The following is a 60,948-nucleotide window of genomic DNA, read 5'->3' as shown; positions in this document are numbered from 1 at the left end:
GGTTGATTTCCTTTAGGATGGAAAGAGATGGAGGGGCTAAAAGAGGCTGCGTTTGGAAGAGGTACAAGGCTGTACTGCAGGCTGCTTTTGCTACCTGCCGACTGCCTGCGGTTTGGCAGTACGATCCTGATTGACTCAAGGTTGACCCAGCCTTCCATCCTTCCAAGGTCAGTAAAATGAGGACCCAGATTGTTGGGGGCAAGAGGCTGACTCAGAGAGAGCTGTAAAGCACTGTGAAGTGGTATTTAAGTCTAAGTTTATTGCTATTAATCAAAATAGGTTGGGATAACAGTCCGTTGTCCAGGTTTTTGTCTCCTGGGACAGACAGACAGACCGGAACATACATACATACATAGAATATCAATAGGTGAAACGGTTGAAGGACCAAAGCCAGAAGGGCAAATTGGGACATGGATTGATGGGACAACTTATGACTCATTTTCCTCCCCTCTCATCAGACATCAACAGCCAGCAGGAAACCACCAGTCACTCTTAAAAGCAGTGTTTCTCAACCTTGGCAACCTGAAGATCTGGGGACTTAAAAGGGCTGCCTTCATCTGAAGCTCAGGGATGCAAATGACCAGCTGTCTTGCAAGGAATATGAATCCTTCCATTCCCCATCATCCTGTTAGAGCTGAAGAAGCTTCTTGGAGGAGAAGCTAAACATCTTCAAAAGAAAAAAACAGGAAGGTCCAGTTGCTTCCTGCAAAAGCATCTTTGGGACATGAAGCTCAGGGTTCAACCAGCGGAAGCATTGGGGAGTTGTGCGTTAATGGCTATCAGGCAGTACAGCCGTGGAAGCCGCTGTTATGTATAATATGTTAAGCCATGATATGCAATGAATATTAGACGACTTGGATGATGCAATCTCCAGGATAGATATAAAAATCAGCATACCAAAGACAAGGGAGTGTGCTGCGAATAATAGTTGGAAGGGACCTTAGAGGTCTTCTAGTCCGATCTCCTGTCAAGGCAGGAAACTCTATACCGTCTCAGGCCACCGGAACGATTGCTAGCTCATTTATAAAAGGCACGCATGACATTATTTGAATTGCTAAGCAATGTGCAGTTCTAAATAAACGAGACAGGTTAAATAAAAACTCTTGCTTGGCAGGCGACTCCTCCACCTGTCCCTCGCCGGCGTCCCTTCCTTTTGTTTCAAAAGGCCGCAACCCGCTTCGCAACCTTCGTCTCGCACGTCTTCGTCGGCAAGCCGTTGACCGGGCCTCCCAAGCCCGTTAACACGGGGAAACCGAGCGCCCCCACCAAACCCTCTTTCCGCGGGAGTCGGGCGACACGCGAGAGCCGCTTTCACACGAGATGCTAATCTCGGGTCGGCCCAAAATGCCAAGGCCCAATCGTGCCGCGGCCGGCTCAGAAAACCGGCATCTGCCCTGCCCGGCCCTGCCCGGCTCGGCTCCGGTTCCGGAGCCACCGAGGGAGAACCACCGACGCCGCCCGGCACGTGGGAACCGGCCGCTCCGGCGCCCGCCTCGTGAGCCCCGGAAGGCCGGCTGAGATGCCCGGCCTCCCACCCCGCCCCGCCACGCCGGGAAAGCTGAAGCGGGGCGTCCGGCCGACGGCGGCGAGAAGCGCGGGGCGGCCGCAGGGAGGGCGGCCCCATTGCCAGCCTCTCGGGGCGGAGGCGCGGGCGGAGGCGGGTTTCCTTTCTTTCGGCCGCCCCTGCCGCCGCCGCCGCCGCCGTTGCTCCTGCCCTCGCGGCCGCCGCCTGGACTCCCGCGCCGCTCGCCTCCCACGCAGCCCGGCGCTCGGCCGCCATGTACCCGGCCGGGGAGCCGCCCCCGGGCCGCCGCGGGGCCCGGTAAGTCCCGGTGGGGTGGAAAAGGCGGGAGGAAGAGGACGGGGGCCAGAAGTGCCGGCGGGCCTGAGGGGAGCCGGCGCCGGGGCGCTGGGCCTCGGCTGCCTTCGGGGCCCGACTATGAGGGTGCTCCGGCGGCGGTGGCGCGCGGGAAGGAGGCCCCGAGGGCCCCCCTCAGATATGCTGGGCCTGAGGGGGGAGCGCAGTTCGGCGGCGGGGGCGACGGGCCCAGCGCTGAGGAGACTTTTGTGGCGGTGGGCTGGGGGGGGGTGGAAAGGTGCCTGAGGGGTGGGGGGAAAACCCGCGTGTAACACTCTGAACGTGAGGAGCCTCCTGTGGATGTGTGTTTGTGTGTGTGTCCAGAGAAAGAGGTTTTTTCCCTGAGGGGAACCGGCTCCATAAGTCTCCCCCCTCCCCGGTCCCTCACGACGAGCCCGAGCCGTCCGTTGAGGGGAGCGTTGGTCTGAGGAATCCCACCAAGAAGAAGAAGAAAAAGGGGCTTCGGTTCGTCTGGGGGCAGCTCCCTCCTTTGTGGTGGGGTAGAGATACCTCAGGTCAACCCGGGCAGACATTTCGGTGATCTTCCCCTTCCCCCCACCCCCCCCTCCGACATCTTGGCGAAAACCGGGGTGCTCAATGTATACTAACCCCTCCCCCACAAACCATTTGATGTCTGGCGTCTCATTGCACTCGATCAGATATAATAATAATAATAATAATAAAGACGATCATTTGAATATTGACTGATCTAAGCAGCCCCGTTTAGAAGTTCCCGCGTGTCTGTCTCCCTTCGGGCGGGTGGGGGGTGGGGGGGGTGTCTTGTTTCTTCCAGCCCGGTTCTCCGCCTTTGCACGGGATGGGTGCAAAAATAAAATAAATAAAAAAGCTTCGTCCCGGGAGAAAAAAAACCCGGACTTCGGGCCTCTTGAAAAGCCGGCTTCTTGCTTAAGACCAGACTGAGTTGTTGTTGTTTTTTTCCGCCACTTTTGCACAGACACACACAAAAAAACCAACCAAAAAAAACCCAGCCCTGGTTAGGAAGCTATGGAGTGGCTTATGGGTTTCCAAGGAAGCGGAGGGGACGCGGCTTATCGAAGGATGGGTGCTGGGAAGTGTAGTTCTTTCTCCCTGAGAGCACCGATGTCTCTTTTCGAGGGCCTTCCCCTTGTTTTTTGTCCATCCTCTTGCAAGGATTGCAAGATCTCCTGGCAGCCCTTCACCATTCAGGGATGAAAAGCGTTTATTTTCCTTTTTTTTTTTCCTTCTTCAGAAAAATGAAAGAAAAAAAAAAAGCTGCTCTGGGAAAGAGGGTGGTGGGGATGATTAGTAAAAGTTGCTTCAACAGGGAGATGGACAGGGTGTAAGTTTAATAAATAAATATTAGCTTTTGTTTTCTTTTATTGTGGGGACTTAATTGGGTAATGAAAGGTGTGCAAGAAAACCACCCAAGAGCAACAAGGGCTCCCCAGTCCAACCCTGAGCTGCAAATATTCTATCAACACATTGTTTATCCACTTTTTTTTAGTATTGTTTATTTTTAGGTATTTTATTTTGTCCACATTGTGCTCTTAGTTTATTCTTTTCGGTTAGTTTCTGTCTCCTAACAAACCCCCCTCCCCAGGCATTCTGCTGCTTTTAAAAAGTGTGATAATGGTGGTCTTCCAATTACCACTGCATAATGATTAACGCGATGACAAATACTCTCTCGTAGGAATTATATTTGGATTGTTATAATTATCTTAAAAGAGGAATATTATTTCCTGTAGGGGTTGCTTATGGCAACCTCTACAAGGAGATGGTGGATCCAACCTTAAAAGTACAATGGGTGTTTTATTTAACAGCCGGTTGATGTTGCCCAAGTCAAGCGTTCTGAAATTAAAACTGAGATGGGAACAGGGAAGAACAATTGAAGAAGATCAAGGGATACTTTCTGATTTCCTAGGGCTGGGTTGTCCCAGCTCTTGTACTCTTGCACACTCTCGTATGGCTGCTAACTTTGGACATGTTAATTTAGATGAACCTGGTAGAGAAGTCAGACAGGTCCAAAAGGATCAAGTACAAGGCCAAGTCAATGGAAGTTTAGATGAAGAAAGTTTGCCAATGGAAGTCGCAGGTCTTTTAAGGCCATGGGTGGGAGAATTAAAGAAGCAATGGAGCTCACCTGGGCAGAATATGGGCCATCCCTGTTCTGATGAAGACAGGGTTGAAATCCAGAATGGTGACTTAATTGCTAGCTGATGTAGGAAGCTAGGGGGATGACCTTGGAGAAGGAACCAGGAGGTCTTCAGGGAATAATTATTTTCAGACTAAACCTATGTTATATCCAGAGAAGTGGGAGAGTATTATAAAGGAATTCTGTCTAGCTCCCTTCTACTTCCCTGACTCTTGGAGGGAAGGAAGACGAGACATGGACAAACTTGCAAGATTGGGTTGCAATAAAGGATACTTCTAGTCCTTCAAAATCTGTTTCCTAACCTGGTTATCTTGAAAGATTGATAGCTGGTTTCCAATGTAAGGCTGCATGGTGGAAAAGTTCCTAATAAAAGTATGAGGAAACCAATTTTCCCAAATGTATCACATTCCAACTCCCGTCTTCCCTCATCATTGCCCATACTAGCTGGGATAAGTGGGAATCATGGTTGAGCAGCATCTTGAGGGCCATGGGTTCCCATATGGTTGATGGGCTTCCATTTGAAGTTGACAAAGTGGTTTTTAAGATAGAATTTCACAGGTCATGGGAGTGGTGCTTCTTCCTTGGATCAGAGACTGTCTAGTGAAATTGATAGGCAGAAGACTTTGAAGAAAGTATTTCTCTCAACATGATCCATGAAATGGATTGTCCTAAAATGTAGTGATACTACTGGGTAGATGCCCAACCATCGGTTGGTTAAATGATGGCTACATGTATGGTATTGGCTTGAATGCCATAGGTATTTGCTAAATTAGGTTGTCCAAAAGAGGTTGCTGGACCAGAGAATCGTATCTGTAGGGAATTCTTACATTAAGCAAGTTGTTAAACTTACCTTTTATTGTTGCAGTCTTCACCCACCCATTAGAATAACTTTTATTCACCCTGTGATCAGGAGCCCTAAATTCTGTTCTGTTGGTGTCGTAATGAACATCACTGTTCGAGTTAGGACAGGGCTGCTTCTTGATTACAAAAACAAGATTTGACTGCTATATATGGTATCTTCTGTTTTACATTGTGTCTGAAATTTCTCCCTTTAGTATGGCCTCCCAAAAATAGTTTTTTAAGTTTTCCATGCAGCAAAAATATAGGTTGTAAGCTGCACTTAATTGTCACAGCTTTGGAATTTGAAAATATTGATTACTGATACTCCTGTATAGTCATATTTTATACTTTGGATTTCACGTGTATTACTATAAGCCTGGATTAATCTGCCACATGATAAAATCCTCTTCCTGAAGGGCTATGGACATAATGTGCCATGCTGCCCCAATAAGTATTGGTAGATCGATATTTTTTGACTTTCCAGCACAGGGTTAACAGGGAGAGACTGACCCAAAGTTCTCCTAGGATATGGCTGAGAAGGTGAAAGAAGATGGAAGATCACTAAGTTACTCTGGAGCAACAGGCCAGCTTTCACCACTGGACCATCCGGTTCTTGGGGTATGAGAGAGTGACTGGCTCAAAGTCATGTCAATCAGCTTCTGTGGGAAACATACATTTCCCTTCTCCTAGTCCAGCACCTTCACAACCAAAGGTAGCCCTTGTTTAATGACCACTTGTTGTGACTGAACTTTGTACTTATGGCCGTTTCAGCATCCCCACATTCACCTGAGCACACTTTGCAACCTTTTCTGCCAGCTTTTCACAGGGAAAGTCAACGGGGAAGCCAGCAGGAACTCTTTAGTTACAGTCACATAAGCAATGAGGGATTGCTAAAACTTCTGTCAGCAGTGTGGTCACATACTTAGGAGCATGTTGCTTAAAGATAGAATTTCTGGTCTTAGTATCATTAAACAAGGACTACCTGCATGCCAGTCTGGCTGTTGGGCTGAGAGGGAAGGACAGATATACCAGAGGTGTCTAATGTGTATGCACACCCAGAAAGGTGTTTGTACTAATGCATGTGATCTTGTAGGACGCAACAAAATAACACTGCTAAAAATCTTCTTGTAGTCTTATTCTGAGCTGGCCCTGGGTGATCATCCAGGCTGCATTTTTCTTCTCATGGACTTTTGCCATGAGTTAAAAAAGCTTTCAGCCCAACCATAAATTTGACACTGGGTTTGCTTTCTTAGCAGCTGCTTTTCAGAGTCCCAGTGTGGTTGTGGCTTGTTTGATTCTCTACTGTGGCATTTTTGTGTGAGGAAATGCTCCAGTAAAGCTTAACAAAACCTCAAATAGGATTTGTAGTTCAGGAATTCCAGAAGTCAGCACTTTTAGTCTGCAACTGGACTTCTCAAAAGTTGGAGCCATCCGGTTTCCCCAAAGCATAAGTGATAAATGTTTTTGAGTGCATTGGCTTGGAGCGTAAGATTTTGAGTTGCACAGCATTGGGATCTGAAGTGCTTAGTGACTCAGGGTTGGCGGTGAAAGTTGACATATTTAGAGGACTTGCTCCATTGAGGGTGGAACTGTCCATCCTTTCCCAGTTAGAGAGGCAAAATCTCTAGAAATTTTGAAAATGGAAAAATCCCCACTTTTTCCTGCTTCTGGGGGGAAAAAAGAGGGAAGAAACGAGAGGGCATATGTGGCACTTATGCCTTGTACCATTTATAAGTATTATATACAGCTGTATTTAAAATATACATTGTAAAATAGAAGTTCATTTTTAATAATGTGTTCGGTACATGGGTGAAAGGTGTACTCATTCAGGCAATAATTATAAACTGATAGATTGAATTCTCTTTAAAGTGTGTGTGCATATATAAAATGGAACTGTAACCTACTGAAAGGATCAAGAAGCCTACCATTATCATTAAAATGCTGCTTCGTAATTTTTCTCTTGTTGACCAAGGTAGCTACTGACTTGGGGAAGAGATTGATGAATTAAGCCTTTGGAAACCAAACTAGTTACCTCTCTGCCATTAGTGTCAATCCAGAAACCTCAAACAGGGATCATGTCACTGGTTCTAAACTATTTTTTTTTTTGTAAATTTTTTTTGAGTTTTCACAAAGAGGAAAAAAAATACAAATAAAACATCTTTTCTGAAAGTAGCATAATCCCGGGTTACATTTCTTCGTACAGACACAAATTCAGGTTCATGCTCATTTTTATATTCTATTCCATATCTTATTACTATTTTACATTTTCTGTATAGCTTCTCCCCTCTTTTAATTTTCTCAATTTTATTTTAATTATCTCCTCTCAATTCAAATCATTGTATTTATATTTTTTGTCTGTCCTGTTTCAATTATCTATTATCTTTTCTCATTAAACAAAATTTCTTCTTTAGTTACTGATTGGAGTATGACGCCTTTATATCTTTTCCCTAAAGTTTTAACATTCAATATAATACATAACTTCCATTTGGATTCTGCTTGTTACATTCTTAAAATACACATTGTATTCTTAAAAAAAAATTCAGTTCAATTCAGTTTTCTCATTTATTTTATTTCACTTATTTTATTCACAAACATTTCACTAAATTACGCTATTTTATCCCTCATTTTCATCATACGTTGTTTCCAATTTTCTAAAGTTATTTCTATTACTAATATAACAATATAATCTTATGTACCTTTACAGAATCCCTTTTTCAGTTAGATTTTCACCCATTATCTCCAAATAGGTCCTGTTTCTCTATATCTTACTCCGGTCCTTTGTAACTTCTTTTCCTTTCCTTCTTCCCTCTCTTCTTCTCTCTCCCCTTTTTATCCCCTTGTCTCTCTACCTCTATTTCTCTCTTCTGTATTCCTCTTTTCTGTTGCTTTCCAGTATTATACTTATTTTTCGAATTATTTTTCTTTGGTTTTTTTTTAAGTCTTAAATTCTCCATTCTCTTTCCCCCCTTTCCTTTTTCTTCCCCACATAGAATTGCTTGTTCATTAAAGATGGCTTCTTCTTTGTCCCAGTCTTCTTGTTTTGCAGTCTTTTCTTGTTGTTTCTCATAGTTCCAAATCTCCTTTTCTAAGAATTGAAAAACGAAGCCAAAAGAACCCTTCCGTTCTTGTGCTTCTTCTTTGTACTTTTTAAGTTCCATTTTCAATTCATCGAGAAGTGGTGCCTTTGTTTAAATTTGTAAACAACCACCCGATTGATTTTAGTCATTCAAATGTAATAACCAAAAATTCAAAGATCACCAACTAATCCAAATACACGCAAGCTGTTTCTTTTTTTACTCTTTTCTTTTCACTTTCTCTTCCTGGGGTTACTATTTAGTTGCAAAGTTTCAGTTAAAGTGTATCTTTTAGAAGTCTTGTTGAAGTTTTACTTTAGATTCTTTTTAATTCCAGGCAGTCTCCTCCCTCTTCCAGATCCTGCCCCTTTTCTCTCCCTTCCTGCTTATGAAAAAGAAAGTTTTTAATGTCCAGAAATCTTTATTATCCCATTGGCATTTTGTTTTATTTTCAGCTTAATTGCCTATTGATGCCAAAGCGGATTTTTCCAATTTCTTATTTAAGTCTCTTAGTTGTCAATATAGGGAAGGAGAGAGAAGGGAAAAAAAAGCCAAACCTTTCCCTTTTCACTTTCCTTCGCTGCTTCCGACTCTTCTTTGGGAGCGATGTTATTTTTTGTAAGTTTAAATTCCAGGGTACCTTGGATGTTGCTTTTACAATTTAACCTGGTCAGCCAAAACTTTCACTTCTTATCTTCCTCCTGCACGTTCTTTTCCGGTCGAGTTCTTCTTTGTGGTGGCCTTTTCTGACCACCGCTTCAACTGCCTTCAGGAAAGGGAGTTTGACCAGCTGAGGAGGAGAGATGCGGCTCTCCTCAACCCTGCTGGCAGTCTCCCCCTTCTTCACCACCTCTACGGGGTGGCTTAGCTCCGAAACCAGCCGGCTTGGGGCGCTCCAGCGGCGAGCCCAGGCAGAAACTGTGCATGATCGCAGATTTCTGTCTGTCGCCAAAGCCCTTCAAACCAGAAGCCCAGTTCTAAACTATTTTTGAGGGTCTGTATTATCACCTACAACAATTAAATGGAGGAGACCATGGCTACAACCTCAGTTTGATGTTTCTGGATTGACATTAATGGCGGAGAGGTAACTTACTAGTTTGGCTTCCAAAGGCTTCATTTGCTCTGAGCAAAATGTTCCATGTGCTTTTGAAATGGAAACCGAAGTCACAGAATCAATTTACAGTAATGGGTAGTTTGCTCTGGAGAAATATAGAATTACATAGAATCATAGGACTGGAAGGGACCTTGGAGGTCCTCTAGTCCAACCCCCTGTCCAAGGCAGAAGACCTTATGCCATCATTCATCTAGGATAGGGCAAAATCCCAGAGGTGCTTTCCAAAAGAGGACTGGACTTTTTTCTTTCCTCCTTGAAAATGTTTTGCTTCTCACCCAAGAAGCTTCTTCAGTTCAAAAAATTTCCCCACATCCAGTCAAAACTGAAGAAACTTACATATAACAGAATGAGTTGTAAAGGGACTTTGGAGGTCTCCTAGTCTAACCCCCTGCTCAAGGAGGAAACCCTATACAATTTGAGACAAGCGGCTGTCCAGGCTTTTCGTAAAAGCCTCCAGTGATAGAGGAGCCACAACTTCTGATGGCAAGTTATTCCCCCCTTGCCCCCCAAAAGACAGAAATTTTGTATCCTGACTGTACACTCAAATTCTAGTTGATAAGGTTGAGAACAGTAGTATATTGGCCTGCAAGATAGTTGTAGAATAGAGTAGGTATTGTGTGAGTATCTTGGATAAAATCAATCTTGTTATGCGTGTGTCATACTATGCCTAAACTGACTACACACTCCTTACTTTTAGCAGGAAATGTATTTGTGGGACAGGGAACAATCAAAACTGGTGTGCTAGTATACTTGTATCTTACTAAAAATGTGATGTTAAAGCCAAAGGCCTGATTCACAACAAAAATCAATACCTAAGATACCAGTTAGTGATCGCCATTCCATGCATTATAAAGTGGCATTAACACTTGACATGATCTTAATTCTAGTTGGCTAGTTTTGTGCCACCAAATTGGGACAGGAAAGCACCCTTAAAAAAAAAAATCTTCCAAATTAGAATGGAAATACACAATTTAATCGCAAATGAGATCAAATAAAAGTTGATGGATTCACTGTTTACCTTTGAAAAATGACTTTTTAAGAATGAGGGCATTTGAGTTGCTGAAGTTGATGTTGTTGGTGGATTAATGAAAATGTTGACTTAATGCAGTCTCTGAAGAAATTCCTGTTCTCTGTTGACACACACATTAGAAGTAACACTTGTGGTTTTGTTCACTGCAGCTCATAATATTTTAGAGTTTAAGCACTGAGAATTAAAGTAAATCTAGGAACATGATTTAATTGTCTAAAGTTGAGCATGGGCTAAAGAAAGTGAATACTGGAAAACTGTCTCTTCTTTCACAATTAATGAAAATACTAGTACGTCGTTTTGGGAAATAGGTTTAAAGAAAAGAGAATGAAATAATATAAAGCAGCAACTTGGATAGTTTTGGAAAAGTATTAGATGAAGGATAAACGTAACAATGTTGGTAGTTATTATGATTTATATCAGTACATATCACATAATAAGCATGTAGGAAAACTCACTGAAGTCACAATTTCTTTCTGTGATACATCAATCAGTATCAAAACTCAACCCCACATCAATAATGATAGAAGCAACAGCAACATTTTATTAGCAGAACAGAATTTGAGTTAAATTATAATTGCCAGCAGTTTATTAAATATTCTGAAGTCATGAATTCACTAATTTTTGTACATGTGTGCGCAGACACACACACACACCCCTAGTACAAAACATAGGAGGTAAACCCCACACAGGTAGGCCATCCCCAGGGTTTCAATCTTAGACCATTTTATGCCAACAGCTATTTGGGTGCTCTTTACCTGGCCTTGGTTATCAGTGATGTCTCTTCCACGTTTACATAAAGCCTTTGGCTTTCCTGAGAACTGGTGGTTGCATGTATTACACCTTGTAAGCTTCTCATTGGCATCTGCTTGGCAATAGGAAAGTGTGATATGGCTAGTAGATAGTTATAGTTTCTAGCTATAGAAACCAAATGACAGACAGACAGACAGACAGACAGACGGTATATGGCATACAATGTCAAAGAAATCTACATATGCTAGACACACATTGCAGTCCTGATAGCTTAGAATGCTAGTTCATTCTGTCCAGCCCTTGCACACCTACCCTTGGGGGAAGAACTAACTTTATACCAGCTAACCAGCAGTGCTTGGGTTGCTCGGTATTCCGGGCTCCTCCACCGGTCTTTCCTCTCCTCGGTCTGTGTCGCAATGCTTCGTGTCCAGCTAGATCCAGGGCTCGCTTCCACTCCCTGCACACACGAGCACAGGTAGCTTTTTTCCCACTGAAGTGGTACCCATTGATCTGACTCAAAATATGCATGCTTTGAAATTGCTGGGTGGGCAGGAGCTAGGGATTGAACAATGGGAGCTTGCTCCATCTCAAGAGCTGGGCTCGAACCGCCAGAGTGCACACCATTTCAGGCTGGCGCTTCCCGCGTCATTAAGCCTTTGCGCCACTGCACCCCCCACCAAAAGCGAACCAATCTTTTTTCAGGGTCCACCATTGCTTTTATGTTGTAATTTAAAAAAATATAAGTACTTGGAAAAGATGGGAAGAAAAAAGCTCTACTTTACTCAGCTGCTTTGAAGCGATTTGCCAAAAGGCAAGCTGTTTCATGAAGATAATTACTCTGAAGACATTCTTTCTTTTAAATGTCGTCATATAATTTTATGACCATTCAGGCACCAAGTTTGTAACAGCCTATTCTAGTCTCTTGTCCTCAAAGTAGGTTGGGTTAGTACTTCCAAGGTACTCGATGGGTATTGTGGTCAAATGTGCATAATGGCCAACTGATTGGCCAAAAAAGAAGAAGAAAGAATTGGCTGCTCTTGCTGACAAGCAGATATTGTTTGGGCTGCAGTGGTTCACTTTATAGAGTGAAAAAAATCTCACCTATTTATTTGTTTTCCTCTTTAATTGTGAGGCTCATTAAAGCATCTTATCAGACAAGATAGTTCAGGTCCACACGTGAAGATCCAATGAAGCTAGTTTATTGCAACTCATGTTTATGTGCAGGAATCTTCTTAACTAACAGTTAGCATCTGCTAGGAGTTAAATGACAGTCAGTATACTCTAACTCAAGAGGGGTTGGACTTAGTTTGCTTGTGGCTATGTAGGGATTCTAGGCTGATGGCCCTTTTTCCTCCACCCTCAGGTTCTGCCACTCCTTTCCCTACGTTTCAGTAATTTCTGATATTTAGTCCTACTTACTACAACCAAGAAATGAAGTGCTAACATTTCTCCATACATAAATATTTTCTCCACACGTAAATATTTTAGGTTACAGCGGAAGTATGTTGTGGAAGGAATATTGTACACTTTCTCCTGGGTTGGGAAATCTGTCATTGAGTTGAAAACTTCCTGTGAGGGGGATATGGCATTGACCTTTCTCCCTCGTATGTTATGAGTTTCTTGGGCAAATGGTTTCTTTAATTTGGTTGCACTGAAGCTCCATCCTTTTGAGTACTGTGTATACTTTTGATATAGTTTATTTTCATTTACTGAACATACTGTTACTCAGTTCAGGAGGGGTGGACAAGAGGGACAAGGAGAGCTTTCCCAACAAGTGACATCAACACTTTCTCTTAATAGGCTCATCTAGTGGACCCCTTTCTTCTCTGATGCCTTCTCTATATATGTATCACCTGGAGAAATTGTCAAAGCGAAAGGAAGGAAGGAAGGAGGGAGGGAGGGAGGGAGGGAGGGAGGGAAGGGAAGGTCTGGTTCAGGATGAGGGAAATTGGAGTTCCCGCTATCTGATGATCACTGGATTGGTGGCTAAACAATAGACGTTGGGCATTTGTTAACCATCTTTTGACCAAGCATTCATTGAATACCCAATTACCCTGTTTCCCCCAAAATATGACCTACCCTGAAAGTAAGTCATTTGATTTTTACTCATGCGCCCAATATAAGCCCTACCCCCAAAATAAGCCCTAATTAAGATCCCACCCACTCCAGAATGCGTGGGTAAAAATTAAGCTAGGGTGGGGATGTGGGTGGTGGAGCTGCCCTACTACTTACCTTTGGACAGTTGTAGCCAGGCCTCGCACACCCCGACACCTGCCTTGCTGGCCCATTTCTTTTGCAGCCGGCAAGGCTTTCCTGAAGGCCTCTGTAGCTGATCGATCCGAAGCTCTGTTATCGGCTGCAGAGGCCTTCAGGAAAGTCTTGCTGGCCACAGAAAAAGTTCCTGAAGGCCTCTGACAGCGAAAAGGAGGCCAGGAATGATGCACGCAAGTGAGGTTAGTCAGTGGATGACATCCCTCGAAAATAAGACCTAGTGCCTTTTTTGTGACAAACATATATGTATGTATATGTATATATGACAGTCTTATTTTTGGGGGAAACACGGTACTAATAGCTGTCAGTAGCCCTAATGTGCCAAGGACAGAGAATATACTAAAACAGGGGTCTCCAACCTTGGCAACTTTAACACTTGTGCACTTCAACTCCGAGGATCTCTGGGAATTGAAGTCCATAAGTCTTAAAGTTGCCAAGGTTGGAGACCCCTGTACTAAAAGACAGTAGCTTTTGATAAGTTCCTTCAATGCCACACTAAAATCCCTGGGATTGGAGATTAACCAGAATAGACCTGGAAGGGACCTTGGAAGGTCTCCTAGTCCAACCCCCTGATCAAGCAAGAGACCCCATACCATTCCAAACAAGTGGCTGTCCAGTCTCTTCTTAAAAACCTCCAGAGATGAAGCACCCACAACTTCTGAAGGCAGAGCTGGTCCACTGGTCAATTGCCCTCAGGGTTAGGAAGTTTCTTAACAGGACCATTCACCAGTGTTAATTAACAACTAACAATTAACTCAGAGATGATGGGTAAAGGCACTGTGCCTTTGTCCATCTGAAAATGGCCTCCTTCTCCTGGGAGCTGAAAAAAGTATATTGACTTCTTGGGGGCGGGGGGAGGACATGGGGTGGGGGGGTTTCACCTCAGACTTTAGCTCTGAATTGCTTTGTTTTCAAAGGTGGTCTGCATTTTTCTGAAGTGGAGTTATTGGCCATGGATTTGGGTTTTGTCTGATCAATACCAGCCAACCTCTCATGTTCTTAAGTGGGGTTTTTTTTTGAGGGTGTGGGGAGAGACCATGGGCATATGTTTGCTGTCCATTTGCTAGCCACTAGCCTTTATTTAAGGGAAACTAAAACCCAGTGATTTTATAAAGAATAAGCTGAAAGTAATTTGTACCTCCCACTCTAGTTAATTCTCTTTGGCTGAAGAGCTCCCCTCAGACTAATTATAATGTTTAGATGCATAAAAACCTTGGGAGGTATCTGTATCCGTAACTACTACTACTACTACTACTACTACTACTACTACTACTACTACTACTATTTCTTCTTCTTCTTCTTCTTCTTCTTCTTCTTCTTCTTCTTCTTCTTCTTCTTCTTCTTATTATTATTATTATTATTATTATTATTATTATTCGTTATTTAGAATTGAGGTCTTAATTTTCTAAGGTGCTCTGCTCAGCGTGTGTGACTTTTGTTGGTTTGTTGTGGGGCATTAAAGGAAGATCTTATAAAAACGGGATGTGTTGAAGGGCAGCTTCCGATACAGGCATTCCCCTACATACTGTCAACGTAATATCCGTAAGATTTCTTAGAGAGAATAAATATTATTGGAAATAGCAGGTAGCCTTTTCGAAAATGCCACAAGTCTGAGAATGCTGCAGAATAGCCCATATACCTTCGTTTAAAACCCGTTCTGCTGGCAGCTGATAGGCAAATTTGGAGAAAGAGCATCTAACGTTCCCTTTGAGATAAGGAATGCTCCTAGCACATTGGGAATTACAAACCCCTCTTAAAGATACACAGTGCGCATTGCAATTGGTTAGTCTGCATGGTCTGGCAAAATACCGGGCAATTGGGAAGTTGTTCAGGAGCAGCATATGCCTTGGATGCGCTGCAAAAATGTTGTGCAGTAAGTTGAAGAAATTGTGATTCTAGCCTTTTTCTCATCACCCGAGAAAATATGCTTGAGAGGAGACTGCAGGGAAAAAAACAAAACATTTGGGTTGAGTTTGCAGAAGAGAGGAGTTGCCCTTCCTTCATTTCAATACCCCAAAAAAGAGAACTAGACCCAACCAACACCAGATCTTAAATAGTGCCCACCTGGGTAATACCTTAAGGATATATTATTTTCCTCTTTAAAAAATCTTCTCCGTCTTGACTCTTGGAGTTTACATTGTCAGTCTCCAACCTTGGCAGCTTTAAGGTCTGGGGGCTTTCAATTCCCAGAATTTTGGTAGTTGAAGCCCCCAGGCCTTAAAAGTTGCCACGGTTGGGGAATTCTGGTCTATATGGACACATACGTTCATGTCGTTTTCTTGGCATGTATTTGGAAGTGGTTCGCCATTGATTTCTTCCATAAAATCCCCAGACTTTCTATTCTATCATCCAGCTTTGGGATCTCTCAAGAGATTGCTAGTTCAAGTCTTAAACAGGTAATCCTTGACTTCTGGCCACAGTTTGGACCAGAATTTCCATTGCTAAGCAAGGGGGTTGTTACGAGAGTCACCCCCAGTTTGATGACCCCCCTTTTTTTTGCCACTGTTAAGTGAATCGCTGCAGTTCTTAACTAAATCACCAAGTTATTCTGAGAATTTGCTGTATTTATTGGTACCCAGCTAGGAAAGTCGCAAATGGCGATCGCATGATGCTGGGATGGATGCAGCCACCGTCATAAATATATGCCGGTTGCTAAGTGCCCAAATTTTGACCCCATGACTATGGGGATGCTGTTACAGTCGTAAGCACAAGGACCGGTCACAAGTCGCTTTTTCCGGTTGTAACTCTGAATGGTTGTGATTGGAAGTCGTGAACTATCTGTAACCCATCTTTTTAAGTAATATCTTGAGGTTTGTTTGTTTTTTTTAGTGCTTGCTCTAAAGCTTGAAAAAAGAGTTCAAGGAGGAAGGAAATGCATTTGCATGAAGTCTGAGCCCCTTCTTGCCGGTCGTCCTCACAACTCCGGCTTGACTGCTGATCTTCGTAGCCAGGCAAAAGTCACGCATGTGCTAAGGATGTTGGATTCGTACTCAGGGGCAGGCAGGATTTTATGACACCTCCCACCCCCACATATGTGTATATGGCACATTAGTGCAGTATGTCAGCCACCTGAAACTTCCAGTTATGTTTCTTTGATTCTTTTAAAGCTCTTCGACTGAGTTGAACCAAAACGTTGTGATTAAGGGCAGAATCGAAAAGGGAGCACATTAGAACTCCCAGGGGTGATCGTGCTAAGACGGAATTCTTCGAGTATACTTCTTTCTAAGTTCCAAATATAACTTGTTGATACAACTATTAGTAATTCTCTCTGGGTGAGTCATTAATAAAGACGTAGTTTGGCTGTCTGAGGATGGGGAATAAGACTCATCATGTAAAGCAGCGTTACTTGAGTTTTCTGGAATTTCTGAATGCAAAAAATTTCCCCAACCCCGATTTAACATGCTTGTTTAACTTACTCCCCTACTAAACAAAAGCAAATACGTTCAACATGGCGGCATCCCCCGTGGTCACGTGATCAAAATTTGGATCCCTGGCAACTGGCTCATGTTTATGACCGGGTCATGTGATCCCCTTTTGTGACCTTCTGACAAGCAAAGTCAATGGGGAAGGCAGATTCACTTGTTCCTTACTTAACGACGGCAGCGATTCACTTAAGAACTGTGGCAAGGAAGGTCGTAAAATGGGGCAAAACTCACTTAACAATTGTCTTGCTTAGCCACAGAAATTTTGGGGCTCAATTGTGGTCGTAAGTCGAGGACTACCTGTAGCTCTATCCTCTTTTGACCCCTAGCTTAGTGTATCGGTATTGTTCGATCGTTAAGTTGTGACAGGAGATGGATGCCTATTTTAAGGACACAGCGGTACTTTCTTTTAAAGATGGAGGAAGATTCCGAGAGGAAGGTACGACTTGCATCACCGGTTGTGAATTTTCCTTTCTTTCAGTTCTTACAACATCTCCAACACTGCCACCTCCGATGCAGGCCTATGCATTTAAACCTCCCCCTCGACCTGATTTCGGTACTTCGGGAAGAACAATCAAACTGCAAGCCAATTTCTTTGAAATGGACATCCCCAAAATGGACATCTACCATTACGAATTGGATATAAAGCCTGAGAAATGTCCTAGAAGAGTGAACAGGTACGTCCCATCCTTTTTATTTCCCCATTCCCCATACATCATCTTTCTGTTTGTATGCTTCTTTAAAATAAGCGCATTTCAGAACATGTAATTTGGTGCTGAGCTATTTCTCCTGGGATTATCGGTGGTGGCTGCATTTTAATTTGAAACCTGAAACAATGATTTGCATGTAAAAGTATCTTCTATAAATAAGATCAGTTTCTCCAAATCTTCTTATACCATCTTAAATATTTTCTTTTTCTTTTCTTCCTCCCCTACCCTATGGTTAGAGGCAGTGGTGGGATTCAGTTTTTTTTTACTACCAGTTCTGTGGGCGTGGCAGGGGAAGGATACTGTAAAATCTCCAGTCAGAGGTGGTATTTGCTGGTTCTCCAAACTACTCAAAATTTCCTCTACTGGTTTTTCAGAACTAACTGGTCAGAACCTGCTGAATACCACCTCTGGTTAGAGGTAATGTATTTTATATACAACGTTCAGACTTAATCAGTTTTGCAGATATTCACATCTTGCAAATTTCATCTCCTTCAGTCACTCCTGGTCTTGCTTTCTGGTTGGTTCCATAGTTTGCTTGTAGCAAACCTCTTAAATGGACTGCTTATTCTCTCCTGTCTTCCCCTGCTGGCAGGAGGAAGCAGGCATATTTGTCTGGTTGTATAAAAGGACTTCGGCGAAACTATATATAAGAACAGGTACGTTTGATTTGCCTTCCGCCGAGTTCCTCTGAATGGAAAATTGACAGACGGAGATGGGGTAGATTGTTGGCTTTCATTCTAAGAGGTCTTTGAGATAAAAATGCCAGTGATGGAATTGATAACGAACTGCTGTGAATTCTGAGATTTAAATGAGCTCAGTGTTGGTATGCATCTGATTCTAATGGGCTGTGAGAATAACCTTGGGAGTAAGATGGGAAGAAGAGCTGCATCTTAGATTACGGTCCGAAAAGAGAAATCCAAGTCCTGGGCAGAAATGTAATTTGAGTAAGCAACTCAGAAGGGACCTTCCCTAGTTTTACAGAAATTAAAAGCACAGAGGAGGGGGTAATGCTTTAGACTTTCAAGCTTCGGTTACAGGTAGTCTTTGACTTATAACAGTTCATTTAGTGACCATTTGAAGTTATAATATTACTGAAAAAAGTGATTTATTACAGCCGTTTTAAATACTTAGGACTGCTGCAGGATCCCCATGGTCATGTGATCAAAATACAGATGTTCAGATGTTCCCAGAGAAAGATTATAATAGTTTATAATATATTGTCATAATATTAAAGTTTATAATATTGATCCCTTTATGCACTGCTTTCTCAGCTGTGACCTTGCTAGCAGTGATCCCGCACCCTAGATGGGGAACGGTTGAAGCATTTAAATGGATGAAGCTGGAAATTTTTCCAGGAGAATAATTTGTGGTTCTCTTTATTGTTCCTTCAGGAGAATATATTTACCTCTGTCTGTTCAACCTCCTTGGATTGAGGTTTCTAGAACTAATATGGGGTAGATTCTGTGGTCTTTGGGCCATTGATTCAAAAAGGAGATGAGACACTCTGGGTCAGGGGTCTCCAACATTGGCAACTTGTAAGCCTGGCGGACTTCAACTCCCTGAATTCCCCAGGGGAACTGAGTAGATTTCAACCAGCCCTTTAAATGCCCCTTTGTTTTATTATACTTTTGATCACCTATTATGATATTCAGTGCTTTATCTGAATAGCGGAAGATCCTTTGTTCATACGGTTCTCTGTTTCCAGAGAAATAGTTGAGCACATGGTGCAGCACTTTAAAGCCCAGATCTTTGGAGATCGCAAGCCAGTATTTGACGGGAGAAAAAACCTCTACACCGCAATGCCGCTTCCAATAGGGAGAGATAAAGTAAGTATTTAATGCTAAGTTTGGCTCTTAATTTCTATTTGTGCAAATATAATTTTACGGTCGGGTGACTTGTATATTTGTTCCGTATTATTGGCTTGTTAAGCTGAATATTAGTGTGTGTATGTGTGTTGAGGAAAGTTGACTGCCACTTCTCGAGGAAGGGGCTATGACAGGGATGTCAGACTCAAGACCTGGGGCCCAGATCCTGCCTACGGGGCACTTAGATCTGGCCTGCCGGGCCACCCTGGAAACAGCGAAGGACGAGCCTGTGGTGCCTCTGCCACTCCCAAGCTCCGTTTTCACTGGCAAAGCACGACATGAGTGACTTTGAGTGGCCACGCTCACCTTGGCCATGGCCACCCGGCCCTCCAAGTTCAAACACAACCCTGATGTGGCCCTCAATGAAATCAAGTCGATTTGAAATGGACCATATTCCAGATCATTTGATCAACAAGTTCAGGAATTCTTCAGCTGAAGTCTCCATTGCTATAAAAGCTACCACCTGTTTTCTAAATCTAAAATTTCATATAACTTTTTCCAACAAAGAAACGTCAGGTCAAAGCTCAGTGTGCTTCTTAAAAGAAGCAACTTAGAACTAAGGAGAAATTTCCTGACAGAACAATTAAGTGGAACAACTTGCCACCAGAAGTTGTGAATGCTCCAACACTAGAAGTTTTTAAGAAGATGTTGGATAACCATTTGTCTGCCGTGGTGTAGGGTTTCCTGCCTAGGCAGGGCGTTGGGCTAGAAGACCTCCAAGGTCCCTTTCAACTCTGTTATTCTGTTCTAAAGGCATGATATATCATATGCTGTTTGCAGTGTTGCTTATTTAACAGCATTCTCTTTAGAAGAGAATATTTGTAGCTCCGGGGTTGAACTGTGGGGTTTCTTGTTGCTCTCTGAGCTTGGTTAGTTTCTTGCAGACATTTCACGACTCAACTAGGTAACATCATCAGTGCTAGCAACCAAGCTCAGAGAGCATCAAGCACCCTACAGAAATGTCTTTATCTATTATTAGGTGAATCTCTTATCACATTATAGTCCGAAGTACTGCTTGTGAAAAAGGATTCGTAAATATTTCCTCATCGCTATAAATGACCCCTTTCGATTCTAGGATTCCGTGAAGGTTGAACACAGATCATTGTAAGATAAGCAAGTAGGAGAATCACTTAATTTTATGTCCCACCATACATGTTAAAATGGATGCAGTCATAATTGTAAAGCAGTCTTCCTTGATAGATTTTTCTCCTATTTGGTTGGCTATCAGAGGTGCACCAGGTTGGGGAAATGTATAAGGGCCTTTCTAAGAAATAATCTATAGGTTTGGAAGCCATTAAAGGACAGATAAGTATGATTCAAAATCATTATCCAACCTTGTGTGATCCTTGGTGGATGAAAGAGATGACTTTTATTTTTCACTTGTGGGTTCCTAATGTCTAATTCCTTTCTCCAGCCGGACTTGCATTTCAGCAATCCGAATACTTTTGTCTGGTGCTTCTTGGTTTCTCATTTCAGCATCTTGCCTGACATCACTTTCCGTTGCTTCTTTTTGGTTTTTCATCAGAAGGGGTGCTGCCCCAGCAAGCTAGCCTTTTTTTATGCCTTCTAAAAAAAGGGTTCCAGTTCTTTGCAGGAGAATCCACTTCTCTTCCCTCGTTCTTCCGGTGTGGATGTTTAAGCGGAAAGAATCATCTTGTACTGCTTTCCAAATGTTGCAGGTGGAATTGGAGGTCACGTTGCCAGGAGAAGGGAAGGATCGAATATTCAAGGTAGCCATCAAGTGGATGTCGGTTGTGAGCCTTCAGGCATTGCACGACGCTCTCTCCGGTCGTCTTCCAAGTGTTCCTTTCGAAACCATTCAAGCTCTTGATGTGGTGATGAGGCACCTGCCCTCTATGAGGTAAGAGTTGGGTTCCCACACGGAGGTTCAGAGGCAATTATGAACTAGAACAGGGATGGCGAACCTTCTTGTTGTGGTGTGCCGAAAGTTCGCGTGTGCTGGCAACCACAGTGCAATGCGCCCCGCTCCCCCGCGCATGCGAGTACAACCCCCTTGCCCCCTTACCTGCACTGCGCATGTGCGTACCTCCCAGCTGATGTTCGGCCCATTGGAGGCCTTTTTCGGCCTCCCTGAGGCTTGAGGGAAGCCTCTGCAGCCTTTGGAGGCCAAAAAAACCGGCCCGTTTCGGCACTTTGGTATTTCTGGAAATACGGAACTAGAAGGTGCTCCTTGTTGGGTGTTGGGCTCCCTGCCTTCCCTCCCTGTTTTTCTTCTTCTTCAGCAGTCTTTGAATTACTGAAATCAGCGAGTACAGGTAGTCCTCGGTTTAAGAGCGTTCATTTAACAACCTTCCAAAAATTATAACGGCACTGAAAAAAAGTGAACATTTTTCACACGACCATTGCATTATCCCCATAGCCACGTGATTTACATTCGGATGCTTGGCAACTGGTTCATATTTATGACGGCTGCAGAGTCCCGCAGTCCTGGGATTTCCTTTTGTGACCTTCTGACAAAGCAAAGTCCAGGGGCACGTCAGATTCACTCTAACAACCGTGTTACTAACTTAACAACTGAAGCGATTCACTTAGCCACTGTGGCGCAAAAGGTCGTAAAGGGGGGCAACATTCACTTAACAAACGTTTCACATAGGAACAGAATTGTGGTCCTAAGTTGAGGGCTACCTGTATTTGTAGCTCAGGTTGAAATCAGGATTCCTTGATGCTCTCTGCAGTTGTTTTCCTTGCAGATGTTTCATATTACCAGACTAGGAAATATCTGTTGTGGCCTGCCAGCGGCTGACAGAGCTGTCAACGGAGTCAGACAGTAGTCAGGAGGTTGGGGTGGAGGGAACCTGGGCCAGTTCTGGAGGCTGAGGAAGGCCCGGAGGAGGGCTCTGCATTGGAGGCAGGGATGGGACCAGGGCGGGCTGGCAGTCATCAGCTGCCTTCAGACTGCCTTCAGCAGTGAGGCGGGGGAGTGTCTGGAACCAGTTCCCAGCCTGCGCATGCACAGGGCTACCAGAAGACAAGAACCATTGAGAAAGCAGGGTTGACTCAGGAATAAGGCGGCACCTCAGAGATGATTGGCCCCTCCTATGGGACATAAAAGAGGAGCAAACGGGACGTGAGCTTTTGCAGGAAGCAATTAGTTCGTCTAGTCGATTCAAGCTTTGAAAAGTTCTGTTTGACTCGGTGTCAAGTTTGGCTTGCCCTGCGTTTGGCAATTAGTTATCTGGCAGCATCCCAAGTGCGATAAGGTGGGTATTTACAAACATTCCCCTGAAAGACCGTGAAGCCTTGCGGGCTGTGAATGAGCGTAATTCACAGCCGTGGAAGTAAAAGAGGTTTTGCCCGAACTAAGATTGTGTTTTAAGCTTTCGAAGGAAGCCTAGGTCAGAACAATATCCTCAGTGCTAGAAGGATGCAGGGTTTGGTCTCTCTTTTATATAAAGTATAAGGAAAAAGAGACGTTCATGATTTGACTTTGGGAGATACTAATTGGGTCTGGTAATATTCAAAATGTGAACTCAAAGAAAGCAGCCTATCGAGGAATCCTAGAAAATGTTAGCCTCATAACACCATTGATAGATTACGGAAGCATTCCAGTGTTTGGTCCCAATGATTCTTGGATCATCCACCAGCATCAGAAAAGATAGCATTAAAAAAAGAGAAACAAACCCCTTCTGAATTAAGTCAAATGCTGGATTTCATTGCCTGGATGATTTGGAAAGCTGCTTTTGAACTTTCCAGGTGCAGATATGCTGTGATTTCTGCTTCGTGGCAACAAGTAAATTACGGCTATGTTAATCAGCCTCTAGTCAGTCGCAGTACCTTTGGTTTATTTTCCAATCTGTCAGTGTTGGTGGGTTAGTTCCTTTGATAGCCTATTGACTATTTAATTGCTTTGGCAGTTCCTTGGCTGGGGTGCTGTTTGCTGCTTGAAGTAAACCTGAATACCCCAAACAATACCACTTCAAACTGATTCTTATTAAAAGGATTATGAGATCTGAAGGAGAACGGACTGTTTTTTTCTGGATACAAGTAGTCAACCACAGTCGAGCCCCCAATTTCTGTTCTTCGGCAAGGCCATTGTTAAATGAATCATGCCCTGAGTCAGGGCCTTTTTTTTTTTTTTTTGCAATGCTCGCTAAGCAAATCACGGCGTTGTTAATGAATCATGCAGTTAAGCAAATTTGATTTCCCTCATTGACTTTGCTTGTTGGAAATGGCAGTCGCGTGATCCTGGGAGGCCATTACCAGTGGTGGGATTCAAATTTTTTTTTTTTTACTACCGGTTCTGTGGGTGTGGTTAGGTGGGCGTGGCCATGTGACTGGGTTGGCAGTTTTTTGTAGCAGTAGCATCCCCCCCCTCCCCATTTTTGGGGCCTTCTGGACATCAGGGAAGCCTCCTGGGGGGTGTTTTTTGCTCCCAGAAGGCTTCCCTGGAGCTCAGGAAGGAACAAAACAGAGCCCGCCCCCCCTCCATGCTCCGTTTTGGGGTCTTCTGGGCCTCAAGGAAGCCTCCTGGGGGGCATTTTTGCTCCCAGAAGGCTTCCCTGGAGTTCAGAAAGGAAACAAAATGGAGCGCGGGGAGTGAGGGGGCTGTGCCCCCCCTCTCTCCATTTTTGTTTTCCTGGGCCTCAGGGAAGTCTCCTGGGTGAAGCAGTAAGACAGCGAGGGGAATCCCGGCACAGCTGATCGTAGGAACAGCTGATTGTCGGGAGGGAAAAAAAAAGAAATACCTTAAGGAGTGATTGAGCACAGAAGAACGCAGTCAGCGATGTTGCGCCTGCATGATAAGGACTGATTAGGCAGGGAGGGGCAAACGGGTCAGTTGCGTGGCCTGCCAGAAGTTACTACCAGTTTGGCGACCCCTGCCAAATCCTTGCTTCCGGTTCGCTTGAACCGGTGTGAACCGGCTGAATACCACCACCACCACCACTGGCGATCACCATCATACAAAAATGCTGGTTGTGAAGAAGCCAAAGTTGAATCATGTGACCATGAGGATGCTGCATTGGTCATAAGCATGAGGACTGATCCTAAGTCATTTGTTCTGGGCTGTTGTACCTTTGAACAGTCTTTAAAACCAATGGTTGTAAGCCAAGGACTCTATGCACTGGCCAATATGGCTCTGAATTGTGTTACAATACATTTGAGAATCAAGAGGAAAAACGGTTTTTGTAACAATGTATGTATGTATGTGTATATGTGTATATGTATATACTGTATAGATATATATGTATATGTATATACCCTGTTTCTCCAACAATACGGCCTTCCCCAATAGGAAGTCCCGGCATGTTTTATAGGCATGAAATGAAATTAAGCCCCTTCCCCCAAATTAAGGCCTATATTAAAACATGTGAAATGGGGGGAATGGGGGGGGGGGGGTTGCCATTAGGAAGTACTTTTGTTGCACACCCGGATATGGTGCTACCTGCGTTGACCCCGATACGAAGTGCCCCACCAATGCCGAGGTCAACATCCAAGCCGTCGCCGCCTGCCCGAAGATGCAAGGGGGGGGGAATTAAGTCACCCCCAAAAAGACAGCCTAGCCATTTTCTCGGGGCTCAAAAAATGAAAAAAGACCCGGCCTTATTATGTGAGAAACACGGTATGTATATGTATATATATGTATTTTTTCAATGGCAGATATACTCCAGTGGGCCGATCTTTTTTTACTGCATCCGAAGGATGTTCGAATCCTCTGGGAGGTGGCAGAGAAGTCTGGTTTGGATTCCATCAGTCAGTCAGGCCTTCCCTGTGGAAAATGATGCTGAACATCGATGGTAGGTTTTTAGATTGCTTCCTTTTATCTGCCTTTGGGTGATCTTGCTTTAGTCGCCTGGAAGGGGCACAGCGGAATTGGACCTGAAGGATCTATCCGAGAGTCTAGATAAAAAGCCACGTTGGTGCTATTGATTTTTTTGTGTTTTATTTTTAGTCTCTGCGACAGCGTTTTATAAGGCCCAGCCAGTGATTGAATTTGTATGTGAAGTTCTTGATTTCAAAAGTATTGAAGAACAACAGAAACCTCTGACAGATTCCCAAAGGGTTAAGTTTACCAAAGAAATTAAAGGTAAGACGGGGGGGAAAAAAAGAGTTTGAAATGAGACTACGCGATCTTTTTTTCTCTTAGGTGTTGAATGCTCAATTTGTCAAACAGGGCCTGACCCCCTTTTTACAAAAAGATCTTCTAATAAGCATTCTATCTATGACACCTCTTAAACTCTGCAGAAAGGAGTTTTTAAGCTGCTTTATTTCAGGGAGCGTGTGCCCAGGTTTTCTTAAAAACTGCACAGAATAGATTGACTTCAAAATTCAGTGTTACTTTAAGGGGTCAATGGTGAAAGGACTGACTGTTAAGTTGTGACGTTGTATAAAATGACTGCCCAGAGGTGGTCCTTGACTTACAACCACAATTGAGACCAGAATTTCTGTCATTAAGCGAGATGCTAGTTAAGTGAATTGCTCCCAATTTTATGACCTGCTTTGTCAGGGTTGTTAAGAAAAGTACAGTGAAGTTGTTAAGTGAATCACATTGTCATTAAGTGAAACCACACCCTCTCCTCCCCCCCCCCCCCACTTTGCTTCTTGGAAGCTGGCTAGTTTGCAAATGGCAATCACACAACCTGAGTATGTTAGAACCGTTGTGGTTCCCCGGCAGTCGGTGCGGATGGCAGTGGATTTGGAGAGTGAGGAAGAAAGGAAACCAGTCAGGGAATCTGGAGAGGACTTGGACGAAGGTCCTGCGTCCAATGCAGGGATGGGGCCAGGACCATCTGGGAGTGGGGTGTTGCCTTCGGACCTTTCAAAGTCTGGCAGAGGACCCAGGAGAGCCTGTTCCCAGTGCACGTGTGTGCGCAGAGCTGGTAGAAGGAGAGAGCAGCTGAAGAAATGGGCAACTCGGGAGTAAGGCTGGGAGGTGATTGCCCCTCCCATAAGGGATAAAAGTCAGACCTCAATGACGAACACTTTGCAGGAAGCAAAGTAGTTCGATAGATTCCGAATCCTCCTTGAAGCTCTGGTTATTTTTTTCTGATATTTCGGTTGGTTTCTGTTATAATTGGATACTTCTTTTTTTGGCAACATTCCATAGCACTGAAAGGCGTGTGCTTATCTTGGGGAACTGTTTATAATTGGTTCAGGCTGGGGATGAAGGTAATTCCCAGCATTGTAATAAAATAGGTTTTGCTTTGAAAACAAGTTTGCGTTTAATTCCGCTTGACAAAGCCTGAGTCAGAACAACCCCGTGGATGCTGTCACCTTTTTTTTTTTTTTCAAGGCCGTTAACTTGTAACCCTGAACCGTTGTTAAAAGAACGGTTGTAAGTTGAGAACTACCTGCCCTGTGGTGACTTCTCACAATCTGGGCTCTACCAGAGGGAGAATAACGGTTCAATTGCTCTGTTACCAGGTCTTAAGGTGGAAATCACTCACTGTGGACAGATGAAAAGAAAATACCGAGTATGCAACGTTACGAGAAGACCAGCAAGTCACCAAACGTAATCCTGACGTTTTGTTTTTGTCTTTTGCGGTTCCCTAAAAAATAACCATTATGCATAACGTGTTCCATATTCACTGCCTGGGATCCAGTGCGCGATGTGTGGGATTTAGGTGGCACGCTCCTCCTCCCCGCTCTCCCACCAGTCTATGGAACAATTGTCTTCCACGAAACTGGTCATTCCCTGATGCCAAAATGGTTGGGGACCGCTGCTCTAAACTATACTATGAGGTGACTTGTAAAAAAATGCTAAATTGTGTTGTTGTTGTTTTTTTCCCCCCCTCTCTCCTTCACCTTGTTATTCTGCAGATTTCCTCTTCAGCAGGAGAGCGGCCAGACTGTTGAATGCACTGTAGCTCAATATTTTAAGGACAGGCACAAATTGGTGTTACGCTACCCTCACCTCCCATGTTTACAAGTTGGGCAAGAGCAGAAACACACGTACCTTCCCTTAGAGGTAACCTTGTTCCTATTGAGGCGTTTCATTCCCCTTGTCTGTTTTTCCTCATTTTGATTGTAAGGCACGGCTGTTGTCATGATTTGGCTGCCATATTTTCCTGTCTTAAAGGGAGGGGTAGCAGAGACACAGGCCTGTTTATAAAACACGGCCTTTCCGATATGTATTCAAGGTGGACAGCGATTATATGTATGGGTGTGCATGTATGCAGGGGTGGGTGTCTACTGGTTCCGTCCACCTCTGTAGAACCGGTAGTAGCTCTGAAGAGCAGCAGATGTAGAACCGGTTCTATGTCTGCTGATGTTTTTGCCCATCCGCCCACCCGGGCTCTTACCTGATCTTTATTTCCTGAATTTTTTCAACTTCAGCTGCTGTGCGAGGCACAGCTGCAGTTAAAAAAGCAGGAAAAAAGGGCTTTTTCAAAGGCTGCTTCTCTGCACGCAGCGTGCTGATGACGATTTACAGGCGTGTGCCGGCAGCGTGCAGGGAAGCACATCGTAAACCAACGAACCTCGTAAATCACCGAACTGGTAGTTAACCCTGTCGGATCCCACCCCTGTATGTATGTATGTATGTATGTATGTATGTATGTAGCAGATGTATATGTGTGTTATGCTTGGATACATTTTTGAGAGCAGGCAGCGGAATTTAATTCTTAATGTGTGCCAGTGTGTCCATAGTAAAAAAATGACAATAAAGGTTATCTTATCAGTGAAAAGTCACCCTATGTTTGTGAAGTTGTTTAACGGGAAATAAAAATTGTTCTTCCTGAAGCAAAACCAAAAGATGTGACTGTCAATTACTGGTCTTTTGTGTGTGTGTGTGTGTGTGTGTGTGTGTTAAAAAGTGCATAGTTTGGGTACTTTGAGGAAAATTGTAATGGCTCAGAGAAATATTCAGTTGATATCTGACTAGCCCTGTTTGATGCTACATAGTATCTGATCAACCCCTCAAGATGATATTACAGGCTATCCTCACTTATGACTGGCCACTTAGCAATCATTTGAAGTTATGACAGTTCCCCCCCCACAAAAAAAACGTTCTTATGACCAGGTATCAATGTTTTGATGTCACTGCCCCTTCCCCCACCCAGCCTCCTGTGGTCATGTGATCACATTTTAGATATTCAGCAACCAATTTGCATTCTTGGTCATGTGACCACAATTTATAACTTTTGTTTTTGCTGTAAACTAGCGTTGCTTCCAGTTCCCAGCTAAAAACACAAATCGAGGACAACGGATTCGCTTCACAACTATGTGGCTCACTTCATGTTTGATGTAAAGAAAAGGGGTGGGGGTTTAAAATCAGATCGGTCACATAATGACTCACTTAATGACAATCATGACTCATGACTAATTCTGGACTCAATTATGGTCATAAGTCAAAGACCACCTGTATACGGGCAGCCCAGGAAGCATCATGCTGTATCTGTAACCTTTTTCCCCCCACATACTTTGACAGTAACCTTTTGGCTGTGTTGTTTTAGGTATGCAATATAGTTGCAGGACAGAGATGTATTAAGAAGCTGACAGACAATCAAACTTCTACTATGATTAGAGCCACGGCGAGATCGGCCCCGGATCGTCAGGAAGAGATCAGCAAATTGGTGAGCATCAACCCTATAAGGTGGCCTGGATTAGGAAACGGAGACGATGTAGACCTAAAGCCAGGGTTGGGCTGCTGTGGGGTTCTGCAGGGGTTCAGGAGAGCCCCAGCTAAGATTCTGTGCAGTTTGGAGAACCCCCCCACCCAAATCCCACTCCTGGCCCCGCCCACTCCTCCCCTCCCCTCCCAGGAGTCCCCACATGGCCCATTTTGGCTGCAGGTAAATGCAGGGCATGCACGGAGACTCGGGGAGGGTGAAAAACGGGGCCTCCTAGAAGTTCGGGAAGGGCGGAAATGGGCCTGTTTCTGGCTTCCGGAGAGCCTCCGGAGCCCGTGGAGGCTGTTTTCGCCCTCCCGGAGGCTCAAAAAAAGCCTCTGGAGCCCTGGGAGGGCAAAAACGTCCCCCCCCTTCCCACTGTGGGGCAGGAGGCTGACTAGGCCACGCCCGCCACGGCCATGCCCACCCAGCAACTGGGCAGAGAACCTTTTCCTGAAATTTTTGAAGCCCACCCTTGCCTAAAGCTACATTTATCAGAAGAGCTACAGGAACAGAGCTAGTCTGAATGCTCTTCCCTCTTTTCTCTCCAGGAGGATTAAGGGGTGGGGAACTGTCTGAGATGTTTTTGTAAGCTGCTTTCTTGGCCTGGGTTCAAATCTTGTTTACCTGCTCGTTGCCTTGGTAGTAGAGCTTCCCTCTGTCCCTCAAGACCGTCCTCTGTACTCCCTGGAGTGGCTCCCTTCTGTCCCTTATTGGAACATTAGGAAGGAGACCTACGGGCACAGGTGTATGTTCCATGACTGAAGGAACGTCACAAAATGTCTTCCCGTAGTTCCACTCCCAGAGGTCAGTTTTTCAAAGAAGACATTTCGGCCAGGAACAAGAGAGAAAATCATGGGATTGGGAGGCGGAAGATTATAGAGAAAGAATAGAGAGAAAAACCAAGACTGTGTTGTTGCAGGCATAGAACATAGAATAACAGAAATGGAAAGGTCCTTGGAGGTCATTTAGTCCAACCCCCTGCTCGACGGGGAGACCCTATACCATTTCACACAAATGGGTGTCCAGTCTCTTCTTTAAAACTTCCAGTGCTGAACCCCCTACGACTTCTGAAGGCAAGCTGTTCCACTGACTAATTGTTCTATCATCCCTCAGGAAATTTCTCCTTAATTCCAATTTGCTTCTCTCTTTGATTAGTTTCCACCCGTTGCTTCTTGTCCTGCCCTCAGGTGCTTTGGAAAATAGGTTGAAAACACCCTCCCCATATATAGGAGCCCCTCAAAATATGGGAAGACTGCTATCATGTCCTTCCCAGTCCTTCTTTTCATTAGACTTAAATGTACCCAATCCTTGCAACTGTTTTTCATATGTTTTAGCCTCCAGTCCCCTAATCATACTTGTTGCTCTTCTCTGCATTCTTTCCAGAATCTCAACATCTTTTTTTATATCATGATGACCAGAACTGGATGCAGGTTGCATAGACTACCTCCTTCAGGCTTAAAAAAACATTGAAGAGTTCAGAATTCCATTGCAACTAAAACAACCCTATATCAATTTACTTTTGATGCGTGTTTGTATGAAATATATATTTTTTTTCTTCTCCTAGATGCGAAGCGCAAGTTTTAATACTGACCCGTTCGTTCGTGAGTTTGGAATCATGGTCAAAGATGAAATGACGGATGTCACGGGGAGGGTGTTACAGCCACCTTCGATTCTCTACGGAGGCCGGGTACGTGTGTCATCGGGGCTCCAAATTCTCATTTGGCCCATTGGTCGTGGCTCAGAGTAAGAGTTGGGACGACAGTTGCCTGTGATTTCAGATGGGCCTTGTAGTGTTGACGTCGCTGGTTTGCAGATGTCCTGGGGTTAAATGCTCTGTATAAAAATGTGCAGTTCCCCTAGCCAGGAATTGTCTCCCAGGGGAGAAGCCTGTCAGGATTCCAGCAATCGCCATAATGAAATCACGATTCTCGAGCCAAACTTCAAAAAACTTCAAAGGATTCATTAAAGGCGACATACTTGCACTGCCCTGTATGAAGTCAACTTTGGCATACGTAATTTACAGTCACCTGTGACTAGTGGTGGGATTCAGAATTTTTCACTACCGGCTCTGTGGGCATGGCTTGATGGGCGTGGTGTGGCTTGATGGGTGTGGCAGGGGAAGGTTACTGCAAAATCCCCATTCCCTCCCCACTGCACTAAGCAGCTTTCCAGCTCCGTTCTCCTGTGCAGGGCAACAAAAGAAGACCCAGCTGATCTGCTGGGACTCGGGAGGCAGAGGATAGATGGTGGTGGGGCCAGGCAAAGGTGGAATTTGCCGGTTCTCCGAACTAATCAAGATTTCCTCAACTGGTTCTCCAGAACTGGTCAGAACCTGCTGAATACCACCTCTGCCCGTGACCCTGTTTCCCCCTCCCCGGGTATCTCATAAACCAGATTCTCCAATTCAGCATGTTCACAGGCTGGGTGTCATCAATCACATTCTCCAATTAAATAGATTCGCGGGCAAAAACTCTGGTATTTTAGTTACAATCTTTTAAAGAGAAGAGTCAGACTGTGCTTTCGCTTTCAACTGCTCTTCCAGAGTTCCTTCCTCCCCTCACCTTTTTTTTAATGGCAACTACTAAAACAGGCCCAGGAATGTTTTATGAGCCGACATAGCCCTTAATAAGGGGAGCCTGTCTGTCTCCCGGGAATGTCCTACGGGGTCCAGACCAACGGAAATGAACGTGCAGCCGTGTTGGGTGTCGGGAGAAGGCACCGAGAGACACAGTTGTGCACTCGCACCTCCTCCAGTTCTAGCTTTCCACTGTGTGCACGTTTTGCACAAAGGTGCAGTTTGTTGTTTGGTCTGTGCTCCGTTGCACAGGTAGTCCTTGACTGACGGCCACAATTGAGCCCCAAATTTCCGTTGCTGAGTGAAATAGTTGTTAAGCGAGTTCGTTTCACCCCTTTTATGACCTTTTTTTTTCCGCCACCGTTGCTAAGTGAACCGCTGCGGTTGTTAAAAGTGAGTAACACGGTTGTTAAGGGAATCTGGCTTCCCCATTGCTTGTCAGAAGGTCGCAAAAGGTGATCCCGTGACCCGGTTTGGCAAGAGTCTGAATTTCAAGCACGTGACCGTGGGGATGCTGCGACGGTCGTAAGTGTGAGAAACAATCCTAAGTGCCGTTGTAACTTTGAACGGTCACTAAAAAATGAACGGCTGCCTGTTGAAGACTACCTGTACATCTGACCAAGGAGAGCTTTGATACCACGAGTCGTGGATGTGGGCTGGTCTTACGGACACTCTTCATTTTTCCCCTTCGCATCCAGGGGGGTTTGACATCCAAAGGCAGACGTGTTTTGAAATTGTTGCACTGTAAAGCTTTATTTTGGCTCTGGGAAATCATTCCACTTCTTCTTCTTTTTTTTTTTCTCCCCCTCTCTCTAGAACAAAGCAATTGCGACCCCAGTGCAGGGGGTCTGGGATATGAGGAATAAACAGTTTCATACTGGAATTGAAATCAAAGTCTGGGCCATTGCGTGTTTCGCGCCCCAACGCCAGTGCACTGAAGTCCATCTTAAGTGAGTCTGCGGTTGAGTGGTGCCTTGATCACGTCTTCTTCCAGTTTTCCCAGCCTTTGTTCTGCTGTGGTCACCCGGTGTTTTCGCCGAGCTGTTTTCTGTGCCCCTTTGCAATAACTATAGTATTTAGAATAAAATAACAAGAGTTGGAAGGGACCTTGGAGTTCTTCTAGCCCAGTGCCCCCTATACAATTTCAGACAAATGGCGGTCCAATCTCTTCTTAAACCAGAGGTCTTCGAACTTGACCGCTTTAAAACTTGTGAACTTCAACTCTTAAGAATTCCTCCTCCAGTCCTGTTAGCTCAGGAATTCTGGGAGTTGAAGTCCACAGGTCTTAAACTTGTCAAGTTTGAAGACCCTTGTCTTAAATGCTTCAGGTGTTGGAGCATTCACAACCGCTGAAGGCAAGTTGTTCCGCTAGTTAATTCTTCTCACGGTCGAGAAATTTCTCCTTAGTTCTAGGTTGCTTCTCTCTTTTGTTAATTTCCATCTGTTGCTTCTTGCCCTGCCTTCAGGGGCTTTGCAGAATTTGTCCCAAGGGTGCTTTTTTTCCGAAGAAGCAAGTGGACCTTCTGGTTTTCTTTGAAGACGTTTCGCTTCTCATCCCACAAGCTTCTTCAGCTCTGAATCCCAAAGTGCATAGCTAAATCCCTCTGGAGATTCTCCATCACACAGGTCATGGTTGTCCCAAAGGTGCTTTTTTTTTGTTTTTTGTTCAAGAGGCAACTGGACTTTGTTTTTCTTTGAAGACGTTTCACTTCTCATCCTGGAAGCTTCCTCAGCTCTTTGCGTTAAGCACCTTTGGGACAATCGTGACCTGGATGACTTAGAATATCCATAAACAACCCCAGTATTTCTTTTCAAATTCATCCTTGATTTATGATTGGAATTATGGTTGTAATTGTATTGGCAGGTCATTAAGCAGGTCATCACAGACCTGATTTTATGACCTGTCTTGTAGCAATAGTTCACTAATGCAGCAGTCATAAAGTGAGTGGAGATATCATTAAGTGAACACATTATGGCAATGGGTTTTTTTTTTCTCCTGGAAACAGGAATTGACCACTGGTTTCCGGAAGAAACATAAAATTGCAATCATATGACCACAGGTCATTGCAAATGGCCATAAATACTGGCTGATTGACAAGCATTCCAGTCATGTGACCACATGGAAGGAGCTCCAGTCATTGGAACTTCGAATCTGGATTTTTTTTTTGGGGGTTGTCCCTCTAATTTATTAATAATCGTTAAGAAATATTTATTTAAATTACTGCAGGGTTAGTTTTGGGGTGGTGATTATACCCTGGGCAAATTACGTTATGTGTACGTCATTAGAATTTTAGATGTGGTTTTATATATTTAGTTATTGCACTACATTTTTGTTCTGTGATGTTGAATTTTCTCCGTTCTGATCGCTGATTGAAGAAATCATTTTCCCTTATAAAGTCTTAAGTAGGCAGCCTCCTTTTAGACTTGCAAAGTTGGAAGGGGCTGTTCCAAGTTTCTTGGCCAAATGTAGTTTTGGAAGGAAAGGATTAAAGGGATAAAGGGATATGAGTCTCGGTGGCTAGAGTGCAGTACTGCAGGCTACTTCTGCTGACTTTCAGCTGCCTGCAATTTGGCAGTTCAAATCTCACCAGGCTCAAGGTTGACTCAGACTTCCATCCTTCCGAGGTGGGTAAAAGGAGGACCCAAAATTGTTGCAGGACAATAGGCTGACTCTGTAAACTGCTTAGAGAGGGCTGTACAGCACTGTGAAATGGTATATAAGTCTAAGGGCTATTGCTATAATCGTATAGATCAGTTATGGATGAGCCGGTTTTGCTCTCGCTTAGAAGGATTGGCATAAATGGATTCCAGAGTGAGAAATCAAACAATGGTAGCGCATAGAATGTGATATCTTGCTACATGGCTACATAAAAACTTTGATTTCTTAAAATGTGATGTTGCTTCTTTTAAATATACCAGAACCTTCACGGAACAACTGAGGAAAATATCCAGAGATGCAGGAATGCCCATCCAAGGTCAACCTTGTTTCTGTAAATATGCCCAGGGAGCGGACAGTGTGGAACCCATGTTCCGTCACCTGAAGAACACCTATTCTGGTCTGCAGCTTGTGGTTGTCATTCTACCTGGGAAAACTCCTGTTTATGGTCAGTCTAAGAGACCTACATGCCTCTGTCACCTTTTGCATTACTGTAAATCAACTTTGACCACTGGAAGATGTGTGGACTTCAACTCTGGGAGAATTCTGGGAATTGAAAGTCCACACATCTTCCAATAGCCAAGGTTGAAAAATACTACTGTGAATATGTGATTTTTTACTATGATTCTCAACTTTTAAGGCACTTTCTTGAGATGGTTCTCTTTTTTTGCTGCCTCTATATTTCTGTTATTAATTACTTTTCTACATTAACCTTGGAAATGTCTGACCTAGAACTCTCATCAAGTATAAGGCAATGCATGTTTGATAGCTTAGTGTGATATTTTCTTCTAAAATGTCACAAGAAGAAAAAAATTACACATGTAATATTGAAACATACCTTATTGAACAGCCTTTTACTCAAAGGCAGAAAGCTACACGTGAAAATGCCAGAATTCTATCTATTTTAGAAGATAGTTGGATTGTAAAGAAATGATTGAAGGGTGGCATTATGATATATATCCAGATCAGCAGTTGTTACATCATAAATTCTTAGTGGTGGAAGATTAAATATTACCCTTCATTTTGAGCCTATCTGCCTCCCATCAACAACAGATGAAGAGGAATTTGAGTGCGTGGCTAATTAAGAACACGTCTTCTGGTTGAAAAATGTTTTTGAGGCACAGTGCTGCAGTGGTTAGAGAGCAGTACTACAGGGTACTTCTGCTGACTGGCGGCTGCCTAAAATTTGGCAGTTCAAATCTCACCAGGCTTAGGGTTGACTCAGCCTTCTATCCTTCCGAGGTTGATAAAATGAGGAAACAAATTGTTGGGGGGAAAAGGCTGATTCTGTAAACTGCTTCGAGAGGGGTCTAAAAGCACTGTAAAGAGGTACATAAGTCTAAGTGCTATTACTATTTTGTGTGGGGTGGACTTGGCAAAAAAATACCCCAATCAAGGAACTACCAACTTAGACAAGTTAACAGTAATTAACAGCCCAATAAAGGGACTACCAAGTCCACTTCTACCAACACTGACACTGCAAGCCACTAATATATAAAAAGAGCAAGCCCTATTCACTTACTAGCACTGATGAAGTAACCTAGTTTTGTAATGAAACGTCTACAACAAAACAACCAAGCTTAGAGATTACCAGCGACTCCTCATTTCAGCCCTGAGCTGCAAATATTCCGTTCTCTAGAACGATAGTTGTTATATGGCCCGTGGCCTTCTCCTTGATAGCCTCCTGCTTTATCTCAGAGGGGCATTATGAGAAGATACTGTCACAAAGGGATTATAGTTGGGGTTAAGCACTCTTAAGTAGCTATCAGAGCCATTAGCTTGATCGGTTTAATAGCATCTCTTTTCATTTCTCCGACTCGGCAGCCGAAGTGAAGCGTGTCGGTGACACCGTGCTGGGAATGGCCACGCAGTGTGTGCAGATGAAAAATGTGCAAAGGACTACCCCACAGACACTTTCCAACCTGTGCTTAAAGATCAATGTCAAATTAGGAGGAGTTAATAACATTTTATTGCCACAAGGAAGGTAAGCATTTTCAGGGTATGACTAAGTACCCCACTGGCCCTGTGCTGCTGGAGAAAGAAAGCAGCTCGTTCATGCATTGTGTTGGCCGGACAATTTGTGTAGTTATCCAATTTGCAGTTAATGTGCGATTTATTTTTTTCAAACAAATCCAAGCAAACAGTTCTGTTCAACAGGGAGTCATTTTATTCTGCGGCAATTAAAAAAAAAATCCGCTTGGTTTTTGTGGTTAGATCCTAATTAATGCCTTATAACAAGGCAGAATCCCAAAACTTTTGAATTGTGTTTTGAAAAGATCAAGCTGGAAGTTGTGAAGGCCTCTTGTTTATATTGCCTCAAGCAACCCTCCCAGTTGTGACTAGTTTTGTGGTTGAAGGAGGGGAACGCAAAATAATTATAAATTTCATTCATTTCCAGGCTGTTGATTCTGAAAAAGAGGATAATACTTCAAGACTTAAACTATTACATGTTGTGTTTATACACTGCTCAAAAAATAAATAAAGGGAACACAAAAATAAGACGTCTTAGATCTGAATGAATGAAACATTCTTATTAAATACTTTGTTCATTACATAGTTGAATGTGCTGACAACAAAATCACACAAAAATTATCAATGAAAAATCAAATTTAGCAACCCATGGAGGTCTGGATTTGGAGTTACACTCAAAATTAAAGTGGAAAAAAACACTACAGGCTGATCCAACTTTGATGTTATGCCCTTAAAACAAGTCAAAATGAGGCTCAGTAGTGTGTGTGGTCTCCACTTGCCTGTATGACCTCCCTACAACACCTGGGCATGCTCCTGATGAGGTGGCGGATGGTCTCCTGAGGGATCTCCTCCCACACCTGGACTAAAGCATCCCCCAACTCCTGGACAGTCTGTGGTGCAACGTGGCGTTGGTGGATGGAGCGAGACATGATGTCCCAGATGTGCTCAATTGGACTCAGGTCTGAGGAATGGGCGGGCCAGTCCATAGCATCAGTGCCTTCATCTTGCAGGAACTGCTGACACACTTCAGCCACATGAGGTCTAGCATTATCGTGCATTAGGAGGAACCCAGGGCCAACCGCACCAGCATATGGTCTCACAAGGGGTCTGAGGATCTCATCTCAGTACCTAATGGCAGTCAGGCTACCTCTGGCGAGCACATGGAGGGCTGTGCGGCCCCCTAAAGAAATGCCACCCCACACCATTACTGACCCACTGCCAAACCGGTCATGCTGGAGGATGTTGCAGGTAGCAGAACGTTCTCCACGGTGTCTCCAGACCTTGTCACGTCTGTCCCATGTGCTCAGTGTGAACCTGCTTTCATCTGTGAAGAGCATAGGGTGCCAGTGGCGAATTTGCCAATCTTGGTGTTCTCTGGCAAATGCCAAACGTCCTGCACGGTGTTGGGCTGTAAGCGCAACCCCCCACCTGTGGACGTTGGGCCCTCATGCCACCCTCATGGAGTCTGTTTCTGACCGTTTGAGCGGCCAAATGCACATCTGTGGCCAGCTGGAGGTCATTTTGCAAGGCTCTGGCAGTGTTCCTCCTGTCCCTCCTCGCACAAAGGCGGAGGCAGCGGTCCTGATGCTGGATTGTTGCTCTCCTACGGCCTCCTCCACGTCTCCTGATGTACTGGCCTGTCTCCTGGTAGTGCCTCCATGCTCTGGACACTACGCTGACAGACACAGCAAACCTTCTTGCCACAGCTCGCATTGATGTGCCATCCTGGATGAGCTGCACTACCTGAGCCACTTGTGTGGGTTGTAGACTCCGTCTCATGCTACCACTAGAGTGAAAGCACCGCCAGCATTCAAAAGTGACCAAACCACCAGCCAGAAAGCGTAGGAACTGAGAAGTGGTCTGTGGTCACCACCTGCAGAACCTCTCCTTTATTGGGGATGTCTTGCTAACTGCCTCTGCTTTCCACCTGTTGTCTATTCCATTTGCACAACAGCATGTGAAATTGATTGTCAGTGTTGCTACCTAAGTGGACAGTTTGATTTCACAGAAGTGTGATTGACTTGGAGTTACATTGTGTTGGTTAAGCGTTCCCTTTATTTTTTTGAGCAGTGTATAACAATTTGAATGGGCAAGAGGGGAAAGAAAATGTCCTATTGGCCCTCATAGTGTGCTACTTTACAGTTTAACCATGGTTTATTGACAGCACTCTAATTTGACTTGTCAGCTAGGAACAACTAGAGCATCTAACCCTAGAAATACTTAGAAATTAAGTAATCTGAACTTTAATGGGCAACAACATTTTGAATGAGTCTGAAGATCAACTACTGATCAACTGATGCAAAGAATCTGAGGAGAAAGGAATATTAGGTATATTAGCCACCTTGAGTTATTTATCAAACTAATAAAGGCAACAAACGAACAAACAAACAATCATGCTCTAGTTCTTTTTGGGTGGGGGAGGTTTCTAAACAACTGGCCGGCTACATTCTCCACTTGTAGCCTCTGGGCCACTTTGAAAGAGAGTCCCACATCACTGCCACTGTTTTGTTTAGGAATAAGTTGGAAACGGATGGAGGAATTGTAGGCATCCCAGATCCGTTACAGCTCCCAGCGGTCTCCATTGCTGGCTATCGTTCCGCGATGCACCAGCAGCTGGAGCATGAATGACTTACGAGGTTTTGCTTTCCTCAAAACGACCCTTAAAAGCTGGTTAAAAAAATAATGCTCTTGGCTCCTTTGTCATTTAGTTCTGAGCCCAGGAGAAACCTCGGGTTTCTATGCCGAAGTGGCCCGGTGGTTAGAGTGCAGTACTACGGGCTACTTCTGCCAACTGCTGGCTGTCTGCAGTTTGGCAGTTCAAATCCCACCAGGCTCAAGGTTGACTCAGCCTCCCGTCCTTTCCAAGGTGGCTAAAATGAGGACCCAGATTGTTGGGGGGCAAGAGGCTGACTCTGTAAACCACTTAGAGAGGGCTGTAAAGCACTGTGAAGCGGTATATAAGTCTAAATGCTATTGCTATCATATTTTAACCTTACTCGGCACCAGTGGTAGCCCTCCTTACAGATTTTTCTATCGTGAGTCCTGATGGAAAGGTCAATTTGATTATCCCCATGTCTCTGGAATACGATCACCAAGAAGAAAAGCCAGGAAAACGAACTGGGTTGTGGGCCTCTTCCATGACCACCGTATGTTTCTTCAGGAGATCTGGTTACATCTCTCTCTCCAGGTCCACTTATGGCTTTTTGGTAGCAGCCTCCTGCGGCGTTAGTGCCAAAACAGCTTGTAATGGGGCTTGATTGGAGGCTTGGCCAAACAGAGTTATGAAAAATCCCATGCACGCGTCTTCACCAGGGCTGGCTGGAGCTACGTCTCTGCAAAATAAGAAAAAACTTTGTATTGCTTGATTCTTTTCAGCTTAAAAGAGAAGTCTTAATATAACAGAGGTATAAAAAGTCATTACAGGTAGTCCTTAATTCATAACAGTTCATTTAGTGACTGTTTGAAGTTGTTGGCAATATTGACTTATGACTGGTTTTTTTTTTTTTTGTTTTGCAAATCTCCATGGCGACATGATCAAAATCTAGCTCCTTGGCAACTGACTCATCTTTACGACGGTTTGAGTGTCCCGGGATCACGTGGTTCCCCATTTGTGACCTTCTGACAAGGAAAAGTCCACAGGGGAGCTAGATTCACTTAACCGCTGAGGCAAGAAAGGTCGTAAAATGGGGCAAGATTCACCTAACAAATGTCTCACTTAGCGATTTTGGGCTGAATTGTTGTTGTAAGTTGAGGACTACCTGTAATGGTGTAGAAATTAGAGGCATTACAGGACTCAGAGTACAGGTTGTCCTCGACTTACAACCACAATTGGGACAGTAATGTCTGTCTCTAACCAAGGTGAGTTGCACCCAATTTTACAGCCTTTTTAAATTGCATTTCTTAATTGAGTTACACAATTGTTCAGCAAATCTGCCTCCCCACGTTACTTCGCTTGTAGGAAGCTAGCTACAAAAGTTGCAAATGAAGTTTATGTGACACACCCACCCCCACCCCCCAGAACATTGCAACCCTCAAATACATGAAAGTTGTCAAGCATCTGAATTTTGATCATGTGATTGCAGCAACTTTGTAACTTTAAATGGTTGCTAAAGGAATGCTGGTTAAGTCAAGGTCTAACTGTACTTGGAGTTAGGCAAATTTCACCCAGCTAGATTGTCCCTAGCTACAGTGGTGATGGTTGTCCATAAGCTCTCAATCTCTCAATCTCTCTCAATATATGTATATATCTCAATCTATTTCAATCTATCTCAATCTATTATAGATAGATAGATAGATTGATAGATTGATTGATAGATAGATAGATAGATAGCGAAAGACCATTCATGCATCATCACAATATCTCCAGAACCATAAAGCCTACAAACTTGAAATTTGGCACCTATGTTCCTCTTGGCTTCTAGGTGCTCAATAAGAAAGGATTTTTCAAAAGGACCATCAGAGCTATTAGTACTTCCTATATTATTCTTATTATTAACACACTCTGATGCTAAGGAGTTCTACTTTCCTTCCCCACCTGAAAGGAAATCTGCTCCAAATGCAAAACAAAACCAGAGGAGAGGAGTTTCAGTTTCACAACACCAAGCAGCTTTAGTGCAGAACAGTTGAGCTAAGCCACGCCCAGGCTCCTTGCTGTCTCCTTGCTCACACAGCAAATACTGTTTCAGTTTCCAAACAGCCTCACACACTGACAGGACGCTAGCCAGATGAATACCGATGGATGCTGGTAGGCAGAGGCAGAATCCCCACCCCCAACCCCTTATTTTCCTCCCCATAAACTAAGCCCGACCACATAGTTTCGTAGCGAAGCACGGGGATCGAGCTAGTCTACAGATACATGTACTTTAAATGCCAGCTGTTGAGAATCACAGGAAGGCTACGCATTTCTGTTGCTGTTTCTAAGCTCTCTCAGTCCATGCGGTTGGCCATTCGAATTCTGCAAGTTTTGGGGCCCAGCCTGATCCTGCTGAGCTCTTACCGGGTTCTTCTATTGAGAAGTTACGTTATCGCATCACCTGGCACGGATGGGCCGAGCGAGAAATGCCATGGATGCTTCTAAGCCGTTGAACCACTCAGGTCCAAGGTAGAGAGATGGTGCCCAACAGCCTTGGACCCTTCCATCAGGTGGAAACATGCTGGCCAAGAGGAGTTGTGTAACGGGTGCTCTGTAGTTTCCTGGAGAACACGCAAAGCTACGCTCGCCTCCTTGGTTGCGTTATACAAATATTTGCTATGCTTCCCCTTCATTTAGGCCTCCGGTATTTCAACAGCCTGTCATCTTCCTTGGTGCTGACGTCACTCATCCACCAGCTGGAGATGGGAAGAAACCATCTATTGCTGCTGTGAGTAAAAGAGGCATTTGTCGCCTGGATTTTCTTTCTGTTTTTTTTTTAACTAGTAATTATTCAAAACATTAAAATACAAGTTCCAGAAAGGAAAAGAAAAAAAAACAACACAAAAAGAAAAATTAGAATGTTAAAAAATGAGCATTAAAAAAAAAAAGGCCCAAAAGACAAAAAACACATATATTTCCCCCCCCTGGTTGATTACTGCTGGATATATTGCAACAATCTTAGTTTTGTCTGCATTTTCATTCTTGTATCCGTATTTGACCTGACATTATTTTTCCTACGTAACCATCTTTCTTTTCCCCCATCCTTTGTCCAAAATATTTCTGAAGAAGTCTTCTCTTGGAATTAATTGCCTTAAAAAGCCCTTCTTAATTCTTTAGGATAGTCGTTTTTCCTGCTTTTATGGCAGGCCTGTTTCACTGACTTTATCTAGGGTGGGTGTGCTTTTGGAAAATGTGGTTTTATGAGTAATTTTTCTTCTCTGTGCGTCTGCAATCACCCCGTCATTGTTGGCTTTATGGCTCTTGTCTTGTGTGAACCTGTCTCCATGTGACGGATTCCAGGTGCGATGGAATTGCTGCTTCCCAAATTCCCAAACAACAGACTGGCTGGGAATTCTGTACTTATAAGCCCCTTTTCCCTGTGGAACTGCTACAGGCTTTATTTCAGTTGCAGATACTGCCGTAACCCAAAAGGAGGAACATTCCTTAAAATCGCTGTGTGCTAAATTCTGCGGTCTTCTTTTGTTGCTTTGTTTGTTTGTTTGTTTCTTCACAAGAAACATCCTTGCTTTCTCCCCCAGGTTGTAGGCAGCATGGATGCCCATCCGAACCGCTACTGTGCCACTGTGAGAGTCCAGCAGCACCGCCAAGAAATAATTCAAGACTTGGCTGCCATGGTTAGGGAGCTGCTGATCCAGTTTTACAAATCAACTCGATTCAAGCCAACGCGGATCATTTTCTATAGAGACGGTGTTTCCGAGGGGCAGTTTCAACAGGTTCTGGTCTTGCTTTCCTTTTCTCAGGCTTAGACTTAGAATAACTCTATAGTCACTGGGAATGCACGCTAATCGGCATACATGAAAATGAAATTTTGTTGCGTACAACTCTCAAAGGGTCACCGCCTCCAACAGACACTACATAAACATGGCAAAATACTGTTAATAAATAACATACAAAAGTATGTATATACCCACATATATGACACAGATAAACAATATAGTCTAGTACAGATGTATACATGTACTGTGGCGAGAAAAATGAATCTTGCGAGTTTATCAGACAGATGCCCTCGGGAACATAGCTGTTCCAGAATCTGGTAGTCCTGCTAGAAATACTTCGAAACCTTCCCCCGATGGGGAGCAGCAACAACAGACTGTAAAGTGGGTGTGTGAGGTCTCAAACAACGCTTCGAGCTCTCATCACATGGCGCTTGTAAGCAGCATCCTGAATAACGGAAAGCGAGCTTCCTATAACCTTCTCCGCTGTCCTCACCACGCTCTGTATGGACTTTCTACCTCAGGCAATGCCTCCACCAAACCAAACAGGGGATGCAGTTTGTTAAAACGCTCTAAACTGTGCCTCTGTAGAAAGTGGCCAGGACAGAAGGAGAAAGATGTGCTCTCTTCATTTGATGCAGGAAATGCGGACGCTGGTTTGCTTCACTAAGGGGAAGACTCACTTAAAACGGGGCAAGACTCACTTAACAAATGTTTTGCTTAGACAGTTTGGGCTCCGTTGTGATCGTAAATCGAGGACTACCTGTGACTCTTTAAAAAAAAAAAAAAAGTTGGCTCCTTGTAAATGCAGGAGCATTCCTGCTTTGTTTCTGACCCAGAGCCTCCCTCTAAATTATCTGGATTTAGTGTTGTCTAAACCAGATCTTTACAATGAATGACTGCAGGGTTGTGATAACAAGGTTGTGTTTTGCCCAACAGAGTAGCATGCCTGGACGCATATACATTTTTTAAAGATCCCTGATCTTGCCAGTTTAACCTCATTAAGTCAAGAATGTGGGGCTGGTCCTGGTGTTTTTTACATGCTTCAGATCACCTGTTTCGCTGCAGGTGATGAAGAATACCTGAAGGAAGATAACAGATAAACAGGGTAGGAAGAAGTTTTCCTATTGGTAACGTTTCAAGCTATCCCTTCCCTCTCCCTCCCGTTTTTCTTGGTGCAGGTTCTTCATCATGAATTGCTGGCTATCCGAGAAGCCTGCATTAAGCTAGAAAAAGATTACCAGCCAGGGATTACGTTCATTGTGGTGCAGAAGAGGCATCACACCAGGCTCTTTTGCACCGACAAAAATGAAAGAGTAAGTATTGCATATTTTTGGTTTTGGGGGGCAGATAAGTTGGCAAGTGATGAAATAAGAAATTGCTAGTCATCAACCTGCCCTATTACTGTGACCTCTAAATTGGCAAATAGAATAGAATAGAACTTTTTATTGGCCAAGTGTGATTGGACACACAAGGAACTTGTCTTGGTGCAAATGCTCTCAGTGTACATAAAAGAAAAGATGCATCTGTCAAGAGTCGAGAAACATCCGGTACAACATTTAATGATAGTCATAGGGTGCAATAAGCAATCAAATCATACTAGGAAACAGTCAATATAAATCATGAGGATGCAAGCAACGAAGTTACAGTCATACAGTTATAAGTGGGAGGAGATGGGTAAAAGGAAGGATGGGAGGATTAATAGTAATAGCAGACTTTTAATGAAACAACTTTTTGACTTTATTCTTTTTTTGGCGTCACAGTGACAATTCTTCCATCCTTTGGTTTTATTTCCACAGGTTGGGAAAAGTGGAAACATTCCAGCAGGCACCACTGTGGACACAAAAATCACCCACCCTTCGGAGTTTGACTTCTATCTGTGTAGTCATGCTGGTATTCAGGTATCTTACGGATGCACCACCTCCTGGGTGTCCTCAGCTCTGGGTCAGATCCTTCTCATCTGCCTGTGCGTGTGGTTGAACGTGTTCCACTTCTCTAGCTTTTAGTGTCAATGACACTTACTTTCAGTCTCTTCTGTGCAGCGTGAAAGGAGAGAAAGGGTTTCTCCTCCCCACTCAACAAGTTCTCAGGAATTCCAAATAAACATAATTAAGAGAGAGAGAAGTAGAGTTTTACATTGCAAATGCTTTGATCATACTATGTCTACATTCTGAGTGAGCACATGCCCTTTGTTCTGAAAGTCTGTTTGCATTAGCGTGTGTGTGTGTGTGTGTGTGTGTGTCTATAGTATCTGTATCTACATCTTATCTCTCATTATGTCTGTTTATATCTGTTTGTCTATCATCTCTATCTCTGTCTGTCTATCTATATCTATCTATCTATCTATCTATCTATCTATCTATCTATCTATCTATCTATCTTCTAATCTAATCTAATCTAATCTAATCTAATCTAATCTATGATCTTCTCTTTATCATTTTCATAAACAACTCAAAGCAGTGAACATATCTTAACACTCTTTCCTCTTCCTATTCCTCCCACCCCCAAACAACCCTGTGAAATTGGCTGGGCTGAGAAAGTTTGGCCCAAAGTCACCCATTTGGCTTTCATGCCTAAGGTGGGACCAGAACTCACCTTCTGTTTTCTAGCTTGGTGATTTAACCCTTAAACCAAACTAGACTACATTTCATTTATGCATTTAAACCAAAGTATACATTTCAGTCTGAGCAAACAAGTTATTGTTTTCTTTGCAGTCACTCCCTTTCAGACCCTGTGAATTTACCCTCCATCTTAACATGTTGATTCTATCCCATGCTTCTCTTACCTCTGATGTCAGTAATAAATGAGGCAGAAAGTTATAGTGTGATTCTCGTGTACAGCTTCTCTACACAGGTGATGATTTCACATATAGCAATAGCACTTAAGACTTATATACCACTTCAAGGTGCTTTACAGCCCTCTCTAAGCAGTTGAGAGAGTCAGTATCTTGTCCTCAACAATCTGGGTCTTCATGTTACCGACCTCGGAAGGATGGAAGGCTGAACCAACAGAAGGCTGTCTATAGTTTGGATCTGTAGAGATTCTCAGTTATTATCCAGGTCATGGTTGTCCCAAAGGTGCTTTTTTTTTCAGGAGGCAACGGGACTTTCTTGTTTTTTCTTAGAAGACATTTTGCTTCTCATCCAAGAAGCTTCTTCAGCTCTGACAGGATGGTGAAGAAGAATGGAAGGATTGATATTCCTTGCGGAGAGCTGGTCATTTGCATCCTTTTAGAGGGCCGTTGAGGCCACTTGGAGGTTTATCTGTGTCCTCAGGGATACCTGAGTGGTGCTCCTGGTTCCTGTAGTCCGTGATTTTTCTCCACCATCTGGTCAGAGCTGAAGAAGCTTCTTGGATGAGAAGTGAAATGTCTTCAAAGAAGAAAACAGGAAAGTCCAGTTGCCTCCTGAAAAAGCATCTTTGGGTATGGAGTGGGTCCTTTGATTTTCCATGACCTTAATTAAGAGCCATAGAAAAGGAACCACGTTCTCAGTGCTCGTTGGTTACTTTCGTCCTTCAAAATAGAAAGGCTGCTTCTGGGCATTTTCTGGAAGTCTGGAGTGGACCTCTTGCCAAGAGAAGGTTGACCGGTGGAGAGATAGAGATCTTTCCTTAACTTTGTTTGTGGTCCATTTTCAGGGCACAAGCAGACCATCTCATTACCACGTTCTCTGGGATGACAATCGCTTCTCTTCAGACGAACTCCAGATCCTCACTTACCAACTATGTCATACCTACGTCCGGTGTACTCGATCTGTTTCCATCCCTGCGCCAGCCTACTATGCACACCTGGTGGCCTTCAGAGCCAGGTATCATTTGGTGGATAAAGAGCACGACAGGTGAGGGATAGGGGCATAGTTTGGTCAAATGAACGCAGGGAGTTTTTGACTTACAGCTGTTCTCTTACTGACCATTTGACGTTTCAACATCAGTCAGCCAAAAAAGGGGGACTTATGACCTGTGTTTCACCCTTACGACCATTGCAGCATCCCCGTGGTCATGTGATCAAAATTCAGCCGCTTGGCAACCAGTTTATTTACGACAATTGCAGGGTCCCAGGACTCATATTTACGACGGTTGCAGGATCCCAAGTGATCCCCTTTTGCAACGTTCTGAGAAGCCAAGTCAACAGGGAAGCCGGATTCCCTTAACAACCATGTTACTAACTTAACAGCTACAATGATTCACTTAACAACTGTGGCAGGAAAGGTTACAAAATGGGGCAAAATTCACCTAAGAACTGTCTTGCTTTGTGGTGGAAATTTTGGGCTCAATTGTGGTCATAAGTTGAGGACTATCTCAAGCCACCCACAGGTAAGTCTAGCTACGAGTCTGAACGAATCATTCTGGGAAGAAGAAATTCAAATTCAGAGCTCCTTTTTCTGTCTGGGCAGAGTACAGAAATAAAGAAAACGGAACTGGTTGCCTCCAGAGTTTTTCTCTTTTTTTTGTTTTTTGAATGTTTTAATGGGATTTTATAGCTATAAAATGATTTCATTGTTTTTATTGTTTTAGTTTCTAATTGGGAGCCGCCCAGAGTTAATTGAAAGAGAAGTGGCTATATACCGTATTTACCGGACTGTAGAGCGCATCGGACTATAACCCTCACCCACTAAATTTTAAAAGAAAAAAAATATTTTTACATATATTAGACGCCCCAGACTGACTATAAGCCGCAGATATATACGTTGTGAAATGAGATATTTACACAGAAAGAGGAGAATGCTCCTCGCATGCGGCCAGAGGTCTCCAGCGTCTCACCCTTGATTCATTAACGTCAGGCTTACGCGCAGCAGCTCTATTTCCTTCCTGGATAGACAGTTCGATTGCTTTCAACTTAAAAGCTGCATCATATGCTTTTCTTCGTGTACTTTCCATGATGAGGGTGTGAAAAATATTTTGCGTTCGTGCATGTCGGGCTGCTTGTGTCGAGTGCGCCAAAAACTACCGGTAGTGTCTTCTTCTTTGCATCAAACTCTTGGCCTGTCATGTTTTTGCGCCCCCTGATGGCAGTTAGTGAAGAAAAATCTATAGATCTATAGCCGCATCGTTGTACAAGCTGCAGGGTTCAAAGCGTGGGGAAAAAAGTAGCGGCTTCTAGTCCGGTAAATACGGTAATGTTTGAAATAAACTAACATAAAATACAGGTAGTCCTACACTTAACAACAGTTCACTTGGTGACCGTTCAAAGTTACAACGGCACTGAAAAAAGTGACTCATGACCATTTTTTCACACTTAACAGCCATTGCAGTATCCCCATAGTCACATGATCAAAATTGTGCTTGTAAGCTGAGGACTACCTATAAAATAATAAAATAAAAATATGCTGAGAAAGAAGGAGACTAATTTTAAATCTGCATCAAATTGTATAATATTAACAACAGCCTAAAATGTTTTAATATGTAACTGCACTAATCTCATACTTTTGAATGCTTGGAGATGGATTTCTGTCTTGGGGTCCCAAAGGTGCTTTTTTTCAGGAGGCAACTAGACTTTCTTCTTTTTCTTTGAAGACGTTTTGCTTCTCATCCAAGAGGCTTCTTCAGCTCTGACTGGATGGTGGGATATGGAAAGGTTTATATTCCTTGCAGACAGATGGTCATTTGCGTACTTTTTAGAGAGTCATTAAAGCCACCTGGAGTTTTATCTTTGTCGTCAAGGGTCACCTGAGTAGTGCAAATCAGTATGGAGCCTTCTGGGAACTGTTCCACACCCATTTGCACTACTCAGGTGACCCTGAGGACACAGGTGACCTCAGCGACTCTCAAAAAGAATGCAAATGACCAGCTGTCTGCAAGGAGTATCGATCCTCCCATTCCCCACCATCCAGATAGAGCTGAAGAAGCTTCTTGGATGAGAAGCAAAACCTCTTCAAAGAAAAACCAGGAAGCCCAGTTGCCTCCTGAAAAAAGCACCTTTGGGACAACCCTGACCTGGATCATGATGTCATGCCCCTGTCGGAATCTGATTTGGAGGGGGAGGCTGAGCAGCTGGCAGGGAATGGGAGTGTGGCTCCGTTGGTTGTGGAAGAAACTGGGGAAGGGCACAGTCCGGCTGGGCGGAGCAGGGGAGAGGTAGAGCAAGAGAATTTGGAGGAAGACCCAGGCCCACCCCCTCTTCATCCTAGGATATGCAGGGAGGAACAGAGAAGAGAGCAACATGAGCTGTGTGCCTTAGGGGGGAGGAAAGGGCCCTGATTCCCTTCATTAGCTGCATCTGGGAACACAGTGTTTAAAAAAGGGAAGCTGCGCACAACAAGTTGTTGGGAGCAAATTGCGAATTATTTGGTATCATCAAGTCTTATCTGGGTTCCTGGCGTCTTCCCAACTGTGTGTGCTTTGTTTGCCTTTGAAGTCTGCAATTCCTTATCCTGCCCCGTCCACTTAATTACTGCAGCGTGGTTTGTGTGGATTTTTATTTACAATTTGTATGTACTTTGTTTTGAATTTCCTCCACTTAAAGACTATTCTTGGGAGAGTTTTTTTTTCCAGACGAAGGTAACTGGACATCGGTGGCAAAGTTGGAGGTATTAAAGGGATACTTCTTGCTTATTTGACTGTGTTGCCTCGGTGCCACGCCCTTCTTGGGTCATCACAGATGGAGAATCTCCCTGGGCATTTCAGACTCTGGTTTAAATCTATGTTTTTTTTTTTCTCCTTCCTTCCCCCCCATCAGCGCCGAAGGGAGCCACACTTCTGGGCAGAGCAACGGGCGCGATCACCAAGCTCTCGCGAAAGCTGTCCAGGTCCACCAAGATACTTTGCGCACCATGTACTTTGCTTGACCTCTGGCCGTGTTGAGGAACTCAGTTCTGAGTTGGATTCACAAGAGACCAGCTGCACTTAGACCAACAGTTGCCCGAGCTACCGCAACAGCCAGCAAAGGAGTGATGCATCTTTATTTTTTAAATATTTGGGGGGTGGGGGGGTGGGGAAAGGATGGGCTGATGATGATGGTGATTGTGATTCTATTTGCAAGAAAGCTTTTCATCCAGAATTTCAGACTTGAGCGTACAAAAAGAATTGCACAGCTTTTAAGACATGTGGATATGCCAAAATCGAAAGCTGCTTGTCGGGAGAAACGAAAACAAACAAAATTGAAAACCCATGTTTTTCTAATTAACTAGAGCTGTGATCTCAGGGCTAAAAAAAAAAAAAAAAAACCAACACTTCTCGTTTTAGTTATGACTTTTTCAGATGCTCTTATTCGTAATAATCCGAAGAAATACACCCAATTATAAGATCCGATGGAATGGGCCCGGGAGGGGGGAAAAAATGAATTTGCTTTTATTCCTTAAAAAAAAAAACCACAAAAAAAACAAAAAGCACTAGTTTGGATGCCAGTGAAGTCGTGATTTTGTACTGAGATGCAGAAGGAGTGAGCGAATCCTTTGCTGTCTTTATTGATAAGTCTGTGAAGGTCTATGGGCAAAAAAAAAAAAATGTATTTTTGACGTTAATTCTTGAATGTCTTTCATTGTGCTGTTTAAAATTTTTTGTAGGATGAGTTACGGAATTATTTCAGTTACAAAAAAAAAAAGAAGTTTTATCTATACTTTTTATTAGGTCCACTGAAAGATTAATGAAGTGTGCCACTTTTTTTAAAAAAAAAAAAGTTTATTTTTTCTTAAAAAAAAATAATAATAATCCATTTTGATTACTAATCATGGAGTTTGTCCTCTAGGACTGTGACACTTAATTTTCCAAAGCTTTTCTAAAGAATACGGGTCTGTGGTGATACAGTACAATCTCTTTCACTGTTATGTTTGAATTAATGTAAAATTTGTATGTGTTTCACAGTATTAACATGATAGTATAGATGCTATTTATATTTATTTACTAAAGAGTGCTCAACATAGTTCTGTTTAACATATCAGAAACTGAAGAATGCTGTGGAGTTTTAAAGTGGACGAGAGGGATTTGGGTCGAATTCACCCACCGTAGCTTTTAGCAGGTTCCCTTGGTCATTTTAACGAGGTTTGTTTATTATATCTCCTTGAAGTGAACAAAGGAGAACTGGACCTGATGTGTTGTCCCTTTTAAGAAAACAACAACAGGATTATGCAACTACCTTGTGTGGCAGAGGTGGGATGTACTTAGTGTTTATATCATTTTCTCCCCCTTGTATCTTGGAAGGATTTAGGAGAATTCACAGGCTGTAGTTTAGACGAGAACATCAAAAGGAAGTTTTGCGATTCTTTCAAGCGCATAAAGTATTATTATTATTATTATTATTTTCTGTTGGATCATCTGAGTCAGAGAAATGGAAGGAAGGAGATCTGTTGTTTGGCCGCTCGCTCTGAAGAAGACAATCCCTCCAGAGGCCTGGTAGGAATACAAGTTTCTCTTAAGCCCGCACAAGACTTATCAGACCAAATATTCAAAGCTACCGTTGCACTGTTGACAAAGACAATAGGAACACTACTAAAATACTGTGGGTCAGGAAGCTTATTTCCTCTTCCAGTCTGATGGGACTTTACAAAAAAGTCCTAATTTTCCCAGGCATGTTTTTTTTAAAAAAAACAAAAATCTTTCTTGAAACCTTTCTATGATTCATTTTTCATTTCCTTCTGAAGAGCAGTGGTGCCATCACCGGGAGAGAAAGCGTCCCCGACCTCCATTGAGTGAAATGTTGAGAATGCGATTAAGCTAAGCTTGGAATCTTAGGCTTTGCTCAGACCGATGGATGTTGGCTGAATGGGATAAATGCCCCCCCCCCAAAACATTTTTAAGGCCCTAGTGCACATTTTATGCCAGTTGATGACTGCAGCTCTGGAAAGCTGTGCCTGCCACCTTTTGCCAAACAGATGCACCTGAAAAACGGGTTTTCGGGGAGAGATTTTCAGGGTGTGTGCAGAATGTCTTAAAAAGTTTGTAAGCTGCAACTTCCAGCTGCTTAATAGGCTTAAGAGAAGAAAAAAGAGATTTAAGGCACTATTAATATTTTTTTGGGAGGGGGGGTGTCACTCTGTTTTGCTAAGCAACATTACAGCATCTCCTTTCTTTGATAAGTTTTTCAATTTTATTTTCAAAGTTAAAATGTTTACTCCAAGAAAAGAGAGGAAACGACAAACAAAGTAAAAAAAAAAAATCTATTTCACCTTTCCTCTTCCTCGTCCTCTTCCTCCTTCCTTCCTTCTCCTGGGAGGGCCATTTCTCTCTGCAGCTTTTCAGATATCGTAAAATCTGCTCCATGGCATTCAGGATAGAAGTGGAAAACAATTGTCAGGTTGGGAGACCAGAAAGGGGAGAGAAACCATTTTGAAGTCCCATCGCATCCTGTTTTCAAATTAAAATGAAACATCACTCAAATCCTGTACACATTTCTCCTTTTGGTTGTGCATTTTTCGTTACGTGCACAATGTTTCCCTACTACTATCAGATACATTTGACATTATGTCATTGATTTCCAATGCCTTTTTTCGTTTTTGGAAAACTGCTTATAAAACTGGGAAAGTACATCTTATCAAAGGATCATTACGAATACAGTTCATGGGTAATTATGGGGAGCACGAATTAGGAGCGTTTGAACCAAAGTGTTTACTGTAAAATTTATCTCCCTTTTGAATTCAAACAACTACAGCAGATTGTTGGATTATGAGCTGCAGAGGGAAGAAAGCCCATCCTATAATAGGAAGAAGGCAGTACACATATAAACTAGGATTTCATTCCTGCTACTAAAATTCTGTTTTAAATAGCTTTCTTTTCCAGGCAGCACTTAAATGAATAGTTGTGTTTACATTTTTACTATTTTTTTTTTATTTCCCCATAATCTTCAAAAAGCGTCAGCCAGTGAGAGCTGGGCTAAAATGGAATCTTTTTTTTTCTTTTCTTTTTTGTCTTCCTAACTACAGCCGCCTAGTCTCACAGCAGTCTTGCAATGCCTGCCAGCTAGTAACAGGCTAAAGTAACAATCCGCTGGATTTAGGTGCTACTGGGCAGTGCTTTTGATGTCTTGGTGGCTTTACCACCAACTTCTAAAACAGATCCCTCAATGTGCAGATAGTTACATCCACAGTTACTGTTTATGTACACATCATCCAGGGCGGAAGGAATAGGATGAGTTTTTGAAAGCATCGGATGAATTTTTGCTCCGATAGAGCGGAGAAATGCATTCTCTCGTTCTCGTTTTAAACTTTCCATAACCGTAATCCTTAAAAAAAAAAGGCTTTTAATTGTTCAATATGACAAGCGGGGAACAGAAGGGGTGTTACTATTATTATTATTATTATTTTGTGAAAAACTGACAATGCACTTTGAAAACATAGGGCGCTCTGAATATGCACAGGAACTGGGTCTTTCCCCCCCTCAATAATAATGATAATATATGCAGAAACCAAAACTCTAAATGGAAACACAAAAGGATTCGACTTTCTCGGTAGCTCTTTCCTGCAGTGATTCTTATAACCCCACACTGATATCTCAGGTGAATGATTTCATTTTTGCAGAGATCCCAGATAATTTTCCGTGAGAACCAAGACAAATAGCTTTTGAAAACAGGGGCTGGATGGGGAGGGGGAATATAAGGAACGGAAGTGCTTTCAAGTCTTATCACAGGAATCGTTTTATAAGAAAACCAGCTCTAAAATACCGATTCAGCTTTGTTTTACAAACCCGTCTTGTAGAGAAAGAATGTTTTGAAAAATAAGCTTTGATGCAATCTTCTTTTTTTTTTAATACCAATTATGGCCGTGTTCAGTTGTAGCCAAACAGCTCAGATGGGTCTGGTAGCTTGTAATTGTTAGCTTTAAGGATGTGTCTCTGCCGTGAGATTTTTGGGACCGGGTGCCACTTAGAAAGCCAACCGGGTGACTTCCTCCTGGGGGTTGGGGAAGGGGCTGTTCACCTAGGTCTCAAGCCCGCCCGCCGTCAGTTGTGAGTTTCCTTCTTGCCCTAATATTAAATGCTTTCGTAGACTTGAGATGCGAAAGAAAGGAAGGAAGGAAGGAAGGAAGGAAGGAAGGAGATGGAGGGAACCCTCTCCTGTTGGAATGAAAAAACGAGGCATAAAGTGGAGCTATTTAATTTTTAAAAGCAAAATGGACCCTTGTTCGTCTCTTGTGCCTTTTTGTAAAAACGCCCGCTCGTGAGGCTGAAAGCATTGACTTTTTCTGGCATCTGGGGTGGGATGGGGGTTGGGGTTAGGGTTAGGGGGAGGCCGTCCTCTTTTGCTCAGAGCTGGGTCGATGAGATTGTTTTTGTGGTGGACTTGCTGGGCAGGTTCTTTAGATGTCAACGCGGGTATAAATCTTAAGACATACCGGCTTTTTATTTCTGTTTCGGTGCTGACTTGGTTGGGGTACGCCATACCTTCCCTTCCAAACTCTGTAGTTAAACATGGCGAATGTCAACATTTGCCACCCGTTCTTTGTGGTGCTTCACACATGACAAGAAGCCGACTTGAGGTGCGGATGGATGTTGAAGGATGCGTGTCGTCGCGCGCTCCCATTTCTTTCCCCGCACTGTTGTGTTTTCAGATGCTTTAAATTGGATCCTTTTCCTGTAACTAATTGAGCCCGCTCTCGTGCCTGAAATCCAGCAAATGTAGCAACGAGGTGGACATCCAGGTAGGGGTTAGATGGTGGTGGAGGGTCAAAGTGTGGAAGATAGATACCTCTGTTGTTACCTCATCTTGCATGGTGTGTGGTTGGAAATAGGACCATAGTCCCCATCCGTAAAACACACCTCTAGAAAGCTACTTTGGAAGCTCGGAACAAAGATTGATTGACCACCTAGATCAGAGGTGTCAAGCTCAAGGCCTGGGGGCGCTCTGGAAACAGCAAAGGACCGGCCCACGGTGCCTCTGCCAACAGAAAACAGAGCTCACGAGGGCCACACGTGGTCCCCCCCCCAAGCTCCGTTTTCGCTGGCAGAGGGTTGCAGGAGGCCTTCGCAGCTGAAAATGGAGCTCGGGAGCCTGTGTTTGCTGGCAGAGAGCCTGGGAACCACAGGCGCCCCTCCTGGACACGAGTGACATCACACCCACCCCAGTCCCCCGAAATTAAGCACAACCCTGATGCGGCCCTCAATGAAATTGAGTTTGGCACCACTGTCTTAGTGTTTCTCCAGGAGCTGGAACAAGGGAGGCAAATGTAATTGGAAGTAGACAAGAGTAGTAAGACAACGCAACATAATTAAATCTTGTCTCTCAAGAGGGAAGGAAAACTCCCACCCCGTGAAGATGGAATTAGGACTTCCAGAAAAAAAATAAAAAATAGATGCAACAGAGGAAGTTGCCTTAGCTCAGCTTTTTAATTCATTTGCTCTGGAAGGGCTGGTCCTCCTTCAGCATGTGGTAGGTTTTGTGTTTTGAGCTAAGACACTTGAGAAGGAATCTGCTGGCAAAAGTTTCACCCTTTTTTTTTTATTTTAAGAAACACGTTGGACCTTCTGATCTCTTTACGTTCATGTTTTTTCGGAAGGTTCCTCAGGAAGGAGCGAGATTGGATTTTTTGTCTGTGTGGTTGTAGAAAACAACTGCCTCTAGCGTTCCTGTTTAAGACAATAAATCCAGCGGGCGTTACAAGCCATAAAAGTCTTCATAGCTAAAGAAACAAATGTAAATAGGTTGTCTGTAGCCGAGTGAGGTTGTAGGTTGGGTGACTTTTCTTTTTAATTTGAGTGCGTTTTTCCGAACGTCATCCCTCCTCTTGTTTAAATGACAGATTTCCAAGGTTCCTTGCGGCCAAGACTGATGCCTCCGTATCTCTTCCTTTGCCTTGGTGTTCGTTGAAAACTCTTGTTTAAGAAGCATCATAGCCATCATTGCTTAGGGGGAAAAAAAAAAGGACTCCAGTGGGACATAATTGCACTGATGGTTTTTTTTTTCTTACTGTAAACAACTTTCTGTTTGCATCTGCTGTAGCTGTTGGCATATACTGTATGGTGTTTGAGCTGACCAGGAAATAAATGTCTGTCTTCATTGTTACGTCCGTGTATCAAATGGCATGTTTTACAGTGTTAAGAGAAGGTCTGAATGTACGTTACGGCCTTTGCAGGTTTTTCCCATTTGAGTGTCACTGGCTTTGTTTTTTGCTTTAGACGCTTGGTGAATTTTTTGTTGGCCTGTATCTGTCCCTTCTTGTCCCCGCCCCCCCAAATGCACTTTGGCTGTCAAACACACGCCTCCCTCAGCAGTGGGATCCTACCTGTTCCACTACTGGTTCAGTGATCGCGCGCACATGCCCGTGCCTCTAACACGCACGCCCCTAACGTATGCGTGCACCGCTTTCCCCGCATCACCTGAGGCTCTGCAGCGCCAATCAGCCAAGAAGATAAAGAAGAGAAAAGTGGCGGGGCAAGTGGGAGGGCCGATCCGGCGCTTTTCTCTTCTTTCTCCTCTCAGCTGATCGTCGGAGCTTTTTTTTTCCTCCTCTCAGCTGATCGTTGGCAGGTTTGGGTTTTTTTTTTTTTTTTACTACCGGTTTGGCTTAACCGGGCTGAACCGGTAGCATACCACCATTGGTCTCTCCCCACCTTGGCTCCCCGAACAGAATTGGATACACACAACTCCCTGGTGCAAAGTTAAACTGCCTTCTTGATTGTCACCCAAGTGTCTCAAAGGTTACACAAGATGCAGCTGGCAGGGAAGCACGATCCATCTCAGATGGTTTCACACGAACTGCAGGCTCAAAACCAAACAATCACGGGGTCCATTGCCATCGGTAGCTAGGGAGCAAAATAGAAACCCTGGTTCTTTTTCGGCTTTATTCTTGCTTAACTGCCCCTTGGTATCATCATGATGATCGAGTGGGCAGCCCTATGGATAGCTGCCACTTGGGAGCGTCTCCGATGCTCTTTCATCCGGTGACCTTCAAGGAATAAACCATGTCTTAACAATGACGCAAGCCAATTTGAATCCGTTCTGTCCTGGCACCAGGGTGAGGTTGTCCCATCTGTGTTTTTTAGGTACCCGTTGGTGAAATCCTGCCCGCTGTTTCTTGAGGTGCCAGATATGCTGTCCTGCTGAGGGTTTTCTGATCTGCTTCTTTTGAGAGTTGCGAGATGTCATTGCATCCCGTTGAAATTTCTGCATTCCTTCTCTTGCGTTTCTTCCTGAAAGTTCACCGTAGGAAAGAGGATGAGATCAGGTTGCAGTACTGTAGACCAGGGGGTCTCCAACCTTGGCAACTTTAAGCTTGCCGGACTTCAACTCCCAGAATTCTGGGAGTTGGAAGTCCGCCAGGCTTAAAGTTGCTAAGGTTGGAGGCCCCTGCTGTAGACTATTCCTTATGCAGCAAGCAGATTCAAGACTACCTCCTCCTCTTCTCTCAAAGAGATCATACTTTTCTTTCTTTCTAAAATGCAAGCACATTACTTGAAAATAGCCAAATTTCACCAAAAGTCCTGAACTGCCTGACCAGTTTACTTCTGAGGTGCCATATTCTTTGCAAAATATAAGGCGATGTTTCTAAAAAGTGAGTTTGCTTCCATTTCTCCCCCTTCCCCCATTACTGGACAATATTGAGCCTTGGCAACTGGTATTATGTACAGTGAAAAGTTAAGTTTTGTTCCTTGGGGTGCTGTGCCCCAAGATCCAGGAAGTTATGTCAGACTACATGAAAAGAATGTTGGCATTACTGGGTTTTCCTTCTAAGGAAATCTATTGTTAATGTTGAATGCAGCTCGTCTTATTTTATTTTCTATTTTTCCATGAACTCACCAAATAGATCCCTCAGGCATGCAGAATCAGTTAATTGAATAGAGAAGGTGCTTCAGACATTTTGAGTTTATTCCAAGCCTAAATTCTGTGTTCAAGGTCTAAAGATACTATTTAAGTAATTTTTCTTAAAAGGTTATCTTTGACAATGCTGTTTTTACTTCATCAAGTAACTATACAAACCTTCACAGGTGCAGAAAAAGTTTCTCAAATATCTATCCTACTAGCGTGTTCTGTTTTGTTACACCTCAGATTTAAAAATGTAAGGTGCTTTTTACCTCAAACTGTAGAAAACGGATGTTTGAAAAGGGGATAGTATGGCTGTTGCCATCCAAACAGCCACTGTTGGAACCGTTATCCATAAATTGTTTGTAGTTAATACAAATGAACTTGAGTTCTGGAATTAGGGTGTTATTAACAGAGTGGTCTAAAATGTTGGTGAATCTTCTATGCTGAAGTAGTCCTGCCTTTTCCTGGTTTGCAGATGACTTGTTCCTCATGTCCACCATCTCTTGCCAAGCAGATAGAAGAGAAAGGAATGCTTTAACAGCGGTTGTTCTCTAGAAAGCCACCTGAGGCCTTCTCCAATCCTGGGACTCATTTTTTGGTCTTTCCACTGTAGCTTCTGTGACGCTATAGCTCAACCTGAAATCCTCTTGAATTTCAAGGGTGGGTTGTCGTGACACACGAGGGCCGTTGCATTTCAAAGAATAAAGATCCGTCATGCAAATTTTCATTTTGTAATAGTATAAGATGTTCTCTTCTGTTAAGTCGGATAATAAGTTGATCCACCTTTACTCATACTGTCGCCTTAGTGCCTGGCAGCAATCCCCAAGGAAAAGGAGTGGCTTGGGGATGCCACAGAAGGAACTAGATAGTTGTGCAGGTATGAACATTGCGCTGTCCCTCAGCTACTTCTCTTCTCTTCTCTTCTCTTCTCTTCTCTTCTCTTCTCTTCTCTTCTCTTCTCTTCTCTTCTCTTCTCTTCTCTTCTCTTCTCTTCTCTTCTCTTCTCTTCAATCCTTCGCAAGACATGGCTTTTATCCGTATACTGAAACTGGCTTAATGACTCCTGCTGGCTGTGTGCTGTCACTAGCCAACCAAGGAACTTACTGTTAACGGAATATTGCCAACATTGTGTACCTTTGAATGTCCTGTTCCATCGATCCCTTTCTGTCCCCTGAGAATGTAACTCCAGAGGGTGCTTTTACAGTCTCCTCCCCAGACTGGCTTCTGATTTTTACAAACTATGGTTCTAAGGAAGCTGGCTTTTTGGGGGTTGAGGAAAGAAGACCTGGGATTCTGGAATGATCCTGGCCGACGTTGGTCCTTTTGTTTCCCTATTTTGATGGTGTTTCAAGGCTGGCGTCGCCTGATGAATGACGGGAGAAACAGCCAAACCGTCAGAGAGAAACAAGCCTATCGGAAACAGTCCTTTTAAAATGAGGGAGCTCTCTTTCTGTGCCCCTGCGCAGAATCTACCCAACCCACGCAAGGAAGAGCTTGAGGACAATTTCTTAGACAGAAAGCAGCCTCTCTCCATTTATGAATTCTTGTTGGAAGATAGGACATTAGGTGGGCTCGAGAGGAGAGCGATGCAGCTGTTGGGTGAGTCCCCATCTTTTCAGGAGAGGAATTTTGAGAACACGATATGAGCCTTCTCACAAAACAGCTGCCAGTCTCAGGGTTGACACGTGAGGTCCTTGGTACTCCCTGCGCTTGGTTGTTTTCTTACAGACCTCTCATTACCCAAACTAGGTAACATCATCAGTGCTAGTAAGGAGTGGGGTTTGCTCTCAGTGTCTATCCTAGTGGCTTGCCCTCTCATGATTAGTAAGAATGGCCTTGGAGGTTCTTTGGTTGGGCTGTTTACTATGGGCTTCTTTGGCAGTTCCTTGTTTTGGAGTATTGTTTACTTCTCGATCGCTGGTCTGGTGTAAGTCTTGGAGTTAATCTATGGTCATCTGGGTGCTGATTATTGGTGGGCAGATGTTTCTGTTCCCTTTTTGGTTTGTTAATTGTCTTTTTTTGGGGTGTGCATAATATGTAGATTTTGTTTATGCCCCTGTGTCTGTTGATGGCTAATTTGTCAGAGCGCCAGGCTTTTAGAAATTCCCTAGCAGTTGTTTTGGACTTGGCTTGGTCTAGGAACCTCACTACTAGCACTGATAATGCTACTTAGTTCGAGTAACGAAACGTCTGCAAGAAAACCACCAACCTCAGAGAGCACCAAGGACCTCACACTTCAACCCTGAGCTACAAATATTCTCCTTTATTGAGTTTGCCACCCATTTATGAGAAGGCGAACTGGGACTCCTCCTCCTCCCTTCTGCTTCCTAAGATACTCTCTGTCCCTTCAACTTGCTTTTATGGTTCCTTCTGAATAGACCTCCAAAGTTCTGAAAACCTGTCCCCCTGTAGCATTTTTATTTTTTTAAAAAAGTCCTTGTGATGTCTACCTAGGACCTAGAGGATCCTATGGGGCGGGGGAAGGGTGAGGTCTTTTCAATTACCCGAGGCTATAAAGACCTTTGCGCAGAATAAAACTGATCGAGACAGAGCTTGATGGGAGAAGTGCTTTCTTAGATTCAACCGCCACCCTTTCATGAAGGGAAGGCTGTGAATATGGGCAGATGTTCTCACAGCAGAAGAATGGGTCAGTGCTCAAAAGACTACTACATCCAGGACTTAATAGCTCCTTGAAGAGAATAGATGCTGCTCTCCTTTCTTGTTGGCTCTACCTTTGTAACAAAACAAGCAAGACCTACCTCTAATCACAGTAAGCTGGCCGTGATGTGCACACCTTTTAAACTGAAAGGGTGAAAGACAATGGATCACAAATTCCTTAACTGTCATTTCCCGTTGGTAGAAATGTCTGATGAGAAATTCTGTATGTCTCCAGACGTGTTCACTCCACCGTTTCACCATCCTTCATTTTGTGTCTTGTAAAACAAAACCTCTGTGTTTTCTGCCACCCCCCCACCCCACCCCCAGGGCGAATTCACCCATTAAAGGAATTGTAGATAGATATTTTGTGTATTCAAGATGTAAATGTTGGATGTGTCTCTGGATATCTGGATAGGAGCGAAAATGCGGTGCACCTTTCTTGCTGAATGTGTCTTCTAGGTGGATAGACATGGATTTTATTGCTTGTGAGATAGTCATGGACCTTCCTAAACCTTACAGATAAAAATGTTGATTTCTTCTAATACCTACTAATCCATGGTAGTAAAACGTAAGAGAAGGATTCGGCGGAACAACCGAGGAAGGGAAGAATCTGTGATGAAATTTGATTTTTTTTTAAAAGCTTTTGGTAGCGTAACGTTTCACGGATATCTCCTGGGAGTATTTTAAGCTGATCATAATAAACTGTTTCAGGGTCTTTTTAAAATAAAAAATAAAATAAAAATTGAGCGCGATCCAGACTTAACCCCGCGCTGAAACCGTGGGACATGTTGACAGCTTGGTCCTCTTGATTTCATTGGGATCCAGGTTTCACTTTGTTTGAATCGCGTTTTGTTGAGAGGAAAAATGAAATACCTCCGAGAACTTAAATATACCCCCCCCCCACAGGAATTGAATAACCCCCCACCCCACCCCACCCCAAAAGAGAGAGAAAGATGGTGGCTGGCCTTATTTCACATGGTACTTAAGCATATTTAGAGCACAATCCTACATTGTCTCAACAGTAAGTCTCACTTTGGGGTGGGAATGGAGACATTGGATTGCAGCCTTAACCAGTTTATACCTTTTCAGAGTTCACCGACTCTGCAGAACTGTAAAATTAAGCACTTGAGAAACTGTTTCACCCACCCTTCTCCCTTCCTTTAACAATGTTGTAGATTATACCTTTCATTCTGTACATTTTTTTAAATAAAAAGCTCCGTGCGGGAGAATCTGTATCAACGATGTATATATAATGTTAAGCAATGTTAATTATGTGCTTGCTAGATGCTATGTGGGGTAATGTGTCTTTTATCTTATGCCTTAACGAATATATTAAATTAGTCCAGAATCAGAATATGCAAAAACCTGTATTTAAAAAAAAAATACTATTTTTTCCTGCAAAGGCACAAGATTT

At 43.5% G+C, this 60,948-nt stretch overlaps 1 protein-coding gene across 1 annotated transcript; it reads left to right on the top strand.

The window, feature by feature from the left end:
* Positions 1-246: 246 nt before the first annotated feature.
* AGO2 (argonaute RISC catalytic component 2) lies at positions 247-53,171 on the top strand. The gene is made up of 19 exons (XM_087931797.1): positions 247-1,822; positions 16,975-17,170; positions 18,909-19,029; positions 20,748-20,929; positions 24,688-24,824; positions 24,980-25,114; positions 26,452-26,539; positions 26,848-26,995; positions 28,482-28,601; positions 30,205-30,327; positions 32,032-32,165; positions 34,135-34,319; positions 35,696-35,855; positions 41,112-41,202; positions 42,014-42,208; positions 43,390-43,524; positions 44,008-44,109; positions 45,848-46,047; positions 48,885-53,171. The coding sequence occupies exons 2-19, from the start codon at positions 17,007-17,009 to the stop codon at positions 48,991-48,993; spliced, it is 2,529 nt and encodes an 842-aa protein (XP_087787923.1). The 5' UTR covers positions 247-1,822; positions 16,975-17,006; the 3' UTR covers positions 48,994-53,171.
* The last annotated feature ends 7,777 nt before the right edge of the window (positions 53,172-60,948 follow it).

This window comes from Pseudonaja textilis, chromosome 3 (genome assembly GCF_049901715.1).
Source record: "Pseudonaja textilis isolate UNSWEBS1 chromosome 3, rPseTex1.2, whole genome shotgun sequence".
NCBI lineage: Eukaryota > Metazoa > Chordata > Lepidosauria > Squamata > Elapidae > Pseudonaja > Pseudonaja textilis.
Note: the sequence above shows the minus strand (reverse complement) of the source record. Positions and strands in the feature narration are given on the sequence as shown.

Bases quoted from the DNA above. Each gene is read 5' to 3' on its own strand.
- AGO2 (XM_087931797.1), top strand. From the start codon at position 17,007: ATGCAGGCCTATGCATTTAAACCTCCCCCTCGACCTGATTTCGGTACT. The intron at 25,115-26,451 runs GTAAGACGGGGG...CTCTGTTACCAG, and splicing joins GTTTACCAAAGAAATTAAAG to GTCTTAAGGTGGAAATCACT. The intron at 35,856-41,111 runs GTAAGCATTTTC...CCCTTCATTTAG, and splicing joins ATTTTATTGCCACAAGGAAG to GCCTCCGGTATTTCAACAGC.